This window comes from Nomascus leucogenys, chromosome 16 (genome assembly GCF_006542625.1).
Source record: "Nomascus leucogenys isolate Asia chromosome 16, Asia_NLE_v1, whole genome shotgun sequence".
Lineage (NCBI taxonomy): Eukaryota > Metazoa > Chordata > Mammalia > Primates > Hylobatidae > Nomascus > Nomascus leucogenys.
In genome coordinates this window covers 75,535,674-75,607,543 of record NC_044396.1, presented here as the reverse complement: position 1 = coordinate 75,607,543, position 71,870 = coordinate 75,535,674, and the positions used below count along the sequence as shown (strand labels likewise).

The 71,870-nt window shown below is 44.2% G+C and overlaps 1 protein-coding gene across 3 annotated transcripts; it reads left to right on the top strand.

The window, feature by feature from the left end:
* Positions 1 to 25,178: 25,178 nt before the first annotated feature.
* FBXO32 (F-box protein 32) lies at positions 25,179 to 68,484 on the top strand. Of its 3 annotated transcripts, none has more exons than XM_003256179.4 (10): positions 25,179 to 25,546; positions 31,635 to 31,747; positions 33,219 to 33,268; positions 34,473 to 34,565; positions 52,028 to 52,121; positions 52,975 to 53,159; positions 59,756 to 59,938; positions 61,592 to 61,735; positions 62,877 to 64,153; positions 64,223 to 68,484. In XM_003256179.4, the coding sequence occupies exons 1-9, from the start codon at positions 25,431 to 25,433 to the stop codon at positions 62,964 to 62,966; spliced, it is 1,068 nt and encodes a 355-aa protein (XP_003256227.1). In that variant the 5' UTR covers positions 25,179 to 25,430; the 3' UTR covers positions 62,967 to 64,153; positions 64,223 to 68,484. The 3 variants fall into 3 exon arrangements, with proteins under 3 accessions (XP_003256227.1, XP_030650974.1, XP_030650975.1); XM_030795114.1 differs by having other exon boundaries at positions 62,877 to 64,199; positions 64,269 to 68,484; XM_030795115.1 differs by lacking the exons at positions 25,179 to 25,546; positions 31,635 to 31,747; positions 33,219 to 33,268; positions 34,473 to 34,565 and adding an exon at positions 48,585 to 48,696.
* Positions 68,485 to 71,870: the final 3,386 nt, after the last annotated feature.

Below are 71,870 nucleotides of genomic sequence, written 5' to 3'. Positions count from 1 at the left end.
CTGACCTGGATTTTCCAGAAGCTAGATTGCCTTAATGGTTTGAGAGTGGTGACATTATGTGGGAAACTATTAATACATCTACTTCTTTCCCTCAGAATGAATGTGATCAAGACAAGTGCCATCTGATGCCCACCAGGCCCCTTGCAAATTCTGTCCATAAACATCCACAAATGACAAAATGCAGGGGAGCCAACTCTTGGTTAACCAGCATTCAACACACTCAAACTCTCAGTTGTTCAAAGCTTTCTACTTGACTTCAGAGGAGAAGACTAAGAACATGGAAGAAGCTGATATTAGAAGGTTTGCTCTAGAAACCAAAATCTTCCAGTGGCTGTTTTTTGATAATAGTCAATACTTACTAGGAGCTTATGGGGTGCCAGACACACTGTTAAGTAGCTTTTTCTTTTTGTTTTGTTTTGTTTTGAGACAGAGTCTCCCTCTGTCACCCAGGCTGGAGTACACAGGCACAATCATGACTCACTGCAACCTCTCACTCAACCTCCTTGCCCAAGTGCTCGACCCACCTCAGCCTTCCAAGTGGCTGGGACTACAGTCACACGCCACTACACCCAGCTAATTTTTGTATGTTTTATATATATGGGCTTTTGTCATGTTGCCCAGGCTGATCTCAAACTCCTGGGCTCAATTCAAGCCATCTGCCTTGGCCTTCCAAAGCGCTGGGATTACAGGCATTAGCCACCGTGCCCAGCCCACACACATTACATAATTAAATCCTCACAACCCTTGAAGAAAAGTAGTGTTATTGTCCCCATTTTGCAAATAAGAAAACTGAGTCTTACAGTGGTTGAATAACTTGCCTAGCATCACACAAGTCTGCCCTTGAACTCAGGACACTGACTTCTGAGTCCACAGGCTTAACTTATACTCGATTGTTCTAGGAAATCAATAAATCCATGTCCAATGCCTACAACTTCTGCAGAGACATTTAGAGCTGACTGAAAAAAGCCTATTCACCTGTCTTTTTATAGTTGAGGAAACAGATGCCCAAATAGAGAAAGGAGTCCATCTGAACTCAGCCAGCAACCACCAGAACCAGGATTTGAAACAAGTTCTTACCCATAGGGCATTGCCTAGAGGCTCCATGTTTAGAAAGATGACAGTCTCCTGTCTCCCACAACAGCCTTCCCTACGGTTGCTAGGGCTCGTTAAAAATAGGACAGTGAGATCTTATCTTTTGGACATATTTCCAATAAGAAAATTGGGAGGGGAGTATGTTAATCAATTAATTACCCTTTTTAATTAACCAATTAAGTAGCAGGGCCTAATTGAAGTTTCCTTTGGATGTTAGATTCAGCAAGCCAACATGATAGATAACAGCCATTGGTAGCTCACGCTTGTAATCCCAGCACTTTGGGATGTCGAGGCAGGTGAATCACCTGAGGTCAGGAGTTTGAGACCATCCTAGTGAACATGGTGAAACCCCTCCTCTACTAAAAATACAAAAAATTAGCCAGGCATGGTGGCACATGCCTGTAATCCCAGCTACTCGGGAGGCTGAGGCAGGAGAATCACTTGAACCCAGGAGGTGGGAGTTGAAGTGAGCTGGGATCATGCCACTGCACTCCAGCCTGAGCAAGAGAGTCAGACTCCGCCTCAAAAAACAAAACAAAACAAAAAACAGCCATGAAGTACACACAATGAGCCAAGGTCCATCCCAAGCAATTTACACGTTTTAACTTAGTTCTTCCTCACAGAGCTAATGAGGAGGGACGAATATTACCCCCACTTCACAGGTGTGATGAAACTGAGGCACAGAGAAATTAAGTACTTGCTCGAGTTCTGTTAACTTTACCTAATATCCATATAATAATGCTTCCACACATATTTTCTTATTTAATGTCATAAACTCGAGATTCGTGGAGAAATATTTTATTATTTTTATCACCTCCATTTGTGGGAAACCAAAGTTTTTGCCTTGGTCCTGTCACTACTGAGCTAAGGAACCCTGAGCTTTTCCTCTCTAGGCCCCAGTGTCCTCCTCTGTAAAGTGAGAGGCTTGGAACTGGATTGTTTCTGAGGTCTCTCCAGTGTAAATACCCAAGATAATAAAGAGACAACCTTGTTCTCTGGAACGTCCTTCCCTTATTGTCTGACAAATGTGAGGTTTCTTGGCTTAAATACAGGTAGGTTGGCATCTCCTCCATGGTTGTAAATAAGTATGTGATTTAATTATCCATGTGCCCAAGGGCAGAGGAGAGTGGATGCATTTTACATTGATCTTATCAAAGCCTGTTTAATCCAGGATGAGGCCTCTCATCTGGCGCAACATCTCTGTTTCCACGAGCACTAGATGTATGGTCTGGGCAGGCTTCTCTTGAGATGATGATGAAGATACAGGAGTTTACTCATGAAAAGTCCTGGGGGCACTAGCCAAGAAACAATCCACATGTTTCTCAATATATTTTCCTTTAGGACAGAGGGTAGGAGAATTTTTGCCATCAGGCCACAACTCTGAAGGGCTAAGGCAGCAGGGAAACTCCCCACTCTCACACGCATGGCAAAATCAGAGGCTGAAGTCCTCGTGTTTGTTCTGAGTATTTTTGTTTTGGTTCGGTTCTTGCTTTTTAATGTGATTAATTCTGCTTATATTTAAAAGGGCACGGTGTTCTGGCAGGATTTACTTTTAAAACAAAAGGTGAGGGATAGATAAGAAATTAATAGGCCTCTTGTGTACATGATGACCTGTCATAGCTTTGACACCTGACATTTGGATAGTGGGGAGTACATGGGAAATAATATGGTAAGCCTTTCAATTAATCAAAATGTTCAGAGAACTGGGCATTTTGTCAGAAACTGTCAAACAACTATAATGTGTTCAAACTTGGCTTTCCACCTATTACTAGAGTGGAGATTGTTTTTTTCTACCCAACAAAGAACCTTCCTGCTCTACAGAACTCCCCCACAGTGTGTCCTAGAGTAAGGCAAGCCCGCTTCTACTATAGAAGCCAAAAAGACCAAATATTCACTTTCCTGGCTTCCCTTGCAGCTAAGTCACAGACTAAATGGACCTATGGACTTTCAGTCAGAAGCTGATGATGCAAAGAAGAAGGGCCAATGGAAAAGGCATTCTGGTGAGGCCAGCAGCAGTAGCAACAATGTCTGATATCCAGGGACCATGATGGCAGCAGTGGTACACTCGGTAGTGTCCTCTGTTCAGCAGGGATGCCAGTAGCATCCTCTCTAGACTCTTCTCAGGTACGATTTTGGGCATAGTATGGGCTGCCATCTTGCTTTCCTTGTTCCAACTCACATTCCAAGCCTGGGTCTTCCTGGTGATTATGTGAGCTCCCCGGTAACCTGTCAATAAATTCCTTTTCTGAAATCAACCAGAGTTGGCTTCTATTGTTTATAATTAGGAATTCTAATGGATGTACTAGTTTTATGACTTGTATAAGTTATTTAATCTCCCTGACTCAGCTTCCCTGTCTGTAAAATGAGAATCATACTCCTCTGTCTTTACAATGGAATATCGTTCAGTCATAAAAAGAAATGAAGTACTGATACATGATACAATATGGATGAATCTTGAAAACATCATGCTAAGTAAAAGAAGCCAGGCACAAAAGGACACATATTTCCTGACTCCATTTCTATGAAGTGTCCAGAACAGGCAAATCCATAGGAACAGAAAAGGTATTAGTGGTTTCCAGTGGCTAGAGAGAGAGAGGGAATAGGGACTTCTAAAGGTTATAGAGTATTCTTCTGGAATTTCCTTCTGGAAATAGTATGAGAGGTTCATCTGGGCTACTGGGGAGCTCACAAAATCACCAGGAAGACCCAGACTTGGAACACGAGTTGGAATAAGGAAAGCAAGGTGGTAGCACAGACCGTGCCCAAAATCATACCCGAGAAAAGCCTAGTGAGGACACTGCTGGCATCCCCGCTGAACAGAGGACATTACCAAGTGTATTACTGCTGCCATCATGGTCCCTGGATATCAGACACTGTTGCTACTGCTGCTGGCCTCACCAGAATGCCCTTTCCATTGGCCCTACTTCTCTGCATCATCAGCTTCTGATTGAAAGTCCATAGGTCTATTTAATTGGCTTCTAATTTCCTTCTGGAATTAGATAGTGGTGATGGTTGCCCAAACCTGTGAATATACTAAAAACCACTGAATTTTACACGTTTAAAGGGTAAATTTTAAGGTATGTGGTTACATCTCAAAAGAGGGCTTTCACATTTATTCAGGTCTTCATCACTGTTTCCTTTTATGCCCCACCTACTTTCTCCCCTAACACTGATAGTTGTCCTCAGCACTACTAAGAAGGCCTCTGGCAACCTTCCATGCATGCCCTCTGGCTTAGCAGCCCCATCAGACAGAGAACCTCCCTCTCTGGGGGTCTCCCTAGATCAATTCCACAGAAGACTCTGATTGGCCCTACTTGGGTCACATGCCCATCTATGGCCCAATCACTGTTCCAAGGGTAGGAACTGTAACTGGCTTAGCTTTGTTACCTGGCAACCCCTGTTGGTATTGTAGGAGGAGAGAGTACTGTGATGAGCAGCCCCACAAGAACCACATGGAAAAGGGAAAATTTTACCCCAAAGGAAAGGAGGTGCAGTTAGCAAAAAAAAAGGGAGGATGAGATGATGTACAGGGAGGAGTGATTCACCATGATCACTACAGAAACCAAGCGTGTTCTAGGGGTGCCAGCAAGACTCTCCTTGAGGACATCAAAGCTGGGACTTAGAGAATAAGTAGAAATAGTGAAGTACCTGAGCAAGATTGCTATAGGTAGCAGGAATGCCTCACAGTAGGTAATAGATGTTAAAATGCATCATTGACACTAAACCACTAAGTATGTTATTGTTATTATTTTGGGGCCCAGGAATCCTGACTCCCAGATGAGGTCCCTTTTTACTCTGGAGAGCGAGTGCTGGGACTTAGAAAACGCCCTGCCTCAGGTTCCCCTGCAGAAGCTCAAGCCTGAGAGCTATCCCTGTCAGTGGAGTAACTGCCTAATTCTTGAAGATTCTCCAGCTGTTTAGTATCACAAGCACAGTAAATACCATTTCATGCCTAGTGTTCCAGTCCTCTTCTCACATAAAAGTTATAATCAGATATTTTAATAGTCCTTGCTTTCATCTAGGTAAAACTGCTCTAAGGGATGATAACATCAGCTCAAGCACATTGCTTAGATCTTGGAATGCTCTGCAGAGCAGGCTTTTATTCTTTCTTTTTTTTTTTTTTTAACTGCAAAAAGGGAGGGGGGAAGATTGCAAGACTGGCCTGATACAGATTCATAGACTTTCTGGGGCCGGAAGAGAACATTAAAGTCAATCGCCTCCACATCTTAAAGATCAGAAAATCAAGGAGAACTGACTGGAGGGCTTTAGTTGACTTAGTCAAATCCACACAGATGTTCCTGTCCCTTGAACTGCCCATTTCTGAGTTAGTCAAGACCCATTTGGTTGCAAAGAACAGAAAACCTAAGACAAAGAACAGAAAACAGAAAACAGAAAACAGGTGGGGTTGAATCCGGGGGCTCAAACAGTGTTATCGGGACACATTCTCACTCTCTCATTTGGGTTATCAACTGTCCTGGTCTGCCTAGAAATGAAAGGGTTCCTACAATGGGGAACTTTTAGTTTTAAAATCAGGACAGTCTCAGGCAAACCGGGATGCATTGGTCACCCTAGTCTACATCTTCGGTTATGCTGTCCTCTGTTAACTCCATTCTCTGGCAGGTTCTCCTTTCACAGAGGCAAGATGGCAGCCAACAGCTACAGGGTTACACCCCACCCTCTCAGGATTGCCTGTGGAAAGGGGCCTTCCCAGGCTCACTGGCAGAAGTCCTGCAATTGGCTCTGATTGGCCTGATTTGGGTCACATGCCCTGAATGCCCCACTGTATCCAGGAGGATGATTGACCAGGCTTGTGCTCACCCTCCTAGACCTTCCAGAAAAAGACACACAAGCCAATGTACTGGTCACCATTCCATCACTATAATTTTATGCCCATGTGTGATGCCTCTCCAAGATAGCAACCCAGAGAGAGAGACAGAGACCCTCCCTCTCTGGGGGTCTCTCTAGATCAATTCCAGAGAAGACTCTGATTGGCCCTACTTGGGTCACATGCCCTTCTATGGCCCAATCGCTGTTCCGGGGGTAGGAACTGTAACTGGCTCAGCTTTGTTACCTGGCAACGCCTGTTGGTATTGTGGGAGGAGAGAGTACTGTGATGAGCAGCCCCACCCAACCACATGGAAAAGGGAAAATTTTCCCCCAAAGGAAAGGAGGGGCGGTTAGCAGAAAAAGGGAGGATGTATGAAACCATACACATATATGGTTACTCACCCTTTATTCTGGGATATTTTGATATCCCTAATCCAAAAATCCAAAATCTGAAATGCTCCAAAATCCAAAGTTTTTTGAGTGCTGACATGACATTCACAGGAAATGCTCATTGGATTTTGGATTTCAGATTTTAAAATTAGGGATGCTGAACCAGTATATATATAACCATATAAAAAGATATATAACCCAGGAACCCTATAGCAAGACAGCACTGATGACCCAGTGAAAAATTGTTCCTAGAACCTAGATGTCAGATCCAGGTGACGTAGTTTGCAAAAGCACTTTTTGCAAGCACATAACACTGCAGTGATTTCAACAGGACTTCCTCAATCTGTACAGGCAGAATTCCATCACCATAAACCCAAATGTGTCTCCTACAAGAAAAAGGAGTGACCTAAAGAAGCAATTCCCCCAAAACATCTTCCAGACTGAAACCCTCTGGGGCACTTTGCTAAGGGTGAAGCCTCTATGCTTCCCACATCAGTAAGATTGTGACATCTGTAAGATTCAGAGTTGGCTTCTCCAAACTTTCAACCCAGCCCTCTGAGAACTGTTTCACCTGGACTCCATCCCCACCCTGTCTCCTGCAGGGGGTCAGCCCATCTGAGGCACGTGTGTGAAGTATCTGGAAGGGGTGGTCCACCAAGGAAAATGGGGGTGCTGCCACCAAAGAAAGGAGGAAATGGATGTCAGAGCGGTCAAAAACAACACACCTCCACTCCACCATACCACGGCTGTTTAACCTGTGCTTTTTCACATGATCCCCCCGACTATTGTAAAGGTGATGTGTGTAAACGTTGAAGAGCTGCTGCTTTAACATGCAGAGCAGACAAGGCAAGGGACCCGAACCAGGAATCTCCTCTTTATCCCTGACTGGTTGCACTGGGTATTTTCCATTTTCCTTTCCAGACCCAACACTTTGCCATTCTCTGCCTCGGTCTATGCCCCAGGAGGCTGACCCATATGGGCCGCATCAGTGGGCTCCTTTGACCTCTAGCTTCTGGTCGGGCTTTGCCAGTGAAGGCACTGGCAAGAGATCGACAGGCAGAAGGAGAGTGAGTTCATAATATTGATATCCCTTTTGGCTGCATCCTTCTACCAAACGCCACAGCTCCTATCTGGAGGCCCTCCCCTATATCATAGCCCTTCTCTCCAGGGCCCTGTAATTGCTCCCTCTGCCTCCTGCTTTAGGCCTAGGGATGGCAGTGTCCCTCCCCATGGCTATCCCCGGGGTGCCCCCCATTCTTTGTTCATTTCCCTTGCCCTGCCCATTCCACTGTAAACTGTCTTTTCACTAAACTATTCTCAATCCCTGCCATCTGCAAGGGCCATCTATTTCCTACAAGGACCCCGATTTGATATCCCAGCTAGGTGATCTAAAGCAAATTATTCACCTTCTGGGAACCTTAGTCTTACGATTGAGAATGAGAATAACTATACTTATGTCTCAAGGTCATTATGGGATGACATCTATGGAATCCAGCATGTTGCATGACCCACAGCAGACACTCTACCTGTAGACATATCTCCTACACTAGACTGGTCTGACCTTTCAGACCACAGATCTCATTTTATTCATCTGTGAATCAGTAGCACCTAACACTGAGCATGGTATACTCTATGTGCTCAATAAATGTGATTTTATATATTGTTCTTCTCTTTTTGGCCCTTCTTCCTTCCCTTTGGTCCTGGAAAATAGATAAGAAAAATAAAGCAGCACTTGACATTGATCCCTAATGTCCACCAATGACAGAAGCTGATTCTTCATGTTGTATCTTATATTTCTGATATGTTGTAAAAGGAAACTGATCTGGTCACATACAATACATGTGCTTTCTCTAGAAGGAACCCGGCCAGGAAGGGATGCTATTTAAACATGATGGTCCTGTACCAATATTTGGAGACTTTGTACTTCAAGACCATACTCTGGACCCATTGGTTTCCCCTTGCTTAGAGACTTCTAATGCAGCTTCAGCCTTTCCAACTGTTTAAAGCACAAGAAAGTGGAGTGCCCCTCCCACAGGGATAGAAATACACTGGTTTCAACATGCCTCCAGTGTTCTAGGGTTGAACACCACAGGAGATGCTCACCTCACTCACACAGGGCTCTCTGCTTTTATTCTAGCTGAAGACTTCATATGGCAGCAGGCCCTAACTTGTCTTCCACTCATTCTCCGTATCTCCTTCCATGCAGCCTCTGCCCCAGCCAAACTGAGTTCACCACCCTTTCCAAAACACCGCAGATACTCTCACTGTTACGTGGCTTTGCCCTCTCCCTGGAATGTCTTCCTCCTCATCATTTCTCCAGTGGAATTGGGCTCCACCTTAATTTTTTTTTTCAATTTTTTTTTTTTTTTTCTTGAGACAGAGTCTCACTCTCTCGCCCAGGCTGGAGTGCAGTGGCACAATTTCAGCTCACTGCAACCTCCACCTTCCAGGCTCTAGCGATCCTCCCACCTCAGCCTCCCAGCCAGCTGGGATTACAGGCATGCACCACCACGCCTAGCTAATTTTTCTATTTTTTGTAGAGATGGAGTTTCAGCATGTTGCCCGGGCTGGTCTTAACTCCTGAGCTCAAGTAATCCACCCATCTCGGCCTCTCAAAGTGCTAGGATTACAGGCGTGAGCCATCACGCCGGCCCCAGGCTCTTCTTTTAAATGTCACCTCTTCTATGGGACCCTCCATGATTTCCCCATAACAGAATAAGTTCTTGCCTTCTCTGCACTCCCTTATTTGCACACGTATACCATGCATTACATTTTATTGGAATGAGCCTGTCTCCCCAATAGAGGATCATAATCTCTAGTATTTATTAATCATCTAATATGTGCCTACTGCTTCATTTAATTCTCATCTCATTTAATTCTCACAACTCTGTGAAGGAGATCCCTAGACCACAAATGCCATGACTGCAGAGACAATCTGATAAGTGGGATTTATATTTGTTTGCAGTAGGTTTTGTGTTGTTTTGTTGCTTTTTCTTTTTTCTTTTCTTCCTGTTTTGGAGGCTTTTTTGTTTTGTTTTGCTTTCTTTTCTTTTTGGGGATTTTTTTCCCTCAGTCTTCTACCTCCACTGCCTGCATTGGCACATAGCAAGAATTCAGTGAGTAACTGTTGAATGAATGAAAGTCAGTATTATTTTTACACATGAAAACACTCTAGGCCTGGCACGGTGGCTCACGCCTGTAATCCCAGCACTTTGGGAGATTGAGATGGGTGGATCACTTTGAGCTCAGGAGTTGGAGACCAGCCTAGGCAACATGGTGAAACCTCGTCTCTACTAAAAATACAAAAATTAGCTTGGTGTGGTGGCACATACCCGTAGTCCCAGCTACTCAGGAGGCTGAGGCTGGAGAATCGCTTGAACCCCAGAGGCAAAAGTTGCAGTGAGCCTAGATCAAACCATTGCACACCAGCCTGGGTAACAGAGTGAGACCCTGTCTCAAAAAAAAATTAAAAATAAAAAAAAGAGGCCGGGCGCAGTGGCTCATGCCTATAATCCCAGCACTTTGGGAGGCCAAGGAGGGTGAATCACCTGAGGTCAGGAGATTGAGACCAGCCTGGCCAACATGGTGAAACCCCATCTTTACTAAAAATATAAAAAATTAGCTGGACATGGTGGCAGGCACCTGTAATCCCAGCTACTCGGGAGGCTGAGGCAGGAGAATCGCTTGAACCCGGGAGGTGGAGGTTGCAGTGAGCCGAGATAGCGCCATTGCACTCCAGTCTGGGTAACAAGTGTGAAACTCTGTCTCAAAAAACAAAACAAATACAAAAACAAAAAAAGCGGAAAGAAAACACTTTAAAGCACAGACTTGAATGAACTTGCCCATGGCCTCTCACACTGTGCCCAGCTTATTCCTGGTGGGCAAAGGCCACAGCTCACTTATCTTTGTTTCACCAATGGCAGGGCCTTGGTGTGGCACTCAGTAACTACCAAATAAAGGCCTGGAGAAAGAATAAATGAATGTCTGGTTACTGCAAATCCCAAAGGATTTTCATTTGATGATAGCCAATAGAAAAAGGTGAAGTAATAGCCAAGTTCTACCACATGTCTGTAGAAGTCAATTTTCTCATTTATGACATAGACATTTTTGTGATAAGTCTGCTAGGAGGAAAGCACATTTGCCTAAGTTTCTTAGATAAAATCAACTTTTAAAGTAGCCTCCTCTCCTTATTTTATATGACTTCTGGCATGACTTCTTGGAAGTCTGCATATAAATCAGATGTTTGTAGAGCCAATTGACTTAAATATCACAGAGATTTGCGTCTCCAAAAAACACTGTACGTATCTTCTGGGAAAGTGAAGACTGCTTCGATAAAATGAAATCCGCTCCCAATTTGTATCACCCGGGGGCCCAGCAGGTTACAAAACTCTGTTCAAATGTTTTGACCTAAGAGATTTTTAATAAAGGGACCAGTTACAGAGATGCAGATGATAGGGTTAATGGAAACTATGAGACTAGCATCTGCGGGAAGCTGTTGCTACCTCTGGGTCTTAAGGGACAAGGGGAGGAAAATTATTTCACAGAATCCAGTGACAGCTGAAATCAGGGCAGACGGGCTGCCTGGCAGGAACTGAGGTCACAGAAGAACTAAGCCTTAGGTGCTAAAGCCTAAACTCCTCTCATCTTCTGCTAAGAACCTTCCGCGACCAACACCAACTGGAAACCAGACAGCAAGAGAACCCAGGTGAGGCGGTTTGGAGGGCTCAGCCTCCTTGGGCATAAAGAAGAATAGAGAACGGATTGGAGAGAAGTGAAGGGGTGAGATGCAGAGAATAACCTGCATGGTCCACCCCTTTTGTATCCACTCCGCATCTCTCTTGCCCCTCGCTCATGTGAAGAATCTCTCATCTCCAACATTTTCAAGACAGAGAGTCTTATATACTGTCATGTCATAGTAAGAGATGTCAATACATTCATACTCTCACCTGGAACCTAAATTGTAATGTGCCCTTCACACAACAGAGCAGAAAGGTGAGAGGTAAAAGAAAATTATAATCCATTAGATAAGACGAGTATAACAGTTACATTCCATGCCTCAGTAGCTGGTCATGAAATGGAAATCAACAGCCATAGCTTCCTCCTTCCAACACCCATTCCACATCTCCTTACCTTCAGCATCTCAGATGGGCAGAGTTTTTACCTGATAGAATGACTCAACCCTTTATTTCCCAGGATCTAAGCCCTAGTGATCCTGTATTACTGAGTTGTCACAGTTTGCCATCAACCATTATGATTGCATATAGGAGTGCTAAGAAGTGACCCACTGAGTCTTCTAGGCTCCTAGACATGGTTTTTCTCGCCATCGTTAGATAGCAGTGGCCTAATTTCCGTTGATTAAGATCAATCACTCTAGTCACTACAGTAAACTTCTTGTCTGTCTGTTGGTTCAATAGCATGAGGATCTTAAAATGCCTAGGGGACAGTTTTAGCTTCAGATTTAATAGAAGCATGTCTGTGTTCCTAAGTGGAAATCAGATCCTCCAAATGCACCAACTCAGGGTTTCAGGGATGAAAACTCAAAAGGCTACATCTAAGTTATTACGCGTAATAGTCTCAAAGCGAGATGGGGCTACACCCATTCCTTCCACCCTTGATTCCAAGATCATGCATTCTGGACATAGGAGGAAGAACACCATATTGACCTCCTTCTGTAGGGCAGTACCCCTAAATTTTTAGAATGTTATTTCTCAGCCGGTCTTTAGAAGGTCATTCTGCAGTTCTATAAAGCTTCTGAGTGATGAGTTACACAGTAAGATCAGTTCATTTCATCAATAAGAGCACAGGTCTGTACTTCTTTTGCTGTAACGTGAGTTTCTTGGTTATTTAGAGGTGATATTGTATGAGTTACCAAGACAATCAAAACTCCTCGGACTATACAGTGGCAGCTATGAAAAACAAGTCAGCTGTGTCTTCAGTCCCAGTTCTCATTTACACGGAAGAAGAATGTTCTTCTAAATTCTAAAGCCTCTCTCTCTGTACTTTTCTCCCCTGTTGACCTCATGAAATCTTTGAGAGGCAAAAGGTAGGATAGGTAGCTTTGGAGTCAAAAGTCCTGGATTCAAATCCCAGTTCTACCACTTGTGAACTGTGTAATTCTGAGCAAGTCACCTACTTAGTTTCGTTGTGAATACAACAGAAATGTTATACCTCCCTTGGAGGGTTTTAGGGTTTTGAGGTAAATTAAATAAACCAATGTAAGGCCAGGCAGGTGACTCACACCTGTAATCCCAGCACTTTGGGAGGCCAAGGGGGGAGGATCGTTTGAGTCCAGGCGTTCAAGACCAGCCTGGGCAACATAACAAGACCCTATCCCTACAAAAAATATAAAAAGTTAGCCGGGTGTGGTGGCACATGCCTGTAGTCCCAGCTACTCAGGAGGCTGAAGCAGGCAGATCCCTTGAGCCGAGGAATTCAAGCCAGGAGTGAGCTATGATTGCACCACTGTGCTCCAACCTGGGTGACAGAGTGAGACCCTGTCTCAAAAATAAAATAAATACACAAACCAATGCAGATTAAAGTCATTCACACAATAGGCACTCAATAAATGTTACTCCCTTCCTCCTGCCTTCAAACTAAATTTCACGTCTGAAGCATGAATTTTAGAAAATCGTTTGCAACAAAACACATGCCTTGGGTACATTTATAAAATCTCACCAAATGCACTTTCTCTGGGCTCGCCTTGCTGCGGTGATGATACCCTTGCCATGGTTTTATAAGCGAAATCTACAGTTCTAAGCTTTTCAATGCCTCATCTTTGACTGTCACAGAGGGATATTTCAACATTCTTTTCTGTCTCAATATTTCTAAATCTGCCAGTTTTGTGCAACACAAAATCCTTTCTCTGGGCTTCAGTCCAGTTTTCTCAGCAGATGATTTCTTTTGGTAAGTCCCAATACAAATCATTCTTTCTAGTCTAATTCAACCCTTGGCCCCAGTACACACGTAAGATTGGAGGGGCTTTGGGGAGTAACGGGTGAAGGAGAGGGTGAGTGTGTGTGACCCTGTCTCTGGATACCTCTCCTGCATGGAAAGTCTACACTGTCAGGACCAGTTTGCAAGCAACAGAAACCAACCCTGGCTCGGGCAAAGATTTTATTGAAAGACTATTTGGGTACATAGTATCAGCAAGAGGCTGAAGACACAAACTTGAAAAATGCAGGAATTGAGAAAGCTCCGGAGGACCAGGCAGCAGGAACCATAGCAAAGCCTCCACAACAGGAACAATTTGTGGTCAGCACCCCTCACTGATGCTGACAGGAATGCCCTCCCACCAGAGAACCCCCAACCTCCTTCCCTCACTCCCCCAGAAGAATGTGTCATTCGCCAAACCTTTAAGTCACATAACTGACCCTGGCTGGACCACAGCAGAGAGTGAAAAGATCAGGTCTTTTTAGGTCCTGTTTTTGGAAGTGAGCACGACCTCCCACCAAGACTGCACACAGTGAAGTTTCCTCTAAAAATGAGGGGGCTAGCAGAAAATGGGTCCTAACCAGATGGCAAAAAAAATAAGATAAATTTTTACCATGAGTTCATTGACTTATTGATTTTAGGTAATTTCATTATTTGTTTGGTTAAAATAAAGTTTATTATAACTACTTTATAGACAGAACTAGCACAATATATATATTCATAACATTTTTAAGGCATTTGAAAATGGAACATGTACAGGAGTGCTGTAACCACTGGCAGAGAAAACCATCTTATTCAAGATGGATCAGAAAGGTGAAGGTAACAAGGACAGATCCCTTCTGAATATTGTTCCAAATACAGTTCCTGCCTCTTCCTCTGGGCAGGCCTGGGCAATTAGGAAGAAGTCCTTCCAGCAACACGGGCAATCTCCCCAGGGGCAGAGGAAGCACAGAATTTGTTCTGTTCTTGGCCGGAAAGTCAGCGAAAGTGAAGTCTCTCTCAGAACAATGAGACTGCAGTCCTCAGGCTTCCACTCAACCATTTATTTCTTCTTTTACCTAAACCAGAATCTTTTTTTTTCTTTTTTGTTTGCTTTATTTTATTTTTTTATTATGCTTTAAGTTCTAGGGTACACATGCACAATGTGCAGGTTTGTTAATATGTATACACGTGCCATGTTGGTGTGCTGCACCCATTAACTTGTCATTTACATTAGGTATATCTCCTAATGCTATTCCTCCCCTCTCCCCCCACCCCACGACAGGCCCCGGGGTGTGATGTTCCCCTTCCTGTGTCCAAGTGTTCTCATTGTTCAGTTCCCACCTGTAAGTGAGAACATGCGGCGTTTGGTTTTTTGTCCTTGCGATAGTTTGCTCAGAATGACGTACCTAAACCAGAATCTTGAAAGGCCCTGCTTGGCGCTTCCCTTTCCTCAACCCTTGCAAGGAGGCAGTCAGGGCGTCCTGCAGTGTTTGCCTCTTAGGTATCGCATAAGTCTGTCCCAGCTCTCCGTGGCACTAACTGCTGCCTGGAAACAGCCACATCCTCCTAACTGGTCTCTTGCCCCCTGTCACGTACTTCTTCTATCCATCTCTCCACTCCGCAAGAGAATCTCCCTACAGCGCTATCTGCCCATTGGTGATCTCCTGCTTACCGCTCTTCCATGGCTCCCATCATTTCAGATAAAGCCCAGCCTTTCCAGTAAGGCACATGGAGCCCTCTGCAATCTCACCCTTGCCTATTTCCCCATCACCAGCTATCCTCATGCCCTGCTCCACATCCTATTCTTCACCATGTCATATGCTGCTCCTCTCCTCTCTGCCATTGTTCCTACTGTCTCCTCTCCCCAGAATGCCCACCTACTCCCATCCTTACCTCCAGATTAGTTCCTACCCGTCCTTTAAGACCTAGTTCAAGACCAACTCCATGAAGCTTCCTCTGACTATTTCAGGCTGATTAGGTGCTTTATCCTCCTAAGTGCTCTAATAGTACCCTATATCTCTCTCTCTCTCTCTCTCTCTCTCTCTCTCTCTCTCTCCCTCTCCCCCCATCCTTCCCTACCTCCCTCTCTTCTCCACCCCCTTCACTGCACATAGGTTCGGCTTTAGGTATACATATTAATGTCTCTCTCTCTCTCCTTACAGCCTGTACACTTGCTAAGGGTAAGTGTTCATCTTTCTGTTCTCAAAGCTGCTTTAGAAGAGCACCAGGATCATAGCAAGGGCATGATGCATCCCTGTTGAGACAATGAATGAGTAATAATTTGTAATAAATTTTACCACCCCAAAAATGCTCTAAAACAGAACTAAAGATAAGCATCCTAATTGCTTAGCTGATAGAGGAGGGGAAAAAAATCTAAGACATGCACCATCTCTTCAAAATATACAGTTTCAAGACATTTAGCAGAGGTTTTATGGCATACCATTTTTAGCAAAGCAGATGTTTAAAATACTAAATTATTTCTTAAATTACTATCAACCGTGGTTGAAAATATTATGTCCCTTAAGGGACTGAACTTCTCAGGCTGTAGTTGGAATGAAAGAGAAGATGAACATTCAGTACTTCTTTTTAAATCACTTTCTTCTTCCTGAAATGAATGCACTATTTAAAAGAAATCAAGGATTCATTTGCTTTTTATTCTTATTGAATCGCCTGAGAGAAGCAGTAAGACGGCTTGCAGTTGATGGGCCACAGTTGACACACATTGAAATCTCCCATGTGCCAGGAATCAGGTTTTTTTTTTTTTTCCATAAAATAACTTTTATACAGGATTAGTAGATCTGTTTACATACAAAAAACAGAAAGGACCTCATTACAGTTAGATTTCACATAAATTACACATTGACTTTTAAAAACCACTATTCAACTTCATTTAAAGTCCCTTTTAAGGATAGCATTAGGAGAAATACCTAATGTAGATGATGGGATGATGGGTGCAGCAAACCACCATGGTACGTGTATACCTATGTAACAAACCTGTACATTCTGCACATGTATCCCAGAACTTAAAGTATAATAATAAAATAATAATAAAGTCCCTTTTAAAAATTTCATTTTTGCTGGGTACCGTGGCTCATCCCTGTAGTCCCAGCACTTTGGGAGGCCTAGGCGGGTGGATCACGAGGTCAGGAGTTCGAGACCACCCTGGCCAACATGGTGAAACCCTGTCTCTGCTTAAAGATACAAAAAAAATTGGCCGGGCGCGGTGGCTCGCACCTGTAAACCCAGTACTTTAGGAGGCTGAGGCAGGCGGATCATGAGGTCAGGAAATCGAGACCATACTGGCTAACACAGTGAAACCCCATCTCTGCTAAAAATACAAAAAATTAGCCGGGCGTGGTTACAGGCGCCTGTAGTCCCAGCTACTCGGGAGGCTGAGGCAAGAGAATGCTATGAACCCGGGAGGCGGAACTTGCAGTGAGCCGAGATCGTGCCACTACACTCCAGCCTGGGCAACAGAGCAAGACTCTCTCAAAAAAAAAAAAAAAAAAAAAAGATACAAAAAATTAGCTGGGCATGGTGGCGCACACCTGAAATCCCAGCTACTCAGGAGGTTCAGGCAGGAGAGCCACTTGAACCCCGGAGGCGGAGGTTGCAGTGAGCCAAGATCATGGCATTGCACTCCAGCCTGGGCAACAGGGCAAGACTCAGTCTCAAAAAAAAAAAAAAAAATTCATTTTGAGGCCAGGCACGGTGGCTCACGCCTGTAATCCCAGCACTTTGGGAGGCCAAGGCAGGTGGGTCACTTGAGATCAGGAGTTCAAAACCAGCCTGGCCAACATGGTGAAACCCCATCTCCACTAAAAATACAAAAATGTGCTGGGCATGGTGATGCACGCCTGTAATCCCAGCTACTCAGGAGGCTGAGGCAGGAGAATCACCTGGACCCAGGAGGTGGAGGTTGCAGTGAGCCAAGACCGCATCACTGCACTCCAGTGTGGGCAACAGAGTGAGACTCTGTCTCAAAAAAATATATATATATTCATTTTGAAGGCACAGTGCATGAAATAAACCAAAGACTGAAGTACTTGAGATGAGTGGGTGTTGGGCACCTCATATAAACAGCTATAGATTGCTCTAGAACTGGGAGTATCACTTGGAAAAAACTGGAGAGGTGAAAAGTTGAGCAGACTATAACTGCAGACTTTTGCTGTCTGTGAAAAAATTATAGACACAACAGGCAGAAATAAACCACCGCAGAAAAAGGATAGGAGGAATTGTGTTTTTCTATTTCCTAATGAAAAATTGTCATTGCTGTTAATGATCATCCTTCAATCAATAATGTCAAAGATCCATACAACATGGCTGGGCATGGTGGCTCATGCCTGTAATCCCAGCACTTTGGGAGGCACAGGTGGGCAGATCGCTTGAGCTGAAGAGTTCAAGACCAGCCTGGGCAACATGGCAAAACCCTGTCTCTACAAAAAAAAAAAAAAAAAAAATTAGCCGGACATGGTGGTGCACACTTGTAATCCCAGCTACTTGGGAGGCTGAGGTGGGAAGATCACTTGAGCCCAGGAGGCAGAGTTTGTAGTAAGCCAAGATCGCACCACTGCTCTCTAGCCTGGGTGACAGAGCAAGACTCTGTCTCAAAAAAATAAAAAAGAACCATAAAACCACAACCATTTTTATAATGTGTGTGTGTGTATAAATGTGAAAACAGAACACCAAACAGGTTACATGACTTCTCCAGAATCCAACAAATCAAGAGCTGAGTCATACAAGGAAACACACTTAAATGACTCAGAAAACGCTTCTCCAATCACTAGAGTCCACCAGTCAAAACATGCAGTGATGACAAAAACGTGTCCAAGAATAACCAGCAGCAGATCTGCATTTAATCTGGTGGTCAGGTAAGGACTTCCAGGGTGCCTGATTTTCAAATCTGTTGTTTCTCTAGGATTCTGGCTGACTTTGAAGAGTAATCGCTTTCAGGACTCAAGTACCTGTTATTGTTTTTCTTGTATTCTTTGGTCTAAACTCATTAGATGAGAAGTCCTGAAAAAATTCAGTTACCGGAATGTGTAAATCAGATTATTTGAATTTTACTTCAAAATTACATTTCTCAGGGACATTGGTCAGAACAGTAAGTGTAATGGAATATTCTATCCCTGCTGGTTTGGTCTCATGGTGCCCAATTCTGCTGCTACCAGCTAGCTCTGTGTACCTCAGTTAGTCTGTCTTCTGTGAGCCTTAGCTTTCTCATGGGTAAAGGAGGATTGGACTAGGTCACTTCTAAGATCTATTCTGGGTTTTTTTAATTTTGTTTTTGTTTTTAAGACAGAGTCTCACTATGTTGCCCAGGTTGGTCTCAAACTTCTGGTTGGTCAAGCAATCTTCCTGCCCCAGCCTCTCAAGTCGCTGAGATTACAGGCATGAGCCACTGTACCCAGCTCCTGTTATGATTTTTAAGCAGACCTATGAGTAAGTTAACACATCTGAGCCTCAGTCTCTTCATCTGTAAAATGGGAATCAAAATATCTACCTTGCAAAGTTATATGAACATTGTTCATAGAAGTAAACCACCAGACACATATCTAGACAAATTTCAGTCCAAGCTATTTTTGCATATGAAAAATCTCAGAACTAAAATTTGACACTCATTCATCCAAGATACCGTTTGAAGGATTATTGATAGGCTGGTTTTAACCCATTTCAGGCACTAATATTGTATTGAAAGCTTTGCATCCATAACAAATTTAACCTACAAATCGACGGTAACAAATTTAACATCCTCAGTTTAAAATCTTTTTGTAAAGATACACTAGAAATTTGACCTATTGATGTGAATGTTGTGGTTTCATTCATTTCCTTATATTACACAAAAGTTCGCAGCCTTGTCTTCAAATTCTTTTTGCTACTTATTAAGAGAAAAAGAAGAACTTTCATTAAAACTGAGCAATTGGCCTACAAAGGGAGGAGGATTACAAAATCCCCTTGACCCTCTCTCAGAAACAGAACCAGTCACACATTTGAGGAATGCCAAATGATTCTCATTAAAGTAATGAGCATATTTTCAATGACATGTGTCTGACTGCCTTTAATTTAGTTGGCACGACTTGTGGCAGCCAGAGACCCAAAAATAACACACAGCTGGCAATTCCTGCTCACACACCTAACAGACGTATTTCACACTGCTTCAGGGACGGCCCACCCTAGACAGATGGGGTTTAAGGTCATATGCAAATTGTTGTGACATTAAACATACATTCCTTGTGACCACACTAACAGGTTGAATTTAACACACTGAATTCCTCTAGCTCCTCCTTTATAAAATTCCCTCTAACTGGAACAGATTTAGTTGATTTCTGCTCCTGCCCTACCCGACAAGCTAAAGTTATTTTTAACTTACAACTACTGCTGATAAGTATTTTTCACCACAAAAAAAAAAACAACCCTTTCAGAAAGAGAAACTATGAAAAAACAAAATATCATTGCACTTCAGTGAGAAGTAGTCAGTCCCTCAGCCAAAGCTATAAACGAATGTCATTTTGGTTTAGAAGCAACAAAATGCTTTATATTTATGTTTTTATCACAGTCCTTTCTACCAACAATTTCTGTAAACAGTCTTACGAGGAAGTGGACAGGCTAAATTTGTGTTGTGTGTACCTTTGAAAATATAGTCTTCTGGTCGGGCACGGTGACTCACGCCTGTAATCCCAGCATTTTGGGAGGCTGAGGCGGGTGGATCACGAGGTCAGGCGTTCAAGACCAGCCTGGCCAAGATGGTGAAACCCCGTCTCTACTAAAAATACAAAAAAAGGCCAGGTGTGGTGGCTCACGCCTGTAATCCCAGCACTTCAGGAGGCCAAGGCAGGCGGATCACCTCAGGTCAGAAGTTCGAGACTAGCCTGGCTAACATGGAGAAACCCCGTCTCTACTAAAAAAAAACAAAATAAAATACACAAATTAGCCAGGCATGGTGGCAGGGGCCTGTAATCCCAGCTACTCGGGAGGCTGAGGCAGGAGAGTCGCTTGAACCCAGGAGGCAGAGGATGTAGTGAGCCAAGATCGTGCCATCGCACTCCAGCCTGGGGGACAAGAGTGAGACTTCGTCTCAAAAAAATACAAAAAAATAGAAAAAAAAATTAGCTGGGTGTGGTGGCGGGCACTTCTAATCCCAGCTACTCGGGAGGCTGAGGCAGAGAATTGCTTGGACTCGGGAGGCGGAAGTTGCAGTGAGCTGAGATCACACCACTGCACTCCAGCCTGGGCAACAGAGCGAGACTCCATCTCAGAAAAAAAAAAAAGAAAAGAAAAATAAAATATAATCTTCCACATTTTCTACAGAATAAGGCCCATTTCCATAGTTCAAGTGTAATAAATAGTAACTAATAAGATGCAAGGAATTATTTCATTATACTTGTATCCCAATAGACACATTTGTCCCACATCTGGAAATTTGCTGAGTGAGCTATGCTCCATGCCCTCAAAACTTACAGTTTGATGGGGAAGGTGGACATGGCTTAACCGAGTAAAAGATGGAGGTGCAAACTTTGCATAAAGATAATGACAATAAAGACCCATTGTCATTGGCGCTGTTAGAAGTTCTTCATACATATTATCTCAATAAATCCTCAAAACACCCTTTGAGGTAGGTACTATCATTATTTCCATTTTACAAATAAAGGAAGTATGGTACAGAGATGTTAAGTAACTTGCCCAAGATCACACAGCTTTTTAGGTGGGGAATGTGATTTGAACCCAGTGAGTCTGGCTCTAGTCAGGGTTAGAGATAAGCCTGGGTACCAGTTGGAGTCCCACCACATTTGCTAGGTGATCTCACGCAGGCTATTCAACTTTTCTGAGCTGAAGTTTCCTCATCTATAAAACGGCAATAGCAATTCCTAGCCCACAGGTTTATGAGGAGTATGTAACAGGATTGTGTTTGCGAAGTGACTGGCACACTGTCCACAGCATGGCAGGCATCTATCATCAGTGGAATAGGACATTAAAACATATTTTTTCTAAGATGCCACCTTTTGACTACCTTCCCCATCTGCCTCACTAACCTGTAAAGCATCACTATTGGAGAATGCAGCTATACGAGGTAGGACTGGGGGCTGCCAACCCTCCCTTTGCTTCACCCTGCTATGTCCCTAGAAGTAATAAAATGTCAACAGGTAAAGACATGGGAATAACAGCCTTCCAGGTCAGCTCAACAACATCTGTTCATTTTATTTATTTGTTTTTTTGTTTTTTTTTTTTTTTTTTGAGAAGGAATCTCACTCTTGTCACCCAGGCTGGAGTGCACTGGCGCAATCTCAGCTCACTGCAACCTCCACCTCCCGGGTTCCAGCGATTCTCCTGTCCCAGCCTCCTGAGTACTTGGGATTACAGGCACCCACCACCACGCCCAGCTAAGTTTTATATGTTTAGTAGAGGTGGCATTTCACCATGTTGGCCAGGCTAGTCTCAAACTCCTGATCTCAGGTGATCCACCTGCCTCAGCCTCCCAAAGTGCTGAGATTACAGGTGTGAGCCACCGCATTGGGCCCATTTGTTGATTTATTGATATGAATGTACCATGTACCAAGAACCTTATTAGACACTGTGGCACTAAACTCCTAAGACAGAGCCCTGCCTTCAAGGAGCTCACAGTCCTAGACAGGAGAAGAAAACACAAAAAATCAAATACCCAGCATGTAATATGGGTAATGTGTTGTACAAAACAGTGCAGGAAAGGCAGTAGCTAAGTGTCTAAGCAATGAAACGCACAGCCATGGTACACACATTGTGTACACTGCACACACCGTTCGGCTACATGGGGTCCTGACCAGTCCGTGCTGTGCCTTGTGAAATTCTCTGAGTATCTATCTGTCTCTATGTCTTCAGCCTGAAGCTATAACACTGATATTTTGCTTTTGGTGATTCTCAAATGCTCAGCTATGATAGGGCTTACAATCACAGAGTCTTTGCAAAGTCAAGCCAGCATCTGATGTGAAGGTAACTGTTCTGGACATAGCCTGGCAAGTTCTTTATCTTGAGGGGTCCAGCATTACAAAACTTCCCAGTAGAAACCATGTTTAAATAAGTGTCAGCTGAGCACGGTGGCTCATGCCTGTACTCCTAGTAGTTTGGGAGGCCAAGGCGGGAGGATCACTTGAGGCCAGAAGTTTGAGACCAGCCTGAGCAACATAGCAAGACCCCATCTCTCCAAAAAAAACGTTTTAATCAACCAGGCATGGTGGTGCATGCTGTTGTCTTAGCTGCTCAGGAGGCTGAGGCAGGAGAATCACTTGAGCTCAAGAGTTCAAGGCTGCAGTGAGTCATGGTTGCGCCGGTACACTATAACCTGAGTAATAGAACAAGACTCTGTTTCAAAAAAAAAAGAAGTCTCAAATTAGATTTTTTTATGGTGAGAGAAATCTAAAACAGTCAATCATACTTCAGAAGAAGCCTGCATTAAGATATGATAGCAACAATTCTGTGTTTGTTTGTTTGTTTGTTTTAAGGAATAGAAAGCTGAAGGACTAGAGAAAAACACTGAGGCTTCCTTAAATTAGTTATTAGACAAAAAGACAAAGACAAAAATCACTGTAATTTCCTATTTGTGCTTGAATTTTAGAAGTTAAAGAAACTTTCACCAACTTTGAGCCACTCAACCCTTTATAGTAGTCAGCTATCGACACAATAATGCTGTGTAACAATAAATCACAAAAATCTCAGTGGCATTCAGCAAGACACATTTATTTCTTGCTAACACATCTGTGGGGTCAACTGGAGTGTCTGCTCCATGTGTCACATCTTGGGACACATGGATGTCACTCAAGCCACTCCAGGAGCAGTGGCTACTCAGGGTATGCGCTTTTCATGGAGCAGGTGAACACACAAAACATCAAGACCAACCAGGCAAGTACATACATCAGATCCTCTGCTCACATCACATCCATCAGCATCCCATTGGCTAAAGCCAGTCACATGGCCAAGCCCATTGTCAAGAATTAGAAAAATACACATCACCAAAAAGTGTGGGAACACAACGCTACTGGAAAGGATGGAAGAATGGGTGCTAATAATTCAATCTACCACAGCTTTTAAACCATCCTGAAAGGTAGACATTATTGGCTCCATTTTTTCTTGACAGTTGAGTAAATGGGGCCCTAAGAGTTTAAGTCATTCATCCAAGGGAGGACAGGTAGTATGCTGCTCCAGCAGAATTAGAATTAAAATCTTCTACCTTCTGGCCCTCTGTGGTTTCTACAGGTATGTAGCTAGCTTACTAATATATAACTCGCACACATTTTTAATAATCACATCCCAGCCGGGCATGGTGGCTCATGCCTGTAATCCCAACACTTTGGGAGGCCAAGAAAGGAGGATCACTTGAGCCCAGGAGTTTAAGACTAGCCCGGGCAAGATGGCAAAACCCTATCTCTACAAAAAATATAAAAAATCGGCATGGTGCAGTGGTGAGTGCCTGTAGTCCCAGCTCCTGGAGACCCGGGCTGAGGTGGGAGGATTGCTTGAGCTGGGGAGGCTGAGGCTACAGTGAGCCATGATCACTCACTCTAGCCTGGGTGACACAATGAGACCCTGTCTCAAAAATAATAATAATCATCATCACATCCCTTAATTATGCAGATACCAATTCCCTCCAACAGAGACCAGACCCAACACTGCCTCATTTGTTAGCACCATCACAGTGTTTAACATTTGTTTGGGACTTCTTCAATGTTTTTACAAGCTTTTTTTACTATTATTACACTAATAAATTATTTACGGTGGGAAATCTAAATCAGAAAGCTCTGGCTACTTGAAAACAAACCTTATTAAAAACATCTTCCCAGTCCAACATGTAGCCTCATAGGGCACTCACAATTTCTTTGCCTGAGCCTTAAAGATTACACCGAGTCAACGGACGAGATGATATTGATGGCTGCAGAGAAAAGAGCATGGAAGAATCAAGTTCGAAGCTAATGCTTGAGCATGAGATTTTTACTTTGCTGCTGCTGTCCTGTGCAAACTAATTGCCAAATAGACCAGGCTGTAAAGCATCATAACCAGGGGTGATGAAGGGCAAGAAGCCACCCTCATGCCAGCAGCCTCCCGTATCCATTCACTTTTTCACACAAATAGGCCTGCACTGGGCCTGGCAGGGTGCAGGGACTAAAATGCCTCCGGAACAAGACAGACCAGCTCTCATGGCGTTCCCACTGCAGACAGGGGTAGATTGTTATAACAACAACAAAAAGTAAAAGCAAACACGGTAGTTTCAGATTGTACTGTAGCATTGGCCCGGGGTACGTCATTTAACCCCTCTCTTAGAGTGTTCGGGTAGGATACGGGCGCTGTTCTTTTTCTCCACTCCCACCCTGCGGGAACCAGATACCTCCCGGGGCTTCCTCTCCTTCCCCTCCTTTGCTACCCCAGCGGCAGGCCTGACGGAGGACTGGTTAGTGACAGCTAAGGGGCCCGGAGGGCTGGGAGGTTGTCCCTCCTCCCCGCTCCAACCCCCGCGCGCTAGGGCGGGGTTAGGGCAGTGAGCGAGGTCAGGAGGCTGCGCCCCCTACTCTCAGCCGGGCCGCGCGGTGCCGGCCCCAGCTCTGCCGACGGCCGGGGAGGCTGACCTGGCTGCGGATCTGACAGCTCGGGGGCAGGAGGGGGGCTGGCCCTGCTCCCCACGCCCACCCCGCAGGGACCCAGACGCCGCTCCGGCCCCCTCCCTGCACCTCGTCAGCCCGGGAGCTGCAGGAGACCGGGGCGCGGCTTTCCGAGCGCCGGGCCTCGCTTTGGGACGACGGTGTCCTGGGGGCGGGGAGGGCGCGCGGAGGTGCCAGGGGCGGCGGGGGACCCGGCCTGGCAGCACCGCTTCAAGTTTCCACCGGCGCGGTTGTGCAACCGGGAAGGGAGCGTGAGCCGCAGGCGCCTCGGAAAACAAGCCGAGCCCATAAACAAAGCCACGTGGCCTCCGGGCCGGAGGGCCGGGCTAAGAGCAGGCGGCTCTTCCGGCAACAAAGAGCCGAGGCAGGCGGCGGGGATAAATACTGCCGCAGCGACCGCAACGCAGCACTCCCGGAGCCTGCAGCGCTTGAGACCCTCTCCGCGCCCGCCGCCCCGCAGGGTGCCCCGCGCCTTTCCCGCTGCCGCGCCGCGGGCCCCTGCACCCCGAGCATCCGCCCCGGGTGGCGCGTCCCCGAGGCCACCAGGCCGGCCCTGTCTCCCCATCCGTCCAGTCCGCTCGCGGTGCCATGCCATTCCTCGGGCAGGACTGGCGGTCCCCCGGGCAGAGCTGGGTGAAGACGGCCGACGGCTGGAAGCGCTTCCTGGATGAGAAGAGCGGCAGTTTCGTGAGCGACCTCAGCAGGTGAGGGTACCCGCTACCAACTTCCAGCCCCCGCGAAACTGACCCGGGCTGGTCTGGGGGGCGCAGGGTCGGCGAATGAGGGGCAGGCAGGGCTGGAGCGGGCTGAGGAGGGAGACCCTGACCCGGAGGATGGGACTGCGGTGCCGGATTTCTCCAGACCACCGGAAACGGGGAATTCGTTTTCTCTTATTGTTCAAGGTCAGTGTCTCCAAGTGGACACGACTCCTTACAGAACACCTGGTCCCTCTGAGAGTCTGATGACATTCGCGGATCGCGTCCCCAAACGCTCGCACAAACTTAATCACACAGCTTTAGTGGTCCCTGCTTTAAGGATACCGGAGTCGCGCACTTTGCCCGTGTGGGGGCGCGGGCGGATGGGCTGAGCCCCTTCACCGCGGGGTGGCCCAGCTCCGCGCGCCCGAGCGCTGTGGACGCGACGGGTGACGGGATCCGACGCAGGTCCCGCCTGGAGCGCTTCCAGGCCCTGCCCAGGCACGGGCAACCACGAAGTGGCCGGGAGGATGAGTAACCAGGAAGGGACGGCCAGATGGTCCCTAGGGCAGCCGCTTTCTGGGCGGACTTGCGAGTAGTGGAGGCTTGGGGCCGCAGAGGTGCAAAGGAGGGAAGGGGGCAGGGGATGAAACCCACAAGAGCTCTGCTTCTGGGAGGACAGGGCCCTTGCACCTGTTTACTCGGTGGCCCTCCCGGTGGGTCTGCTTTGTATAGAGTGCACTCCGTTTCCAGGGGTGCCTGTCAGCTGCGAAAAGCCTGCCTGGCCCCGGTTAGCCTCTGGATTCGAGGTCTCACCTGAGCTCTGTGGTCTGGTGGGAAACCTGAGGTCCGCTGCGCTCCCCGCTCAGCTTGGCTAACGACGCCAGCGCCGGCTAGTAAGTCGGGTAGCCTGGAATTTCTCAGCCCCTGACCTCGACAACTGACTTTCAGAGACTCTTAGCATTTAGCCCGGTTGGGGGAGGCGGGGGCGATGAAAGTGATTCCAGAATGGACTGGTGCAGCCAGAGTCACCCTTGGGAGCCTTTTCCTGCCACCTTTGGTTAAAACCATGGGCCCCTGCACCCTTAAATTGACTTCAATGGAGAATTCTGTTTCTGGGCCAGGTTCCCGCTTACTGAGATTTACCAGTCGTTGCTTGGATGAAGTATTGGCAATAAATTTTGAGAAAACTATCAAGAAAATGTGGTTATTTTGGCAGCTTGACCTCCCGTGCCTCCCATTTGTTTGCGATTTGTAATGCATCAAATTCCCATTGTCTCATAATGTAAAGAAAGACATTATTTAATTCTGGGGGTCTGTCTGGAGAGACTTGAGCATATTAACCGCCAGCATATAACCATTTATGTTGGAGTTACTTGGAGGCAGTCCCAGGGGAGTTTAGGGACCACCATAAGGAAATCTTATTTACATAAAATCAGGTAATTTATTTACAGGAAAGTAAGACCGACTGCTATTGACAGACTATGTCTTTTATCTACTGGAGTTACCAATTATGCCTCAATTATTCTCCCTCAACAAAATGGGAAACTTCCTTCCTTCCTCCTTGTTCCTAAGGACAATGATCTAATATGTTGGTACTTTATTTCTGCATACAAGTTCAGGTTCTTTCTAGAAAAGTGCAGAAAGGGTCTGAAGAGTCATGTTAGAGCCGCTCACCCAAATATAGTTGCAGGATGCTCCTCAGTGGAGAACCGATGATTGAGTTCAGCAGGAGAAAATTTAAAATGTAGGGTCATATTAATACTCACCCTACTCGGGAGGCTGAGGTGGGAGGATCACTTGTGCCCAGAAGTTCAAGGCTGCAGCGAGTCATGACTGTGCCACTGCACTCTAGCCTGGGCCACAGAGCAAGACCCTGTCTCTAAAAATAAATACAAATTTAAAATTTGTTTTAAAATACCCTATACCGGCATCAGGAGAGAAACTGGTGTCACTCTCCTTTAGAGATAGTGGTATCTCTGCCTTCACAGTATGGAAGACCTGAAGATGGTCTTAACTTACCACAAAAGTTTAGACTGGGCTGGAATCAGGTGGCTTCCTGCACAGCCCCCCTCCCGTGTCCCGTTCATGAGCCTCTTTTTCTTCCCATTTCACACCTGAGCTGGAGCTGTCACATCCATCATCATTACCGCAAATAGTCACTGATATACTGACCACCTGTGGTCCTTTGAGTCAGCATTTAGGAATCATTTGGTAGCCTCCTAGCAAAGCAGCTGGCTGTTTGTTTGCAAGGTATTTTTTTTTTCCAGCAACTGTAAACAATCCCTTCCCTGCTTAGCATGAGAAGCCTGCCAACTTCTTAAAAGCAGTTGGCCTTCTGTGGTCTGGGTTTGTCATCTCAAATATCCTAACTGGTTCTGGTCTTGGTGATGTTTCCCCATGATGTCAGGTTTGGGCTGCATGCCTGCCTACACAGGTGAAGCTGAATGCCTCTCCTGTTATGAGAAAACAAAAGGCAGGCCCTTAAGCGGGGAGGGACCGTGAAACAAAGAACTACGGAGACATGGTAGACTGACTTCTCTAATTCCACGGACCATTCTGCAAGCAGCCCAAACAAGAGCCCGGGATGAAGGATGCATTTGGTGGTTTTCAGCCTGGGGTTATTGTTTCGTGTTGACCAAGTCTTGTCCACACAGCACACCTATTCTGGACTCAGCTGGCCATCTTCTCTGTGGTCTAGGACTCCAACCTTCTCCAGTGTAGAATGTTACAAATCCAGTCCCAGCCATGTGTCCAGGAGTGAGATCATGGGAGGATTTAAGATAAGCTTAAAGCAGGACCCCTTCTCGAAAATGTTGAAATTATATAAAATAGAAGGGGAATGGCAAGTGTTAAATATGCTGGGGCAGATTTAAAATGCAAGGAAAGAGCTTGGCATGAATTGGGATGATCCAAGAATGCTTCAAGGAAGTGGTGGTTCAGGCACCCGCACAACCCTCCTCAGCAACCACCCCCTCAACGCCCACCCCCAGGATGAGTAACCTAAGCTGTCTGAGCCTCTGCCACTCTTTTCTAAGCCTACACTTCTGTCATTGAAGACTGACTCAAATGTTGCTTCACTGTATAGCTAAGGCTGGACGCGGAAGCAGGAAGTTTACCTTGGTGCCTGGATAAAAATAATAGTTAAGATTTTATGAGTGCTTACTGTGTGCAAGATGCTGTTCTATGAGCGTTATACACTAGGCTGTTTGTTTCACCAGAGCATTCCGGGTACTAGCCCTGTGAGTGTGGCGATCTAGAGATGCGTTAGTAAATTGGCGTAGAAATCTCACTGGCTTTAATCAAGGCTATATAACTACAATGAAGCCTCTGGGGGCATGTCACAGCTTTCTTAAATGGTTTTTATTGCAAATGAAATGAGAAATAGGGCTTTATTTTTTTTTCATTCCCTTCTTTATCTGCTGCCAAAACAGACTTATTTATGGTCTTATTTTGAATTTTTTCTACATTTTTAAAAAGTTGCCTTAAAGTATCTTGGTATGTGGTAATGTGGGGCTGTGGAGTGTCTTTTTCTTATTCTAGGCCTGTGCCTATAAAAATCAAGATTAGTAAATAGTGACTACAAAATAGCAACTTGCTGGCTATTATTGAATTTAGTGAAGAAGGCAGCCTCGTTGAGATGGTTTTGCTTATTAAAAAGAAAAAAAAAAATCCAGTGCTCCAATTCCTAAATGGTGGTGGTTTTTCTTGTTAAAAATTTCAGTTGTAATTTTCCATTGGCTTTGCATTTTCTTGAAAAGGACAAAATTGAACTCTCAAAATAGCCTCTAACTGAATATATTATTGCTTAAAAGAAAACATATAAGTAGGCAACACAAATAAACCCCATAGCCCTTCTTTCCAGGCCCTTCCTCCGGAATCTAAAACCTAATACCAAGTGAAAATATAGGGTTTCTCTTTGGTTAAAACTTTTCTACATTCTACGGTGAGAGAACATCATCAATTATGTAAAATTCTTTCTAAACTAGCTTTTGAAATGAGTCACTCAGGCTTAAAGCAGGTTATTGTAGCTTCTGAGGAAAGTGAGTGCTCCAATTCCTTTAAAGAACGTTTTCAATTGGAAAAGAATAAGATGAAATCTAAATATTTGAACTTTCTAAATAATGATCACAATCTATGGCCCAGGCTCGGAAAATCTGCTGCTGAACCTTAAATGTTGAGAATAAGACAACCTCCTTTTATGATTCTCTACATGTGGAATTTATACTGTAGGTTTTTGTTGTTTGTGGGGGTTGTGTGTGTTCTTTCTAAGTAAGTCTTCATGTGGTATTTTTGCACACAAAATGTTCTAGCTTTGCTTGCTAAAGCTGTTCTCAGCTGTGGTACATCATGGACCACTCAAATGACCTTCCATCGTTTGCTGTTTTTCTCAACGTTGATTGAAATGTCTTAAGTTAGCCTCAGGAATTCACTCTGTTCTTTGTTCTGTCCCTCTTTTCCTTCTGACCTTGGAGCAGATAATCAGCTGGTCAGTGATTCTATACCCCTATAGTCATGCAAATAGACAGAAACACACTCATGTGTTATACAAAGCCTGGCCCAAAACACTCATCCTTGGCTTGCTTTTGAAGGTGCCTCTGAGAGGACATTTCTGCATGACTCTATCTGAAACCTAAAAATATCCTGTTTCCCTGAATGAAAAGGAGAAGGCTATTGAGTTTAGAGGAAACTAAATAAATGTATTAAGCATGGCCTTATGAAGGAAGATTAACAAATAATTATTTATCATGTTTGTCCTTAAGGGTCCAGAAAAGCAACACTGAGTATATTGTTGGAGATGTCACATGTAAGCATATTAGCAAGATACTTATACTAACCGAAGTGCTACTTGAGAGACTATTGTATTAATAACAAAAAGATACTAGAAGTTGCTTCAAATCTTCTTTTCTCTTCTACCATTTACATAATGCCAAGGAAATAGAGAAGTGCAGATATACATAATTGTACCCAACAGATGTATATCCAAAAAAGATATAAATCAAATTACATTTTAAATTCCGCAGAGAAACTCAGAACATTAAAGGAGTATAAAATATCGGTGGTATAGCAAAAAAAAAAAAAAAACCCTAATTTATGTTTTACCAGTTGGCATTATAAATCCCGTTTTACATACTTTGTGGGAGTTGAGGGAGTTAGGGAACCTATCTTATCATACCTCAGTATTTCTCCTGCATTCCTTCTGTGGAAATTATTCAGAGATTTACTTTGAAGTTACATTGTATAGTAGAATAGCTCATTACCCCTCAAATGATTGCTCAGCCCACTGAGGGAAATAAGTGCCGGGCTGAGATGAGCCTGCCCATCCTTCAGTGACCTGTGAATTAGGCAGGTACATCCAATGTCTGTTCAGCCCTTATAAATTTATCAATTATAAGTTTACCTTGTATAGTCAAGACCCAAGGTCCTCACCTCACAGCATGATGCCTAGTGTGTTTTAGTCAAGGCACCACATAAAACCTAAGCAACTAGCACTATACACAAAGCATCTCCTAGAAATGGAGTTTATAAGTCAGATTTTTGTAAACGTGATCGTGTTTTAAAGACATGTTAGAAGGATGCTACTTAAAAGCAGCTTAAGTATACTTTAAATGGATGAATTGTATGGTATGTGAAGTTTATCTCAATGAAACTTTTTTTTGTTTTCTTTAAAGCAGCAGCAGCAGCTTGGGGTAGATGCTTTTGCAAAATGAAGGCATTGTGGAGTACAGCAACACCAGTAATCACCCCTCCCCCCATTCGTCATTTTTGTTTAAAGTAATATCGCGTACTCTGCATTGCTCTTAGTTGAAGAGTAGAGTGCTGTGTGTCAAATTACAATGCAAGGCACTATTAGGGAATTCAAAAGAAGTAGAAGCTCCCATCCCTGCCTTCCCCACAGATGTGAACATGTTTCATCCTAAAGGAGAAGCCTGTGCCTGTATAGACTTTTTTTTTTGAGTGATCATTTTATTGTTTTATTTTGTTTGAGAAGCCTGTGTGTTTGTTTGTCTTATAACTCAGTGAGTTATTTATAGAAACAGCTCAGGTTCATGTATAGCTGTTACAGCTCATCCTCTTTGTCTTCTGTTATTCATAGTTACTGCAACAAGGAAGTATACAATAAGGAGAATCTTTTCAACAGCCTGAACTATGATGTTGCAGCCAAGAAGAGAAAGAAGGACATGCTGAATAGCAAAACCAAAACTCAGTGTAAGCCATTTGTTTTGAACTTCAGAAAAAAGCTGTTTGAAGATAGTTATGATTGGTTCTTGGATGAAAAAAAAATAACACCTCCCATGTCACACATCTGCCTCAGTGTTTTACTGTGTGTCACTGACAGAGGTTACTGAGATCTTAGCACTCAGAAACCTGGCTGTGCATTTTACAAGTGAGATTAACATGTTCTTTATAGTCTTGTTTATAAGTCAGTTGCTAGTTGAGGGCCTTTTTTCCTGCTAGTCATTTGTATTTGACATAGGTTATTTTACAGTGATGTGGTCAGCTGAATCAGTTCTAGTATGTACTTTCATTTTGAACTGTTTTGAGGCTTTGAAAATAGATTTTTCTCCCTCTTTCCTTGTATAAATCCTATTAAGATTTCTAGATACTATATGTAAGTATCAGCAGAGAATATAAAGTATTAATTAGCAGGAATTACAGGTTATTTTATCTGTAATGCATGTTTTCCTCATGTTATCTGTTTGATTTCCACTTTTCATGGGCTTATATAAGTTTCAGGTTTGGCATTTAAAATAAACTTGTACTTGAGTATTAGGGTTTTTTTTTTCTTTTGGTGTTTTTTGTTTGTTTGTTTGTTTTTGTTTTTTGAGACAGAGTCTCACTCTGTCACCCAGGCTGGAGTCAGTGGCATGATCTCAGCTCACTGCAACCTCCACCTCTCGGGTTTAAGCGATTCTCCTGCCTCAGCCTCCTGAGTAGCTGGGATTACAAGTACCTGCCACCATACCCGGATAATTTTTGTGTTTTTAGTAGAGACGGGGATTCGCCGTTGCCCAGGCTGGTCTCAAACTCCAGGGCTCAAGCGATCCACCCCCTTCTGTTCACAGCATGTAACTCAGTCTGTCGAAGCCTAATTTCATTTTTTGTGGGGCAGCGGACGAAATCTCGCTCTGTCGCTTAGGCTGGAGTTCAGTGGCACAATCTTGGCTCACTGCAACCTCTGCCTCCCAGGTTCAAGTTGATTCTCCTACCTCAGCCTCCCAAGTAGCTGGGATTACAGGTGCCCGCTACCACCCCTGGTTAATTTTTGTATTTTTAGAACAGATGGGTTTTCACAATGTTGGCCAGGCTGGTCTCGAACTCCTGACCTCTAGTGATCTGCCTGCCTCAACCTCCCACAGTGCTGAGATTTCAGGCCTGAGCCACTGCATCTGGCCTGTAATTTCTTATGGCATAATGTTTTAGAAAAAATTAATAATAGTTTGGAGATTTGGTATATGAAATCTGGCCATCAAAGATTTAGAGTGCTCCAGACAAAGCAACTTATAGCCCCAGCATTTCTACACTGCAGAAATTAAGCACTTGAAACTTCTTCGCTTGTCAGTAGAGTCCTTACCTTTTTTGTCAAAACTTTTAAAACTTTGGAATAAATGAAATGAGACGTCTTAAATCTTGAGCATGTTGCAGATGTTAAAGCTGTGTATTCTTTTTGTCTCTGTAGATTTCCACCAAGAAAAATGGATCTATGTTCACAAAGGAAGTACTAAAGAGGTGAGCATCCCATTCATTTACTAAGTTATGCTAAACCTTATCCCTTCCTGATAGCGCAGGGAGGGATATGGTAGGGAGGGAAATTACTTTAGATCATGAGAGTCTTCTTGGATGTGGGAGATGGCAGCTATTAGTCTATTATTTAGCCAACCATCAGAGTTTAGAACAACAGAGAGAGAAAGAAGCAAAAGTCACTAGGTGGACCCTCTAGTCGTTCAATGAGATTATGTATGTAAAAATGCTTTATAAAGATTGACATGCCCGTCTCAACCATATTATTATATTGTCCTGGGTTTTGCCTCAGGGCAAGGTCTCCCTTTTGTTCTAAGATCTCTTTGGACTCCAACTCAGTTAAATTTCAGTCCTGGAAGGGCTAATCACTAAATATAGTAGAAGTTTTCAGTGCCTGCTCAGTGTGATGTGGAAGGGGACAAGACATTATAATAACTACATTTGTGTGGTACTTTATAAAGCCCTTTTATGTTTATTTTCTCTCTGTACAGGCATTTGCTGCTAAAATAACTAGGATACAGGCAATATGAAAGAATTTCTATGACTGTCAGGGACCTCAGTGAACATCTAGTCCCCTCTGTGATTTGAGGTCCAGAGGGAGTCACTAATATTCCCAAGACCACCCAGATACTCAGAGCAGAGCTGGGACTTTATACTCCCAATTCCCTCTGTGTTCATAGGTTAAAAGATCAAAACTTCTTTTGCTTCCTCCCAAAACCTTATAAACACTTCTGATGATCACAGTGAGAAAAGCACTATTGGTATAAGGCAAGGTGGTGACACAGTTGGTGCAGGTAGGTCTAATTCTCCTCCCAGGAGTACGTTACAGTCACCAACCATCATGACCTCCAATATCCCGTACCCTGCTCCCAGTCTTTCCTTAATAAGCAATTACTTATGATTTTTCCAGACTAATATGTGGAAAAATCATAAGCAAGGTCCCAAATGGTACAAGTCATGAAAAGGGGGTGTTTAACGTGTGAGGGGCTGAGGCAGCTGCTGGCTGTGTTACCCATCTTGGTGGCTCTCAAGGGCTTGTGGGTACAGGAAAGAAGCCAGTGCCCCAGGTCACCTAAGACAGGCATCAAGCTCATTCGGCCAAATCCAGTTGGGTTGTTCTAACTGGCTCATTTTTACTTGGATGACCTCTGCATGGCAGGAGTAACTTCTGTGCCTTTGTTTTCGCGTTCAGCGCCATGGATATTGCACCCTGGGGGAAGCTTTCAACAGACTGGACTTCTCAACTGCCATTCTGGATTCCAGAAGATTTAACTACGTGGTCCGGGTAAGTCTCAAGTGCCTAACGGCTCATCCAGGCTCTTTCCCAAGTTGAATCATCTCTTTGGGTTGTCTCGAAGTAGTTTCCCCAAAAAGTAACTTTTTAGGACCCTAAGAATTTGAGGTAAGCAGGAAATAGACCCCTCAATCTCCTTCTTCCCCAGCGTACTTCAAGTTCTTAAGTGAGTCCTACTAGGATGTCCCTGAGATTGGCCAGGACGGGCAGGGGCCGCCATAATACCCCAGTGAGTCGGTTAAAGAGCCAGTCTCTTCAAGTGAAATTTCACACCAAGCCCCTTCCAAGCCCGCCCTGTGGATACATGGGAACATGTCACAGGCAGCACCGGCCCTGGCAACAGCTTTAGCAAGAGAGAATTCAGCAGGAAGCAAACCCTAAAGCACTTTGGCCTGTTTCAAAACCCTGCATCTCTGACTGTTCTCACTGTCTCCCTCTTGTCCTACTTCAGCTGACTCTGGGGGACCCCCAAGGCATTCTCAGATGAGGCCACAAAACTGGATGAGTTAAAGCACCTCCGTGTTTTGTGCCTGTGGTTCCCTTCCACCCCCGTGTGATAACAGTATTCAGTCCCATGTCCACCTAAAGCTTAAAACTGCCTGTTTTGGCCGGGCGCGGTGGGTCACACCTGTAATCCCAGCACTTTGGGAGGCTGAAGCAGGTGGATCACCTGAGGTCAGGAGTTTGAGACCAGCCTGGACAACATGGTAAAACCCCGTCTCTACTAAAAATACAAGAAAATTAGCCAGGCGTGGTGGCGGGTGCCTGTAATCCCAGCTACTCAGGAGGCTGAGGCAGGAGAATCGCTTGAACCCAGGAGGCAGACATTGCAGTGAGCTGAGATCACGTCATTGCACTCCAGCCTGGGCAACGGGAGTGAGACTCCATCTTAAAAAAAAAAAAAAAAAATCTGACTGGATCTGTGGCTTTCCATTTTAAACCGTATTTTGAAAAAAGAAAAATCAAAAAACAAAAAAGGCTGGGTGCATTGGCTCACGCCTGTAATCCCAGCACTTTGGGAGGCTAAGACAAGTGGATCATGAGGTCAGGAGTTCGAGACCAGCCTGGCCAACATAGTGAAACCCTGTCTCTACTAAAAATACAAAAAAAAATTATCCAGATGTGGTGGCGGGCGGGCACCTGTAATCCCAGCTACTCGGGAGGCTGAGGCAGGAGAATCGCTTGAATCCAGGAGGCGGAGGTTGCAGTGAGCAGAGATGGTGCCATTGCACTCCAGCCTGGGCGACAGTGCAAGACCCCGTCTCAAAAAAGAAAAAGTTAATGAGCAAAAATATTAATGATGAAGATAGTAAAGCAAATCAGCTTAACCATGACTGTCACATTATTATTTTTAATTGGTTTATTATTTTGTTCCCCCTGCCCGCCCTCCAAAGCTCCCTTGTGTATTTTTGTCAGCAGTCAACCTGGGAGGTAGCAGCTGTTTGGGTTTAGGCTCAGAAGTAGGAGGGAATTTTCCCCCTGTGGGTGTGGTTGGTTTGGTTTTTATTTTCTTTTTCCTGGGTTGTTGTGCTTCTCGGTGCCGTGTCACTGAGTCAGATGATTGCAGAGGCTCAGCCAGGGTGATGACATTCAAGGCCCCTTGAGGCCTGGATCCTTCACCTGTCATCTGGGCAGATGCAGGCTTGGCTGTCCAAAGTGACCTGATAAAAACGCAGGCCTGCAAGAAGCAGGTTAGGAGCTGTGAGCTGAGCCTGTGACCACATGAGCAGATCTATTCGCTCTTCAGCTAAGCTCTTCTTCCAATCCAAAAGGGATAAAAATAAGAGACCTTCTTGGGTGAAATGTTCATGCCATTCAGTGTGACTCTGCAAGTTCACAGAGGTCACCTAGTCCTCCTAGGGCCCACAGACTAGTCTAGGCTGGTTGGAAATGGGCCCAGGATGATCTGGAAACTTCCATTGCTAAGAATACAAAGAGTTTCCATCTTCTAGGTATTAGAGGAAGACACTTAGATCTGATGTCTCATTACAAACTGATCTTCAGAATGGTCAGTTTTTACATGGTCTTCCTTTCTACCTGCTTTTCCTTTTACAAGAAATAAAGCAAAGGAGCAAGCATCATGATAGTGAAAATCTATTTCATCCAATATGTTCATTTGCACCTTTTATCTTTTCAATAACCTTATAAAATATGGGTGCTTTTATTATCTCTCTTTAAACAAATGGCAGTACAGTAAGATAAAATGACTTGTCCATGATCACAAAGGGACGAAATCAAGATTTGAAATCTGGACAGTCAGAGTCTACACTTTTAACTGCTACCATGAGTTCTGTGTGAGCAGAGGAGCTGAAGTAAAGTAGCCTGAGGGCAGGTCCCAGCTCCACTAATTTCAAACTATCTCAGCCTTCCTAAGACGTGGTTTCCTCCTCTGTAAGAATGACTTACCTCAACTTCAGGGAAACTCAGTGGTATAAACAGAAGCACTTTGGACACTAGACTCTATCTACTGTGCAAAGTCAGCCACTAATGTTTACTGTTACCCACTTACCAAAATTATTGATTTCCCCCTAAAACACCTTTTCAGTTGAGTTGATTAAAATGTTTTCTACTTTTAAAAAACTAATTGGTGAATCTGGCACTTGCTTAAGACTCAGCACAGAGAACACGTATCTAAGAGTATCTAATTTTAAGATACATCATGAGCACTTTGCTTTAAATAATCCTAGAGAAACTGCTGAATGCTTTCAAAGTTGTTAGGTTCAGAAATAGTGGAAAAATATTTCTATTTTGCAAAGAACAATTTTTCCCCATCACTATTAGAGATCTCTGTAATTTGAGGAATAATGTGTTATTTTTATAAAGAACTTAAAACATTTTAATGATAGCCGCCGTGTTTTGAGGTTTTCCTTCTTAGGAACTCAGTATACTTCTCATACATTCTTATCCTTAAACCAACTCTGCAAAGTAGCTTGCCAGTATATTATCCCCATCGTACTACTTTGACCTAATGGTGTTTAAATGCTGCCGTGATTACCGGTTTTGCTAAGGAGCTAAACTGATTTTAAGGGCCATTTGGAAAAAAAAAAACGTTCAAAGCCTTGAGAGCCAAATACATTTTCTGAAAATCTGTTATGTTCATGCTGGTTGTCATCTTCCAAAAAAGAGACATGCAGAGGTAATAAAAGAGATGGCTAACACTGCTATCTCAAAATGTTATCATTTTTATCACTCAGCATGAAAATTTCATGGAATGTTTAGAGTCAAAATTTTTTACTATAACTTAGATGTTTATATATCATTTCTACATCATTTTCACTGGCTACAAGCTACATGCATTGGCCCTGCTCCCTCCCCTACACAGCCCCAATGACATAAAGACAGTTCTAGCTATGTGTTTTAAAGATTTCACATCTCTAGAAGCAGCAACTTACCTACTTGTGGAAGGACATTTAAAACATAGTTTACCCTATACCTCAAGACCAACACATTTTGGAAATTCCCTTGGGGAGCTGGAGAGGATTCCAGAGGCCGAGCCAGTCGGACTGGAAGTTTGTAACCATGAGTAGGTGAGTGCTGACTAACCAGGCCACAGAGAGGTCAGAGAATCGAGTGAGTCTTGAGCATCAAGTCAACCAGGAGAAGGTTTCGGAGACCATCACCCACGTAATGGCTCTGCAGTGAGCCTGCTGGGACCCCAGTGGTTCTCAGCCCTGGCTGCACATTTAAATCACCTTCGAAGCTTGTTAGACTACAGAAGCCTACCTCTGGAGCTTCTGATTTAATTAGTTGAAGGTGGTACCCAGGCATTGCTACTTTTAAAATATCTGCCTGGTGATCCCAATCAGTTTTCAAGTTTACAGACCAGCTCAGAAACTACTTTGGAGCCCAGATATTGTGTTTTGCATATTAATGAAAATTTTTAAACAAAGTGCACTGAGACATTAAACTCTAGACATGACTTCTGGGGTGTGTACTGTGGTCCATCAGGAATTTAGTGATGGAAAGAGGACAGCCCTCCTATATTCCAGCTCAAAGTTCAAAGCTTCTTTTTTTGTAGGACCTTCTGCAAATCAATCATTTTCTCTAAACTGTAAATCTAGGATAACCATACCTGTATTGAAGCATTTTTATGAGAATTAAAAAATAAAATGTAAAAATGTAGTAGGTGTGAAAGTGTTATATAAATTTCAAAATGCAATGTAACTTACTTTTCAGAAAGTTAAGTAGGATTTTAGCATATGCAACCATCTTTCCAGGGTGATTAAAACCTGAAGACTCAATTCATAGGCCAGATACAGTTGGGGACAGAGATTTGCCTATTTGCAATGGGACTTTTGAGGTCCTTAGAATGGTCATACATTTTTAAAATCTTTATATTCTCCCCAGTGAGGCTCAGTGACAGAAAACACCAACATTTACCAAACAACTGCCCCTGTTCCCCTCGTCCTTAGTGAGTCCCTTGAGAAACTGCATCATTGGGATAAGATGGAATTAAGATAAAAACAGCAGTACCAATAAAAAATATGACTTTAAAAGGGCATGAAAGCAACCGTTATTTAGTATCTGTTATTGCTGAGTACAATGTAATATAGAGCTTGAACTGGAATTCAAACTTATACTCCTCCAAAACCTGTATTATTTTCTCCAGGCCCTGCCACTAGCCAGTGAAGGAAATAGATGAAATAGATCTGACTCTACCTTGAAGGCCTGCAGCAGGGGTCAGCAAACTTCTAGCCCTCAGGTCAATAGCCTACCGCCTGTTTTTGTATGGCCCATGAGCTAAGAATGATTTGTATGTTTTTCAATGTTTTAAAAAATTGAAAGGAGTATAATATTTCATAACACATGGAAATTATGTGCAGCTCAAACTTCAGTATCTATAAATAAAGTTTTATTGGAACACAGCAATGCTCATTCATTAGATATTGTCTATAGCTGTTTTTGTGCAAAATGGCAGAGTTGGGTTCAGAGTTGAGCAACAGAGAGGTTATAGCCTGCAAGCCTAAAATATTTACTATCTGTATTTCTACAGAAAAAAAAAATTATTGCCCTCTGCCATACAGTCTAACTGATAGCCTGAGAAGTATGCATTAAAAGAAGTTACCTACCCTGACACCATGAGAATGAATTTGAAAAGAACCAAGATGTGGTAGAGGCAGATAGGCTATGAAGTTTCAGAAGGGTACCATCACTGTGGGCAGGATATTCAAGAAAGTCTTCAAGGAGAAAGTGGGGTTTGAACTGGTCTTGAGTAGGAGTAGAACTCAGGGGAACTGGTTTGAGGCAGGCAGCTATAAGGTCTGTTCAGGGATCAGTGAGCAGAACATTCAAGTATGGACAGAAGTAGCACAGTGTGCTTTAGAATATAGGATCATGGGCTGGGTGTGGTGGCTCACGCCTGTAATCCCAGCACTTTGGGAGGCTGAGGCGGTCAGATCACTTGAGGTCAGGAGTTCAAGACCAGCCTGTCCAACATGGTGAAACCCCATCTCTACTTAAAATACAAAAATTGGCCAGTTGTGGTGGCACACGCCTGTTAATCCCAGCTACTCGGGACACTGAGGCAGGAGAATCACTTGAACCCGGGAGGCAAAGGTTGCAGTGAGCCAAGATCGCGCCACTGCACTCCAGCCTGGGTGACAGAGGCTGCTGTTTTAGAAATTCTGTCTCAAAAAAAAAAAAAAGATCATCGAAGGGTGTTGCCACAAGCTGGTTATTATGATCTTGCTCAGGCCAAACTCGCCCATCTGTAAAATGGAAATGATGACAATAGCACCCTGCTCCTAGATATGATGAGGACTAAATGAGATAAGCAGTTTATGAGTGTTAGTCATGTGTAGTAAGAAGTTTATAAACACTAGTGATGATTGTTCATTTAAATATAGCCAGAAAAGGACATTGGACAGACTTGAGAAGAGGCTTTGAGTGTGAGGCTATATTATCTAGTACGCAGGAGGAAGCCACTGGAAAAAAAACAAGCAACGGCACCTTGGCCAAGCAGTGTTTCAGAAAGTCATGACTTCTAACAGGCTGTGGCATCCCCAGATGCCATCAACCAGCAAATTATAAATCTGTTACTTTGTGGTTTACGAATTCCATCTTTGTATGTCTACGTCTTTGGTAAGCACAGTCAAGCTGTACAGTAGGCAGATGTTGTTAACCCATTTTAGAGGTGAGGAAGCAGAGGCCCTGCCCAGGAAGGGACGTGGAATAAAGACAGGACCTAAGCCTGGTTCTCCAACTCCTGCTCCAGTGCTCTCTCCTTTCAACTGCATTGCTTAGAGGGCAAAGTGCAAAATGGAGCCTGCCTTTTATCACCACTAAAATATTTGCACACATGCACACACACTATCACAGGAGAGAGTCTTAATGCCAGAATGACCTTTGATCTGATTACTCATAGCTCTCTCTATAGAATGAGAATGAGCCCAAGTCTACAGTAACTGTAGCTACCGTTAACAGCCCAGAAAGGTCATGGAGAACTTCAGTACCAATTTTCTCACTGGAGTAAACTGACCCGTATGTGCTAGTGGATCAAGAAGGACAAATAAAAGCTTGCAACCCCAGTTTCTTTGTCCCTCTGCAGCAGAGCATCACAACCTAAACTGATGCACATTGTTATTTTTTTTCTGCGTTACCACCCTAAGTGCATTTGAATGTTTCCAGCAAGTTACTGCATTCCTACCACCGCTGAAAGCATTTTCCAAAAACATGTTTTAGTTTAAGTTGACTGGCGGTTTGGCAAACAAAAGGCTGGAATACGGCACGATGACTCAAATTTAAACCCAATGCCTTAAATTAAGGTCATCCTGTTGCCAAGCCCCTGGTGGGCCTTGATGTGCATCAGCATCCTGGCCCCTTCACACAGGTTCCTCTGCCACAGTGACCTTGGATTCACTTGAGGCTGTACATGCAGAGGCCTTCCTCTGATGGAGGGTGGCCTCGGCCACCTGGGCTTTAAACTGGTGCTATCTGGGATGGAGAAAAGGCCAACCACTGCAGCAGCAATAAAGTCAAAAGAGCAGAGCCACAGGCCCATTTGAAAATGATGCACAGAGCCGGGTGTGGCGGCTCACACCTGTAATCCCAGCACTCTGGGAGGCCACAGCAGGCGGATCACCTGAAGTCAGGAGTTCGAGAACAGCCTGGCCAAGATGGTGAAACCCTGTCTCTACTAAAAATACAAAAATTAGCTGGGTTGATGGCACACTGCTGTAGTCCCAGCTACTCTGGAGGCTGAGGCATGAGAGTCACTTGAACCCGGGAGCCAAGATCGTGCCACCACCCTCCAGCCTGGGTAACAGAGGGAGATTCTGTCTCAAAAAAAGATAAAAAAGAAAAGAAATGATGCACAGAAGTGATCGTGATCCCACCCTTCTGAAACTTCATAGCCAACTGCCTCTACCACATCTTGGTACTGGGGTCATTAACTTTGAGGGTATAGGGTGGGTCCTTCAATGACTGGTTAAACTGTTAGTGATTTCACAGGAGGAAATCTGTATCTCTTGGAATTTCTGGCCTTGTTAGTCATTATTATTAGCATTCAGGCAGGCAGATCCTGTGGTGTCTAGGTGCCCACAGTAGTGGGGGACACTCACAGACAGGGGGACATGGCCACAGAATTGGAGGGGTCTGTGTAGAAAAAGGAGGCCGCCTGAAGAAGTGGGAGAGGCCCACACCACCCTAGATGTAGTAGGGTATTTGAAGAAGTAGGAGGGTACCCACAGAAATTAGGGGTCCCATGGAAATGGGGGAGGACTAAGAGACTAGAGCATAGACTCCTAATAGTATAAAATAACTGAAGCATGCACTCTCAATTTATGCATATTCATAAATTCACTTATAACTCATATACCTCTAAAAGATGCCAGTAATGATGTCTACCCTGCAGTGTTGCTGTGAGAATGAAATTGAATTTCAACCTGGCAAATGCTGGGGAACCACGCCTGGTGTGTGCTAACATTCAAGGAGTGTAATGGTTGTTGCTGTTGCTGTCATCATCAACTTTAGGGACCTTATTGTGGGCATTAGAAAGTACACAAAATCAGAGATTAAAGGTGATATAAAATACTGAGATTTCTGTTTTATTATTTTTCTACCTGATTTTCTTTCCAGTACCACTTCAGAGACTGCTGGATCAAAAGTGTGCCTATTTTGTATAATTTTTTTTTCTTGATGACTCAGGATCTAAACCTATACCACCAGCATCCCAGCAGTGTTTTCTTTTTTTTTGTTTGTTGTTATTGTTGTTGTTGTTTTTGTTTGTTTTGAGACGGAGTCTCGCTCTGTCACTAGGCTGGAGTGCAGTGCCACGATCTTGGCTCACTATAACCTCTGCCTCCCGGGTTCAAGCGATTCTCCTGCCTCAGCCTCCTGAGTAGCTGGGATTACAGGTGCCCGCCACCATGCCAAGCTAATTTATGTATTTTTAGTAGAGACAGGATGTTGGCCACGATGGTCTCTATCTCTTGACCTTGTGATCCACTTGTCTTGGCCTCCGAAAGTGCTGGGATTACAGGTATGAGCCACCGTACCTGGTCAATGTTTTCTATTAAAATTCTACCTAAGCGTCTAGGCTCCGTTGGGGGCTTATCATACCTTGGGATGTGCCAAATTGGGCAGGTGAGCTGGGTTTTCAGTGCCAGTCCCACAGACCTTTTCTCAACCAAGGAGTGATGCTCCCGAGAGTATTTATACTGTGCTCTGAGTATCTGGGACCCAGAATCTGAAGGCCTCACAAGTCCACTACAGGAAGAGGTCTCTGATGGCAAGGAGTGGGAATTGACAGCATCCTCCTGCTAGGTCTCCATACGCGGCAAATTGCTTAAAATGAATGCTTTTGAGTCCCTGAACGGGTATTTCTGTATCGGGCCCAAGCACCTAGTGTTGCCATAGCCACTTGAGAATCATGTCAGAGCTGGCCCCTGCTTGTCAGTTGCTTCTGGGCTCCTCTGGGGGACAAAGTATGACTATTCAAATGGCAAGTTGAATTAGTACAGTCTAGGAGCCTTGGAGATGGCTTCTTGAAAGAGGTAGAACCTGAAATTCTCCTTCCTTGAGGGACAGCCAGGATTTGGCTAGATGGAAAGGCAAGTGGAAGGCTTTGCAGGGACAAGCAATGTAAGCAGAACCTAGAAATGGGAAGGAACAAAAGTGAAGGGGAATGATTGTGGGTCAGGGGCCAATGGTGATGTGACATTCAGCCTATAGAACCATAGGGCAGAGGTGAGGGTTGCTGGAATAGATGGGAGCTCAGTTTAAGGAAGATCACCAAGCCAGACATCGCTGTTCAGATGGATGTAATGGGGAATAAACTGCCATTGTCAATTCAAAAGTAACCAGGGCCAGGTGTGGTGGCTCACACCTGTAATCCCAACACTTTGGGAGGCCGAGGCGGGTGGATCGCTTGAGGTGAGGAATTTGAGACCAGCCTAGCCAACATGGTGAAACCCCATCTCTATTAAAAATACAAAAATCAGCCGGACATGATGGCAGGCACCTGTAGTCCCATCTACTCAGAAGACTGAGGCAGGAGAATCATTTGAACCCAAAAGGCAGAGGTTGCAGTGAGCCAGCTCACACCACTGCACTCCAGCCTGGGCAGCAGAGTGAGACTCCCATCTCAACAACAACAACAACAAAAGTAACCAGGATGGGTGAAAGATGAAGAGGCAAGTCCCTCTCTGCTGAGAATACAATTAATGCATGTAAACTTGGCTCTCCTTATTATTTTAACTCCCTCTGTTAAAAGAGAGCTGTTTCACTTGCAAATAATATTTATCCAATCTTGACATGCCTGCAGATTATTAATGTCGCTGAATTTTTTTTCTCTTTCAACCTGTCAGTGTTCAAGCTCAAAGTCAGAACAAAACTTTCCAGGTTTTTTATCTGTGTTATTCATTGAGTAAATAAGGGTCTTGGAAGTACCCAGCACTCAGAGCTGGGAGAGGCACTGCCTAGTCTAACTAAAGGTTTATTATAGAAGACGCAGCCTTCCTATAGATGGGCACCCAACTTGGGTATTGAGCATGTGAGGCATGGCAAGGCTGCTTGAGGCTGGGACTCGTTTCTGCCTTTGATAACTCTGGCAGATTTTCCAATCAGACATATATTTCATACTGTAACACCCCACTGTTATATGAGATAAGGAATTTGGGGATAAATTGTGTTCTTAACAATTCCATATGAGAATGATAGAGTATGCTTAGGCAACAGCCTTGTGGTTTTGTCCTTTTCAACTAACAGGTAGAGGAAGCTGCTATTTTTGTTGATGCTTCTGAAAGCCCAAGTGTTTACTGTCCCTCCAGATCTCAGGCTGCTTGCCCTTCTGGAAAGTGTTTGAGATATGTTTGCATTATAAGTAATTTACTCCTAGGCCCATGCCACTCCTGGGGCATCAGTCTGGAACCAGTCCCCATATAGATATCAGCCTGACCAGCCAGATGGTCCGCCATTGACCTTGATATGTCATTTGGCCATCATGAGCCGCCTCATCTATAGCAGGAGGAAATTTGGGTAAACTGTTTCCTGAGTCCCTTCCAGCTACAACACTCTTTGATTCAAAAAGACAAATGTATGTTTAAAAAAACACTATTTGTTGAGTGCTTACCATGTGCCAAGCTGGGGGTAGAGTGGGAAACAGGACAACACTTGCTGTCTTGAGGGTTCCATCCTAATTAGCCCATCAGCAAGTAAGTGAACAAGACCAATTCAGATATGCATAAATGGAACAGTGAAGAACAATGAAACCATAGTAAGGTAAAGATGGCAACAGGGAGGTTCTCGCATCAGATGGCCAGGGAAGGGCCCTCTGAGCCCGGGGCAGGCCACGTTTGAACTGAGATCTGAGGGATGAGATGGAGCCGAGCATGTAAAGATGTGGCAGAGGCAAAGGCCCAGAGGTGAGAATAAGCTTGACCTATTCGAGAGATGGATAACCTGTGTAGCCAGAGCAGAATGAATTTGTGCAAAACTAGGCTGGAAAAGGAGTAGAAACCAGATCAGGGAGAACCTTGCCAGTCATGGTAAGGAGCTTGAGTTTTTTCCTAAGTGCAAGGAGAAGCCATTTGAGGATTTTAAGCAAAGAAGTAACGTGAACTGATGGATTTTTAAAACGATGGATGCTATGCTAAAATAAACTGTAGGGAAGAAGACGTAAGAAGCCTGCTCTTGACACGAGTGCAGTGAGATAAGAGGGAAATCTCTCTTCTGCCCATTCATCTTGCACACACCACTTCAAACTTTGGTTGATATCCGCTCTGAGATTTGCTATACGATATTGCTTGCAACTAGATTTGTCTCCTATTCGTTGCCTCCAGAACTAGCATGAGCCAAAGCTGAAGGGCAGGATGTGGTTTCGGCATGCGGTGACCACCATCCCTCCCTCCAGTAGCTCAGAGCCATTCCTGGTACTGCACAGCTCGTCACTGCAGATCATGCCGGATGCCCAGAGTGCCCACACGATAATGACACCACGGAATTCCAGAGGAGCCGAGAAGCCTCCTCCTCCTTCCCCTTCCCTCCCCCTGCCTCTCTTTAAACGTAGCCACAAATTACTGGCACCTGGGCTAAAATATGCCCAGTCAAAAACAAGCAGCCACTTCCAAACAACATTTTCCTCTGTTCTTTTTTTCTCTTGTGGCTAGGGGCAAAGAATCCAGTTGGCTAAGTCATCCTGGTACACAGATTGCTAGATACAAACCTACTTTCCTAGGCACGCAGCTCTCTTAACACAAATAAAATTGATAAATTTGGGCTGCGCGCGGCGATGGCTTACGCCTGTAATCCCAACACTTTGGGAGGCCAAGGCAGGTGGATCCCCTGAGGTCAGGAGTTCAGGACCAACCTGGTCAACATGGCGAAACTCGATCTCTACTAAAAATACAAAAAGTATCCAGGTGTGGTGGCAGGTACCTGTAATCCCAGCTACTCAGAAGGCTGAGGCAGGAGAATCATTTGAACCTGGGAGGTGGAGGTTGCAGTGAGCCGAGATCATGCCATTACACTCCAGCCTGGGCAACAGAGCGAGACTCTGTCTCAAAAATTAAAAATTTTAAAAATCGGTAAATTCTGCTCTCTTCACTACTAGTTCCACACATCACTACGTAGTAGCTCTGGGCCTATAGAGTGATGCTGATGTGGAAAGTAGACCCTGTGGTTTACCCAAAGCAGTTGCCTCATCCTAAATGTGCTGTTAGCACTTTCTGAGCATTATAGTGCCCTTAATATTAAAAGTTGATTACCAGTCACAACATAATATTATATAAAATTTCTTTTCTTTTTTTTTTTGAGATAGAGTCTTGCTCTGTCGCCCAGGCTGGAGTGCAGTGGCGCAATCTCGGCTCACTGCAAGCTCTGCCTCCTGGGTTCACGCCATTCTCCTGCCTCAGCCTCCTGAGTAGCTGGGACTACAGGCACCCACCATCACATCCGGCTAATTTTTTGCATTTTTAGTAGAGACAGGGTTTCACCATTAGCCAGGATGGTCTCAATCTCCTGACCTCGTGATCTGCCTGCCTCGGCCTCCCAAAGTGCTAGGATTACAGGCATGAGCCACCACGCCCAGCCCGATATTATATAAAATTTCTAGATTCTGTTTCCCCAGAACATAACAATAAATGGTATTGCTTCCATTTTGGAGTAAAATTTGGCCTTCCATGCAAATTGATTGGCCTTGACAAACTGAAGTCCTGAAACTATCAGAATATATGTTCTGCCAGGCACAGTGGCTCATGCCTGCAATCCCAGCACTTTACGAGGCTGAAACACGAGGATCACTTGATCCCACAAGTTCGAGGCCAGCCTGCGTAACGTAGGAAGACCCTGTCTCTACAAATAGAAATAAAAAAAAATTAGCCAGGCTTAGTGCTGTGCCCCTGTGGTCCCAGCTACTTGGGAGGCTGAGGTGGGAAGATAGCTTGAGCCTCGGAGGTAAAGGCTGCAGTGAGCCACGACTGTGCCACTGCACTCCAGCCTAGGTGACAGAGTGAGACTTTGTCTCAACAAAAAAAAAAGAAAATGTGTTCTCTGTTAGACATACCTGGGCTCAAGTCCTGGCTCCACCATTTGCTACTGCTGATATGGCTTTAGGTGAGTACTTCTCTGAGCCTCAATATCCTCAATGGTTAAATGGAGAACCTATCTCACTGGGTTGTTGTTAAAGATAAACAAGATTACATATGTATAGTGCTTAGCTGCAGTTGCTGACACATAGTAAGCACCCAATTGTTATCGTTATTGTTAGCAAAATAAGACTCCATGGCAGAAAAACTATGCAAGTCATAAAATGTATCAGCATTAACTTTTATCAACAGATAGGGTGCTATTAAATGTATCACCAACATAGTAAAATGACAGAAAGGAATATTACAGTGTGAAAGCATTTATGCATTTGTTTGACAACAGGTACAATTGAAATACAGCGATTCTGAGGGTCTTTAAATGGGTTGTACTTTGCCCTGTTAACTCACTATTTCCTGATTGGCAATAATTTTACTTGGTAATGCTCTATATTATGCTAAAAGCTAACGATAATAATTTATCGAGTATATTCTTTTACCAGGCACAGTTATGAGTGCTATGTGAATACATTTAATCTTCACAGCAACTTTGAAGTAGGTACTATTACTGTGCATATTTTGCAGATGGGAAAACTGAGGCAGACAGTTTGCCTCTGGAGCCCTCACTCTTAAACTCTTACGATATATACCAGAAACTATGACATAGCCCAGGTGCCAAATCTGGCCCTCCACCTGCTTTTGTAAATAAAGTTTTATTGGAATACACCCATGCCCACTCATTTACACACTGTCTATAGCCATTTCTGTGCTATAGCTTCAGGGTGGAGTAGTTGCTACAGAGACCATGTGGCCCACAAACCTTAAAACACCTACTGTTTGGCACTTTGCAGAAAAAGTTTGCTAACCCCTGATGTCAACTTTAAACTTCACAAAAAGACTGGAGTTTAAACGGAAAGAAATAATATCTTATAATAAAAATGCCTTATGTTTGGTATTTACTGTGGATTTGTACATATTTATCTTACTTAATTCTCATAGCAATCCTGTGAAGTAAGTAGTCTTTTTATTTCCATTTTAGAAATGAAGAATCAGGAGTTCAGAGGGATTAAATGACTTACACTGTAGGCTGGAGAGCAAACTCCGTGAGTCTAGGGATCATGTGTCTTCATCATCATGTCCCTGTCACCTACCACGATGCTAGCACAGGGTGGACACTCAGAAAATACTTGCTAAATGAATGACAGTTACAAAGGTCACCCAGCTAGAGAATCCAGGTCTTCTCCTCTTCCAGGGTTCTTTCTCCTGACTCCACAGCTGTCAGACGACAGTTAAAAAAAAAAAGGTAGGGGGGGACTTTCCCTTGAGATAGGATGGAGCACAGAATGGTTAATATGTCATTATGCTGTCAGTTGACAAATTTTTGCTGCTATATTCCTCCTTCTCCTTAGAGAAGATAATCAGACCAAAAGACAGTTCGTTTCTCTTCCAGTGCACAGTCATAGTGTTGAGAGTTTACTTGTCCTTGTGATTGGTGCATATTTTGACAAGATTAAAACTGACACCCTCATGAGATGGTAGTCACATGGAATCTGGGTTTTGGATGGATTTCAGGCAGAGCTCTGGCTGCCTTCCTCCCAACCCCTTGCCCCACCTCCTACCCAGTGATGAGTCACAGTGCACAGCCGACTGCCCTTCAAGAGCCGACCCAAGGCTTTTGTCTTCTTTCATCTGCTTCATGTTGGTCATGTGAGGATCAGGGTATTCATAGACCATCATCTTGGCCTTCTGAATCTTGCTATTGGTCAGGGAGGTAAATGAAAGGTTTGACCAGTCCCTTTGTGCCATTTTCACTCCTCTCTTGACTGTCACGTGCTGGTTGGTGGCAAAGCTAAACCACAGCATTCGGTGTGGTCACCGCCCATGGCCATGGTCTCTACTGGTGTTTTGATTTCCCGCCTCTTTTAGCAGACACTCAGTGAGCTCCTGACTTCCAGCTAGATCACCAGTACTAATTGCAACAAACCACCCCCTCCTCCCAGTCAGCTAGCCTCATCTCTCCCTGCATGTGGAAAAGATACAGAAGCCAGGGAGAAAAAGGAGTTTGGTTTGGGGGTGGTTTTTTTTAATATGTAAAGTAAAATTACATTCAGGAAATTAAAAGCCTGTGTGTGGTTTAACAGGCTCCTAAAGAGCTCCACGGGGACAAACATTTTATACAAATGCCAAGGAAGCAGAGGTGCTCTGAATTGCCCAGGCCGTTGATCCAAAAGTTTCCATTCTCCTCTGCAACCCAATCTTTAAAATTTCATTTTGCTTCTTCCCTCAGCCTTGATTCCAGCGCCCACCACAGTGTCATGCTCAGTGTTTATTGATCTGAAATGAAGTTGGGCTGAGGCCTGGCCAGGAGATGAATCCCTTAGAAAGTTTTCTGGGAGCGGAGATTCTAGCTTCAGTGTAAAGGAGGGGCCTCGGTTCTCTGTGTCTCGTCTACTGAGTCTCAGGCTAGTTGTTATCACAATTACTTTTGCACCAGCCTAATAGTTTTCTCTGGGGGCCTGGTGGGTTCTCATGAAGTTAAGTACTTTCACTTTATATCAACCTCTTTTGTTTGTTAACCCTTTGAAAGCATGAAGTGTGTTCTTTTATTTTCCTGTGTTGAGAAGGACTCTGCTGAGTCCTCACTAGTTGTGGAGTGGCTCATAAGGTGGGTCTCTTGAGCCTCACTTTGCTCATCTGTTAAGTGGATTGAACTAGATGGTCTCTTAAGATTCCTTCCAGTCTAAAGTTTCATTTTTCAACAATAGGATCTTTGTTTTTTATTTTTTATTTTTATTTTTTAAGATGGAGTCTTGCTCTGTTGCCCAGGCGGGAGTGCAATGGCATGATCTCGGCTCACTGCAACCTCTGCCTCCTGGCTTCAAGCAATTCTCCTGCCTCAGTCGCCTGAGTAGCTGGGAGTACAGGCATGTGCCACCATGCCCCGCTAATTTTTTGTACTTTTAGTAGAGATGGAGTTTCACCATGTTGGCCAGGCTGGTCTTGAACTCTTGACCTCGTGATCCACCTGCCTTGGCCTCCCAAAGTGCTGGGATTACAGGCATGAGCCACCGCACCCGGCCTTTATTTGTTTTTTAATCTTGCCATGTTGGTAAAGAATTTTGCTATAGAAGGAAAAAAAGATTGGACTAAGTATGCACTAACTTCAGTTATTATCTTCATTTATTTTTGTCTGGTGATTATGGGGTTGGTAGGAATGGGACATTTATTTTCAACAAACAAACTGGCCGGGCGCAGTGGCTCATGCCTGTAATCCCAGCATATTGGGAAGCCAAGGCAGGTGGATCACCTGAGGTCAGGAGTTTGAGAGCAGCCTGGCCAACGTGGCAAAACCGTCTCCACTAAAAATACAAAAAAAAAAAAAAAAAAAACCGTTAGCCAGGCGTAGTGGCACATGCCTGTAATCCCAGCTACTCAGGAGGCTGAGGCAGGGGAATCACTTGAACCTGGGAGGCGGAGGTTGCAGTAAGCCGAGATTGCACCATTGCACTCCAGCCTGGGCAACAGAGCAAGACGCCATCTCAAAAAACAAAACAAAAAAACCCCTCTATTTAGCACCTAATTAGTGCCAGGTACTTGCTGAGGGCTTTATGTGCATTCTCCTATTATCACTCACAACAACCTTGTATTATTGACTCTACCTTGTATTAAAGGTATTAAATACTCAACCTTGTATTAAAGACTCTAAATATTATTAGTATAGATGAACAAACTGGGTGGGGCACCAAGAAATATAGTAACTTGCCCATCATCACGGAGCTAATACATGGTCAAGTCAAGACTTGAATCTAAGGCCAAGAGCTACAAGGATCCAAGGTTTTAGCCACAGTGACATCATATAAAATACATCCCTGAATTTCTCTCTCTTCCTGTGATTGGCATCTTTCTATAGAAATTTAAGTGCAATGAAAGGGTCTAATTAATAGCAGGAGGTATCAGGATAAGACTCTCCACTTCCATGGAAAGTGCACATGGCTGCTGAACATGGGCTTTAGGTGCCTTGCAAGCAGTCAGTGCCAATAAGGAAGAAGTTCAAGCGGGGGCAGAAGAATTCCCCCGGGAGGTGATTCTGCAGAACTCAGCCATTCACAGGTCATGGGAGATTTTGTTCCCTTCAGGGTACGTCAGCTTCACTTGCTGAAGTAGGACAAGTAGAATGAGTTAGCCCTGGCTGAAGCCAAAATTCTTTATATTTAAAAGAAGAAAAGCAATTAAATATTCAGCCCGATCCTGGGTTTTGAATTACCCCATTTATCTTTCACTCTGAGCATCTGCTTTTTATTGCATTGTGGCCCTGCCTGCCATTTATCTCTCCCCGTCAGTCTGTATCCATGTGTCATGGGACTCAAAAGTGAAGATTAGAGGAGAAAAATATCTCTGTATTCTAAGCCTGGCAACTTCTATTTTTATCCTCAGCTGTTGGAGCTGATAGCAAAGTCACAGCTCACATCCCTGAGTGGCATCGCCCAAAAGAACTTCATGAATATTTTGGAAAAAGTGGTACTGAAAGGTGAGCCTTCTCTCACTCTCTAGCCCCTTTTTATAGGCATGGAGGTGGGCAGATGGATTTTCCAATGGAGTGGACGTGTCATTAGATTTGAAGACATGTGAATGGATAGAAATGAATAACTCCAGCTACATTTCAGAGGCACTAAATTCCACTTCAGAAAGGGGTGCAACTCATCCTCATGGCAAAGGGTGAGACCATCACCCTCCTGTCCTTTCTTTGGGACCATCCACTTGCCCTACTATAAGCCTCGTAGGCTTCTCAGTGTAGACACAGGTCCCAGCACTGGCTACCGAGCCTCCGGGTCCCAAATTCCTAGAAAATGGACATGTGTACAAAGTCAGAATAGATTAATAGATTATTCGGGCTAGAAGGAACCTTAGATCTCTGGTTCAACTGATTCATTGTACACATGGGGAAACTGAGGCCCATGAGGAGAAGTGATTTGTCCATAATCACACAGAGAGCCAGACAGGATTAGAAACCAGGCTCCGAACCCCTGAAACCATGCTCCTTCCACTGACTGTCCTAAAAGGGGTCACTTCTGGGCAAAAGGAGTGGCTTTCGGATCAGGTGAACCATGGCTGCTGGGAGAACAATGAAAAGAGAAAGACGCTTTATAGAAAATGAGAGAGAAGAGAACAAAGAGGGACCTAGATAATGGAAACTCTACCCTTTAACCTCAAGTGCAGAAGCTTGGCCAAGCGTACAATAAACACTGGTGAGGAAGAAAACCATATCCCCAGAGGCAGTGCCCGGGTAACATGAGTGGAATAGAGACAGAGAAAAGCTCATGTATAAAATACAGGGTGTTCCAGTATCATAACTGTGATTATTTTTTTCTTCCCTACTCAAGTCCTTGAAGACCAGCAAAACATTAGACTAATAAGAGAACTACTCCAGACCCTCTACACATCCTTATGTACACTGGTCCAAAGAGTCGGCAAGTCTGTGCTGGTCGGGAACATTAACATGTGGGTGTATCGGATGGAGACAATTCTCCACTGGCAGCAGCAGCTGAACAACATTCAGATCACCAGGGTAAGCGGGCAGACCCAGCCTCCTCCCGGCAGTGGGTCCCTCCACAGAGACACTGGACAGCCTCACCAGGACTTTGAATTCACTCCCGTGACGAAAGAGTCTGGTCTTTTCTGATCTGCTGCTTTGTCCTGGTGCTGAGGGTGGGCTGGGGGACCTCCTGATAAAGGGAGGTGGGAAGAAAAACTTGGCAAAACGGGATCAAAGTACACGAAAGATGACAGCCTGGTGAACTATTATGGGAAAGCTGGAAACTTGGCTTTTGGGGAGATGCTGGCCATCCTGCTGAAATCTTTAGCGGGGTTCAGAGATGTCTCTTTGCTCGTTTCCTCATAAAGGATGAGTAGTTTGCAGCTTTAGGTTGCTGTCTTGAATACAGTAGAGCTGGGAAGGCAGTAGCTTGGAGAACTGGTACCAGCCTTTTAAAATCCTAGTTCCGATTATTGGTAGTTACGACAAAGGAAGCCTTTGATTCAAGTCTGTGAGCTTACATGTGGGAAAATGATGAGCAATTCTCAAAGCAAAAAGGAAAAGCCGTATATTACCAGTGAGGTTTGGCGATCTCTAGCAGTTGTTTCTTTTGGCTTTTGCAACATAGCTTGGCCCTCAGCTCTTGTCCTCCTAATAGTGAGCAGGAGGACCAAGGCACAAGAAAAAAAAAAAAAAAAGGGAGGAAGACGCTGGTGTAATCTCTTAGGGCTCACTAAGGGACAGACACGCTCAGGCGGCTCATGTAGCACTTTGCTTATTTATCTCATCACTGACTGTAACTGGCTTAAGTGGTTTCTGGGACCCACACTGATAAAGTTTGAGGTTGCCTCGTATCAGGAGAAGGTAGCAGGAAGAAATCCTTTGACTTCTTTTAAATAACTGTTTTACTAGATGAAGTTTTCAAAATGCATGTTCCTGACTTTACTGGTAATTACCTCTCTGTACCTTCACTTTTTAAGCTGTGAAACAGAATCATTCGAAGGCTCAGTTATGTGACTTCCTTAGAGTCACTTAGGTTACAACACCTACACGCTGCAACCACAGACACACACACACAGAGCAGAGCATGGATGCAAGTCATCTTTCAGCAATGATCTCAAGTATTTGATTTTTTTAAGAGAATGTACGTATTATGAACATTTACCTGATTTATTCTAATAATTTACTCCATTCCCACATCTCAAGTGTAGGCACATAGTCTGACCATGTGAATGGGAGACCCAAGTTCCCAGCTTATCTCTCACAGAAAACCCACATACACGTTCTACCTGGTTTCTGGCATTCCCTATGGCCTGGACTGACTGACTGGGATTTTTCTAAGGCCAGGAGAGAACTGCCCAGCCAGTGATATAAACAAGCGGGTCCCATGTGTCTCAAGGGCACTTCCCTTCAGCAACTTCAGAACACCCATTTAGATGATCACAGTTGGCCAGGTGCAGTGGCTCATGTCTGTAATCCTAGCACTTTGGGAGGCCGAGGTGGGCAGATCACTTGAGGTCAGAAGTTCGAGACCAGCCCGGTCAACATGGTGAAACTCCATCTCTACTAAACATACAAAAATTAGTCAGGTGTAGTGGTACACACCTGTAGTCCCAGCTACTCGGGAGGCTGAGGCAGGAGAATCGCTTGAACCCAGGAGTTGAAGGTTGCAGTAAGCCAAGATCACTGCTCACCAGCCTGGGTGACAGACTGAGACTCCATCTCAAGGAAAAAAAAAAAAGAAAAACCTCTAGATGGTCACATTTGCCTGGAGCTTGCCTCTGTTCCCTCTGTCCACCTCCAAGGACCCCTCCTGGCCACATCTGTCCACATACCCTGCACTGCCATAGGCTCACATGCTCAGAACCCTCCTTAGCTGATCCACAAACACTCTTCGGAGCTAGCTATTGTAGCTGTTGTTACCCCTCTTAGAGTGGAGGTGGAGTGGGGACCACAGATGCCCAGTGACTTTCTTAGCAGTACACAGCACTTAGGGCCAGAGCTGAGGCCAGAACCTTGGATTCCATATTCCTAAAATGGCAAAGCTTGCTTGACATCAGTGGTTTCCAAACTTTTTCAACCAGCTTTCTTCCAACTATTTATCCAGTGATCCAGCTTTTCAAAAAACTCTCTTTAATCCAATGAGATCCCATGAAGAAGAGATCAAACACTGAAATTCACTCACTATCTCCTCTGCACGAGGAGCTCCAGCCAAGCCAAGCCAAGCCATTCTCTGTACACTCCAAGCTTGGCCTTGCCTCAGGGCTTTGAAGCTTGCTGCCTTCTTTGACCATCCAATCTATGGACGTCACCATCATATCACCTTCTTCTGAGCAATTATGATCTGAAATTGTCTAATGTGTGTGCACTTTTCTGTCTCTGTCCACTGGCTTATAAACTCCACAAAGAAAGGACATTACCCATCTATTCCCTGTTCCTGGCACAGAGCAGGAGACAGTCAGTAAATCCGAGCTGAATGAATGAATGGTTGAAAGGGAGTCTCCTCCCATTGCCTGCCTGAGTATAGTTCAGTGTTTAAAGGAACACAAATGGGAAACATGGCCCTGTGTTATGAATGATGATAATAACTTACCAGCTGTAGGATTTCTCTTTATGAGACAGGTTCTCTGTCGCCCAGGCTGGAGTGCAGTGGTGTGATCTCAGCTCACTGCAGCCTCCACCTCCTGGGTTTAGGCGATTCTTCTACCTTAGACTCCCCAATAGCTAGGATTACAGGCATGCACCACCACACCCGGCTAATTTTTGTATTTTTTGGTAGAGACAGGGTTTCACCATGTTGGCCAGGCTGGTCTCGAACTCCTGACCTCAAGTGATCCGCCCGTCTCAGCCTCCCAAAGTGCTGGGGATTACAGGCATGAGCCACCGTGCCCAGCCCCAACTGCAGGATTTGAGGCAAATTATTCAGTCTCTCCATGCCTCACTTTCCTCATTTGGAAAATAGTTGCAATAGTGTCAACTCATAGCCATGGTGTGAGATTTAATAAGTTAATATATAGAAAGCAGATGGCACAGTGCCTAATGCACAGGAAGTATTGTAAACATATCAGCTGTTATTATTAAGGCCTGGCTCTGTGCAGGCCCTCTTCTAAGTCCTTTGCATGTATTAATTAACTCACCTAGTGAAGAATTGTAAATAGGAGTCATCACAGTGGCTAGCATGTATTGGGCACTGTACTGAGTGCTTCTATGCATTATCTCATCCGCCCCACCCAGCAACACTGTAGGATAAGCTTTTTCTCATGTTATAAATGCGAACAATTAGAACAAGTAGTTAAGAATAATTTGGCTGAGGCCTCATGCTCAGTAGGAGGTGGCACAAGAACTCAACCCAGGCCTGTCCACAGAGGCTGTGCTTTCAACCACTGTACGTTCCTCCCACTGTCCTCTGTCCCGACCCTCCTTGGCTCTGAGCTTCCTTATATTGAGAGCTGTACTGGAACCCACGGAGCCTTAAAGGGCTTTTCTTTTTTTGTTTTTGTTTGTTTGTTTGTTTTTGAGACAGGATCTTATTCCCGTTGCCCAGGCTGGAGTGCAGTGACATGGTCCTAGGTCACTGCAGCCTTGGCCTCCTGGGCTCACATGATTCTCCCACCTCAGCCTCCCGAGTAGCTGGGACTACAGGCGCTCGCCACCACACCCAGCTAATTTTTGTATTTTTAGTAGGGATGGCATTTCACCATCTTGCCCAGGCTGGTCTCGAACTTTTGGGCTCAAGCAATCCTCCCGCTTCAGCCTCCCAAAGTACTAGGATTACAGGCATGAGCCACTGCGCCCAGCCTCCACACAGAAGCTCAACTCTGCAGAGGAAAGAGAAATTGAGAGAGAGAGAAAGAAAAAAGACTTAATTACTTCAGTCTGGACTGTATTTTAAAACTTACTTTTTTAACAGTTTGGCCCAAAGAGAAGTACGTTATTACATACAAATATAAAGTCAACTTTCAGAGTAAATGCTTTCTATTTTGCCAAAGCTCTGTCAGTCTCCTTCCAGCAGAAAATTTTGTTTTCCTGCAAAATTTTCATATCTAATTCTACGGAGCCAATTTTTATTGGCAAAATAATTAATATAATAAAGAATGAAGGAAACAAATTAAGAGAACTGGGTCTTAGGGGGAAAAAATCAAATACAGTGACAGTATGCGGTGGGCAGGGCACTGTTTTGAAGCATGTGAGGAGTGACATAGACCCGAGTGGATGTTAGCCAAATGCTTGACTAGAGGAGCGAGAGTGACTAATTTTTCTTTTATACATTTATATTCGAAAGGAAGAGGCATGTAAGCAGTTAACCACTTGTCAGGAGGAAGGGCTTAGCATGGGGTCTGGGCAAGGATTTTGGAAAAGTTCAGGTTTGAAAATTTGACAGAGTGAACTCTGCCAAGTGGACTTGCCTTTAATAGGAGTTAATGTAATAATTGGCCTGGGAGTTTTAACCAAAAAAGTAGAAGCTTTGAAGTGTTGGAAACAAAAAGAAAATCTCATGGCAGTTTTATTAGCTCATATGATCAGCAGGAGATGATAAGCGATAAATAGGTCTAGGGCCTTCTGCAGTTGGCAAAGACCTGAAGTTTGCAAACAATTGAGAGCTCTGCCCAGCAGCCTGGAGTAGAACCGAGCGGTATAAATTGTCAAGTCATAGATACTTTGAATGAAATAGGAGGCTGAAGTCCTTCTACATCTGAGATTATTGGAGCTGGGAGGGATCTTCAGAGTCTTCTAAGCCATTCATTTTGGACATGGGGAGACTTCCCAGGGGAGCTGGGATCCAGATGTGCTGCCTGTCCATCGGTGTTCCTCTCCTGCACCTCCCATTCTTCTCCATAGCTCAGCCTTCCCAAGGCCCCTTGCCACTGCTCCCTCCCCACCTCGTGCCTACCCTGGCTTGCTGGGGACACAGGAGAGAATTGCCCAGACCTAGTGTCTCCTAGAATCCTCCATGTGTTTGGGCTTCGATGTGCTTCGTACAGAGTTTGGCTCCTGTAAAAATTTGGGCAGGGAAATTGATACCCATTCTCAGGATATTTTCCCCTGAGCTAAGGAAGGGTTTCTTCATCCTGTATTATTTTTCCCTTTGACCTCTCAGAGGTCACAGAACATTGATCTGAAAATGTGAGTAGTCCAAAATCAAGAGCTCATCCAGAACCAGCAGGGGCAGGACAAGGAACCACAGTCCCAGGTGGTCTTTTGACTTATCTGGATGGCAGCAACCTGTTGCTGTTCCAGACACATCAGCAAATACATATGCGGATTCCCAGGTGCAGATTCTTCCCACAGCGCTTTGTGCTTCCCTCCATGACAGCATTTACTGTATTATTTTATATTATTTTATGATTATTTGTTTCTGCCTCTGGGTCTCTCACCAGCCTGAAGAGCTCACTGCAGCAACTTCAGCACCAGGCCATAGTAGGCACTCAGGAGAGGTGGCTTGTGCTGGGCTGGTCTACAAGGGACATAAAATTAGACTCTGCCTTCAAGGATGTAGATCTGGGCAGGGTCTCATGAGCTCATCAAAATTTAAAACAATAAAGGCTTAAATATATTAATAAGTTCAGGGATGTACCAGAAGCTCTTGGAGAAGCTCGCGATTAATTGCCAAGGGATTATCCACAGTCCAGCAGTTTTCACAATGCTCCACGGAGGCCTCGGTTCAAATAGAGATGTCTCGAGATGGTGGAGCTTGGGCCAAAGGCTTCTGGACCTGCCATTCCCAATGTGCACGTACACACACACACACACACACACACACACACCAGCACAGAGTCTTTGTGTTATTGTTTTCTACCTATTTAATTATTTGCGCTTCATTCATTCCACAGGTATTTGTTGAGTGCCTTCTATGTGCTGGGCACTCTTGTAGACACCCAGGACACAGTAGTGAAGAGAGATTAAAATTCCTTCCTTCATAGAGCTTAAGTTCCAGCAAGAATGTTCCTTTCAAAGTTTCTTTTAGAAAAAAAGCTCATGTTGCACGACAAAAAGAAGGATATTGCAAAATGAGTCTCAAAGAGATCCTAAGAATTCTAGGAAGGTGCAGTGAGTAAGGGAGTCACAGAAACAGAAAAGGCCTTTCAGAGGAAGTAGGTTTGAACTGGATCTGAGCAGGATGACCACGTGGCCGGGCAGAGAGGACTGGGGAGGTGAAGGCATTGAGGTCAGGCTGAGCCAGGTGTGTTTAGTTGCCAGTGAGTAAACCTACTTGGAGGGACCTGAGGTCTGGAGGGGGTCCAGAGAGATGGGACTTGGGGTGGCAGGCTGGGCCACTCCATCCAGGGCAGTGAGGCCTTCAGGAAAGCAGCGAATCTTGTAATTGTGTAAACTGGGTAAAGCACATGCACTATTTGGAGAGTCTTTAAGAGTGAAAGTTTCAAGCTTTGGAAATGTAGGGAGATCCGTCTGGCACCACTCAGATCAGCGCACTCCACACTTCTTTGTGGGTCATGGCCATGGTCTCGTGTCTGCATTTAGGATGGGAAGATTTACTACTGCTTTCAACCTCTTGTCAATAAACTGCCTTGAGGGTGGAGGACAGGGCGACAGCTGCATGCCTGGAGGGTGTGGCCTGGTGAATCGCTGCTCTCTGGCCCCCCCACCTATTGTCACCCTTCTCTCTGCAGCCTGCCTTCAAAGGCCTCACCTTCACTGACCTGCCTTTGTGCCTACAACTGAACATCATGCAGAGGCTGAGCGACGGGCGGGACCTGGTCAGCCTGGGCCAGGCTGCCCCCGACCTGCACGTGCTCAGCGAAGACCGGCTGCTGTGGAAGAAACTCTGCCAGTACCACTTCTCCGAGCGGCAGGTCAGCAAGGCCCAGCAGGCTTTCCTCCCACCCTCCTTCTCTGACCCCCACCCCAAGCTTCCTTGGTGCCCTGCTCAAGCCTGAGGTTTGGGTTCCCCTACTCCAGGTTCCCTGGTTTGACTGAAAAATGACAGTTGAAGGAGTTTTGTTATTTTGTTTTTTGAGACGGGGTCTCGCTCTGTGGCCCAGGCTGGAGTGCAGTGATGCAATCATAGCTCACTGCACCTCAGCCACTTGGGCTCAAGCGACCCTCCCACCTCAGCCTCCCGAGTAGCTGGGACTACAGGCTCATGCCACAACACCCGGATAATTTTTTTATTATTGTTTTTGTAGAAATAGGGTCTCTCTATGTTGGTTGCCCAGGCTGGCCTCAAACTCCTGGCCTCAAGCAGTCCTCCTGCCTCGGCCCCCCCAAAGCTCTGGGATTACAGGCATGAGCCCCCATGCCCACCCCGTCTGAGTTTTTAAATAGAGATGTTGTGTCTGTGTGTGTTTCAGGTCGTTTTTATGAAAAAAATTAAACTTACATTCTTAACCTATTCTCATTTTACAACTCACTCAAAAAAATCACAAATTGGCACCCATCCTTTTTTTCTATAACACAATAACTTACATTTTCTGAGTGCTTTAAAGTACTTTGTTTTTTTGTTTTGTTTTGTTTTTTGTTTTTTTGAGACGGAATCTCACTGTGTCACCCAGGCTGGAGTACAATGGTGCAGTCTCGGCTCACTGCAACCTCTGCCTCCCTGGTTCAAACGATTCTCCTGCCTCAGCCTCCCAAGTAGCTGGGATTACAGGTGCGCACCACCATGCCTGGCTAATTTTTGTATTTTTAGTAGAGACAGGGTTTCACCGTGTTGGCCAGACTGGTCTCGAACTCCTGACCTCAGGTGATCCGCCTGCCTCGGCCTCCCAAAGTGCTGGGATTACAGGCGTGAGCCACCGCGCCCAGCCTTAAAGTACTTTTATAGATATTTCATTTTATTCTGATGGCCCACGGAAGGATAGGTATTGTGCCCACTTTAAACAGATGAAGGGACTAAAGCCACAAATGGCTAAGTGACATATCCAAATTAGTGAAGTAGCTCTTTGGGTGAGGAAACTGGCCCTGACCTTGAATTTGGGCCTTCAGACACCAACTCCAAGCCTGTTTCCCTTCATCATGCTGCCTCAAGTTTGTTGGTCTTTTTCCAGTTTCTTTATATGGATGTGTGAGTTCAACAAGTTCTGTTCGTGAAGCCACTAATATTTAGATATAAAATAGAGCCCTGGTGCCAAGCAGTTACTGCATCTCCCTGGAAATGATCACTCAAGTCTACAGCAAAGAAAAGATTAAAGTTGTTTATCGAGATCACCTAAACTTTAAAGGACCATCCAGCCGCAGTTCAGTAAAGGTCACTAGTAACATGTCACCAGCCACCTGGTTTTGTTTTTTTGTTTGTTTGTTTGTTTTTAAGCTTGGTTAAAAGCTACTGTTTAACTGAGGAGAGCTAAGCAGATACTTCTTAATATAGTGACGGTTATCCCCCCTGGCTATTGTAGAGCTGAAAAGAGGGGGAAAGGGTGAGAGTAAACCTTTTCAGAACCAGAAAACCACAAGCCATCTTCTTGACAAACTCTCTTGCAATTTCCTTTACTCATTTGATTTTTTAGATCCGCAAACGATTAATTCTGTCAGACAAAGGGCAGCTGGATTGGAAGAAGATGTATTTCAAACTTGTCCGATGTTACCCAAGGAAAGAGCAGTACGGAGATACCCTTCAGCTTTGCAAACACTGTCACATCCTTTCCTGGAAGGTATGTGTCTCAGAGGTGGCTGCCACAGACCCCCAGCCCAGTCCCCTAAGAGCCAAGAGTGCCAGCCGGCATGGTGAGGCCAGTGCCTTTCTGCGTCTTCCCCATCACAGACCCCAGCTGAAAGTGAGGGTAAACTGATTCAGTGCCTGGGAGGGTGGGGGGAAGGACTTTTGTAGACCTCCATTTTCTTCACTTTCTTATGTTTACTTTTTTCTGCATTCCACCCACCCACCCTTAAATCCTCCTCTCTCTGTGTGTACGGGTACACACACTTACACATGGAAACACATAGCTTTTAGTTTTTCCAGACTTGTAAAATTTTTTCATTGATGCATAATAGGTGTACATAGTTTCAGGGTCCATGTGATAATGTAATTCATGTAATTTGTAAAGATTAAATCAATGTACTTGACACATTCATAACCTTAAATATTTGTCACTTATTTATGCTAGAACCATTCCAATTCTTCTCTTCTGGCTGTTTTGAAATGTTCAATAGATTTTTTTTTTTTTTTTTTGAGATGGAGTCTCTCTCACTCTTGTCACCCAGGTTGGAGTGCAGTAGTGGAACCTCGGCTCATTGCAACCTCCACCTCCCAGGTTCAAGAGATTCTCCTGCTTCAGCCTCCCCAAGTATCTGGGACTACAGGCACATGCCACCACACCCAGGCTAATTTCTGTAATTTTTAGTAGAGATGGGGTTTTGCCATGTTGGCCAGGCTGGTCTTGAACTTTTAACTTCAAGTGATCCACCTGCCTTGGCCTCCCAAAGTGCTTGGATTACAGGTGTGAGCCATGGCGCACAGCCTGAAATATTCAATAGATTATTGTAAACTACATTCACTTACTGATCTAACAGCAGGTCTTATTCCTTCTATCATACCATATATTTGTACCCATTGATCCACTTCTCTGCGTCCCCTTCCTTTTCCCTTTCCCGGCTCTGGTAACCACCAGTCTACTCTCTGTCTTCATCAAATCTACTTTTATAGCTCCCACATATGAGTGAGAACATGCAACATTTAGGCCTGGGGCATTATTGACAGAGAATCATTGCTTTGAAGTTGGAAAATGCCTTATGGTGCTAAAAGTCAATGAGAGGCCTCTGAGAACTTGAAGCTAACCATGTGTTCCTTTCCAGGGCACTGACCATCCGTGCACTGCCAATAACCCAGAGAGCTGCTCCGTTTCACTTTCACCCCAGGACTTTATCAACTTGTTCAAGTTCTGAATCCCAGCACATGACAACACTTCAGAAGGGTCCCCCTGCTGACTGGAGAGCTGGGAATATGGCATTTGGACACTTCGTTTGTAAATAGTGTACATTTTAAACATTGGCTCGAAACTTCAGAGATAAGTCATGGAGAGGACATTGGAAGGGAGAAATGCAGTTGCTGACTGGGAATTTAAGAATGTGAACTTCTCACTAGAATTGGTATGGAAGAGCAAAATACTGTAAATAAACTTTTTTTCTAACAATTTGCCAGCAAGACTATAAGGGCAATAATTCTATTTCAGCAGTGAAAATGGAGTCCTCTTAATGGTCACAGAAACTCCCTTATAGTTCCCTAGGAAGAAAAAGGCAAAACTCAAATACAAAATAGGACGCTTTGTTTACAATGTCAAAATTTGTTTAGAAAAGAAAAAAAGAAGAAGGAAAACTACATAGGAGAAATTTCTGGGCTTTGGGGTTTGATCTGGTGTTTGTTTTGAGAAGGCGAAGGAAGCGCCACCCATCCTAAACCTGCATGGGCACAGAGCCTTACCGTACAGAGATACCACACAATGGTCTACCTCTAAAAGCGTAGAGTGCCCTCTCTGACAACGCATGTGATCCAGTAGGCAGTGTCTGTTTTTCTCGTAAGTGTTTTCATCACTATAAAAAGTGATTCAAAATGGAAAGGGATATTGGAGGCAATCCTCTGGTTTCACACTTCCTTTTCAGGCAAACAGGGCCCTCCTTAGAGTTATCTGTTTACCAGAACAACCCAAAAGCACATGTTCCTTTTTTCCTGTCATGTTGTAGCTCATTTGGGGGAAGAGAAGGCCAACTTAAAACAGTCCCAGGGGGGGACTGCTTGAGCCCAGGAGTTTGAGGTTTGCAGTGAGCTATGATCGTGCCACTGCACTCCAGCCTGTCTCCAAAACAAAACAAAACAAAACAAAAGCCGTCCCAGAGGAAGTCCTGCTGCAGAAAAGATGATAGAATTAGTCACCCAATCAATAGCTGTGAAGACTTCCTTATTCCTGCTTAACTTCCTTCCTTGGATATCTTCATGGATAAGCCTGTGTCTGTGGACAGAGTGGGGCCCAAGTGCTGAGGCTCGAAAGACAGGTTTTACAATCAGCCAATTAGACATCTTACCAGTTGCTGTTCCCCTTGACAGGGGGATGAGCTGAGGAGCTTCTTTTCTTTAGGTCTAACATCAAAATGAGTCCATCTGAGATAGGGCTTTTTGCAAAGGTGATTAAAAATCTTTTCTTTAGGTCTAACATCAAAATGAGTCCATCTGAGATAGGGCTTTTTGCAAAGGTGATTAAAAATCAAGGCTGGAGTTCCAGCCAGATAGGGAGGAGAGGTACCACAAGTTCATCTTAAACTTGCTTCCAGGCTGGGTAGTTAAAACAGGAAGATCCCAAGGGGATCTTGCGAGGCAAATATCAGCAGGTAACTGTGGAAGAAAGGAAATCTCAGGACCTAATGAGTTCGTTGTAAAATATTCCTGGGAGTAGATGGGGGATCTACTCCCAGTTTTTCACTTTTTACAGAATATTGTTGCTTTCCTACAACAATGTACATATATTTGCAGTTGTATATGCTTTTTTTTTTCCCAAATAAAGTTGTCACCCTGCATGCCCTTGGCAAATAAGTGAAGCAGAAATAGGAACACAGTCCACATTCAAGTTGAGGAACAGTGTATCTTTAAGAGCTGACCTTTGGGGTGACCTGGAAAGGGGGAAAGATGGCTAAGCATGGGCAGAAATGAGGCAAGAGACAAGCTATGATACAACACCTCTTCAGCCCCTGCCCTCAATAGCACACAACCCACGTATCAGCTTTCTGAAGAGAAGGAACCTACTATTTAGTGCTCCTCACTTTGCAATGTTTGTGCTACGCCAGGATTTCTCCAGTTTTTTTCATTATCATCCCCCTAAGGAGAAAAAAATTACATTGAATTTAAATTTTCCCTAATAAGAAAAATTAAATATGAAAGAATAGGATTTTTTTTGGGTAAGATTGAGCTTTGGAAGGTCATGAACCATTATTCTAAGGTGTGGTTTTCTTTTTTTTGCAATCCCTCTCCCCCTGAATCAATTTCACATTGGGAATGCAGGACCTAGACTGTTGAATAAAAAGCTACTTCTTCTGTAATTGTCAGGTTCTCTCCAATTTCTCAGCTTCCTCACAGACATAGGGTGGACTTGGGTGTGCCATCACTGAGAGAGCTCTGGAACCTTTGACTCTTAGTGACATTTTTAGATTTAGAGGTTCGTGGCCTTCCACATGTTGCCACCAACTTGTGATCTCTGCCCCTTCATGCTGATCAAGAAAGTAGAAACTCCTCGTCGCCTTCAGGTTTGCAGTCCCAGAAACATTGCCTGCTGTGGACTGTCAGCACAAAACTGGGACACTGGTCTCATTTAGACTGTCAGCAGTGCACATGATTGTACGATGTGCATCTGTGCAAGATGACCTCTGCCCCAAGAGAAGGGTTACGGTCTTCTTAAATGTTTACCAGGATGGTGCCAGCGGGCTCTCCCCATGTCCTTTGGTGTTATTGGAGCTGGTGTATGACAGTCAAGGAAATTTTTTAAGGAAAATGAAAAAGAAATCAACCTTTATGGTTCTCTTTCATTGGAAGAGGAGAATAAGGAAGGAAATGGCAGGTAGAGAGGGAGGGGGAAAGGAATAGAAATGGCATGTCTTTGATGCTGTGGCTTGTGTGGGGACGATGGGAAGAGCACAGCAGGCACAGCGTATCTGTGTTAGTGCCATGTGGTATCTGTTAAGTATGGCCAGAGCCTCACATATAAGTGAAGAGAGTTAAGGCAATTGTTGCTCTTTGAACAATAATAGTCTATAGAATTTCTATTGGCAAACCATCCCAGACAACCTGACCTATCAAACAAAAGCAAATAATCCCTGTCTCAGAACTGCTGGTCTAAAAGCCAGAAGGGGCAGGACAATGGAAATTGCTAGAAAAGAGAGAATGCTCTACTCTCTTTCCTGTGCCTACCTACCCCCATCCTAAACCCTGTAAAACAGAATTTCAAAATAGATGTCAAATATGAAGTAATTCAGACTTCCAAAGAAGGAAAGAGTTCTGCCCAGGGCAGTATGAGCAAATCCACAGGGATGTTAAGATTTTGTCCAACTCAAAGGTTTATGGGCAGTGAGCCTAGAGTCTCTTGAGAGTAAACCCTTGCATTTGGGACAAGGAGAATATGTGAAGTTCAGGAGTACTCACACTAGAGCAAGATCCAGAAAAAAAAAAAATCCAATGGCATTTTAAACTAGATTGCATTATCACTCAATGCTGTTACTTTGAGCAGACAAATCAGTTGAATGGGAGGGCAAATGGCAGAAATGAACAAAAGCTATTAGGCGAAAGCATCCCCGATGTATCAGTTGTGAGATGATTTTTGTTTAATGATGATCAGGTTTACATTGAAGTGGCTTGGAAGACGTATTTCAGAGGGACTGGGTTTGCACTGCAAAACTCTGAACACTAGAGCAGGTTCTACTAGCACTTGGGCAGTAAGGTAGCAGGTGTGTATTACGCTATTGCCACAGTTCTCGTCTTTGTGGATTCACATACTCTTTCCCATGAGGAGCTTGCTACTAACAGCCTCCTTGTTTCTGTTGTTTTTATATGGGAGAAGAGAAAGAGCTTGGAATTTCAATTGTCTAAACAATTGGTATGATTTACAAGGAGGCAAACCATTCAAGAGATGTTCAACAGTATATCATTCTTAGCATTCAATACAATGTTTATTATAAAATATACACCTGAGTTTATGTTTTTCTGCCAGGCTGAAGGGCAATAATGTCTTGCTATGCAAACACTCTATTTTATGTGTGAATTTTTTTAACCGTAATTTTATGTGTGAATTTTTTTAACTAAACTCTGTCATCATTTTCTATGTTGACATCTTTTTTTTTTAATCTGTTTCCAACTCTGAGTCTGTGAACTATCTCTTCTGACTGGATGCTGGCCTAAAATCCTATTAGTGCTTAAACAGACCTCAAAACACTCTGAACCTGTAGGCCAATACAGAGATGCTGTTCTTTGATATATCTTGGGTCCTCGATGGCTTCAACAAACAAGGTCATAATTTGTTTAAATTCAGTGTTTTCTGTAGATACCTTCTTCTCAGTTTCATTAAGGAGAGTAACCATCTTTGGTTTTCTAAAGAATGGAAACTCCTACCCCAGAGTTTAGACTTACAGCTTCTGCCTTTCACAATGAGGAAGAGATCCAGAATGTTTAGGGCACGTGCATCAGCCCACCTGGTACTCAGTGGCAGAGCTGAATGCGAACTTGAGGCCTCTTGAGGCCTGACATTTTGTGCCCCCAGCCCTCCACCCCAAGCACCTTTTGGTGTGGCTGGAAACACGTGACATTGGATGTGATTTTTCTCAAGCCCTTCACTGTGGAAGGCATGGGAGACTGCCCAGCATTGAGCATCTGGCTGTTAACGTTTCCATTTCAAGTCCCTGATTCTTAGTGGAGAAGTTAAGGAGCCACTTAATGTTTTTACAGACCTCTAATTCTGTTGTGAATGTGGCATTTCCAGTGAGTACAACCTGCTTGCTATAAAGAAAGCAGCATATTTTGACAACTTTATTTTTTCCTTGGGTACTTACATTTTTATTACAAAAACGGCCCTTATAAAAAAAGACAGAAGGGCTGGGCAGTGGCTTGCTCCCTAGAAACTGATATTCTGAAGCAGGTGTTTCCTCTCCCCTAGACTCAGAGGTACATTTAATCCATCTTCTCCATTTCCTCCTTCAGGACCAGCTATGAGATTCAGTGCATTTCTATCCCAGCAGATGTTCATTCTCTGCTAAACTTCATCTTTTACTAAGCAAAGGGGGATTATTCCATGAGGCAGCCAGGAGCAAGGGGCCATGATATTCATGACTTTGTCTGCTGGGCATTTTTCAAAGTGTCCTTGAATTCACTCAGCAAACAAAGCTTTCTGGAGAATCTCTCAAAACTTAGGCCCTGCTCCATTTGGCCAACAATGATGGCTGCTCCAAAACTCTGAACTTCTTAAAACTCCATCTGCTACATTATTTCTGGAGTTTAAACATGACTTTTTCTGTCTTTGAGTATAGATGTGTTTGTTTAATTAACGAAGCACAAGTCTGTTAAGCAGAAGGCTCCAAGCTGTATTCTATACTTGGGAATCCTTGGTGCCATCTTTATTCTACCAAGTGCCAATCACCATGGCTAAAGTGGGCGTATATTACAGCCTGTGTCCTAAGCTTAGAAGCTTTAATGTACTTTTTTAAATGAAAAATATTAGAGGGGGTTGAACATTGTAACTAAAGCATAAAGTTAGACCAATTACATGCAGAGATGTTTATTTAATATTGTGTGAGCTGAGTCCTTCTGTATAAATTATTTGCACACTTTTCTTGCATGATGAACTGATTTTTTATAGTTGTTTGTACCAGACGGTGGCATATTTTTGTAAAAAACTTTTGACACTGAATTGCAATAAATGTTTTTCCAACAACACACACTGGTGCATTTTTAGTATGTCCCAATTCAAGTTGGCTTTTTATCATACCAAATATGTTTATCTTTTGCTTATTTAGACTTATATTCCTTCTCCCAGAAACTTGTTACCATTTTTTGTAAAATTTCTAGGAATCCATAGAAAAATAAGCTTGTTGTTGAATACCAACCTGAGTCCATAATACAGCATTATGCTTAAATTGAATGTTTTCATATACTGTTTGCACAGCAGAATGATTAGGGAATAAGGAATTTTGAAGTCAACATCAATTTATTCATCAACAGGCATTCATGGAACAGCTACTATATGCTAGACCTGTGCAAGGCACTGGGAATAGGGTAGTGAACAAGACAGAAATTGTCCCTGCCTTTTGTGTGTGGTTTTGTTTTGTTTTTTGGTGACAAGGATGGGATCGTCCTTGCCTTAATGAAATTTAGATTTTAGTAAGAATGGAGGCCCAGGTGCAGTGGCTCACACCTGTAATCCCAACATTTTGGGAGGCCAAGGCGGGTGGCTCACTTGAGGTCAGGAGCTCAAGACTAGCCTGGTCAATATGGTAAAGCCCCATCTCTACTAAAAATACAAAAATTACCTGGGCTTGGTGGCAGGTGCCTGTAGTCTCAGCTAATCAGGAGGCTGAGGCAGGAGAATAGAATCTCTTGAACCTGGGAGGCAGAGGTTGCAATGAGCCGAGATAGCACCATGCATTCCAGCTTGGGTGACAGAGGAAGACTCTGTCTCAAACAAACAACAACAACAAAAAAAAGCGAGGCAGGAGCCGGGCGTGGTGGCTCACGCCTGTAATCCCAGCACTTTGGGAGGCCGAGGCAGGTAGATCATGAGGTCAGGAGATCGAGACCATCCTGGCTAACACGGTGAAACCCCATCTCTACTAAAAATGCAAAAAAAGTTAGCCAGGCGTGGTGGCAGGCACCTGTAGTCCCAGCTACTCAGGAGGCTGAGGCAGGAGAATGGCGTGAACCTGGGAGGCAGAGCTTGCAGTGAGCCGAGATCGCGCCACTGGACTCCAGCCTGGGCGACAGAGCAAGACTCCGTCTCAAAAATAAATAAAATAAAAATAAAAAAATTTTAAAAAGGGGGGGTGGGGGAGAAAGCAAGTAAATAAATTATTTGTAATAACCAATATGGGGGAATAAACAAAGGGTTGAGATCTAGAATAACAAGTGGGACCCAGTTAAGACAGTGAGGACCAAAGCAGCAGGGGCCTTTCTGAAGAAGTGATATTGAAGAAGCCAGCCCAGAGGAATGAGGGCAAGAGCATTCTGAAAAGAGAAACAGCTTGTACAAGGTTCAAATCATGGTCCTGCCACTTACGTGCAGAGTGGCCTTTGTCACCTCACTTCACCCCTCTGTGTCTCAATTTCCTCGACTCTAAGAATACCTATCTCTTATGACTCAGAGGGTTAAGTGAACTAACACGTATGAAGTGCTTGGAGACTGGCACATAATATGAGTTCAGTCAATGTTAATGACTGTTGTTATTCCCTGAGCAACAAGAGTCTAAGAATCGGGTTCAGAATTGCACTGTGTTTCCAGGAGGGTATGATTTATTCAGGTGACTGACTTGCGGGAGATTGGCTTACTTGATACTTTTACTCTGGGACGCCCTCCGATCTGACCACTAACTGTCAATCAGAAAATGACAGAAGGTGCATGAGAGTAATTAGAGATCATTTCTTTAAACTTCCACCAGGATCACAAAATCTCACCATTCCCTAAATGTGACAAGCCTTCTCTGCTCAGGTAATGTGCCCCCTTAGAATGTTCTTCCCCTACCATCTACCATCTGTCTGATTAGCACCTTTGGGCCACTTCCTCACTAAAGCCTCCCCCAGCTGAGTAAATCCCATTTCCCATCACACTTCTTTGCCTAGGGACTTTGTTACATCATAGTCTTACTTGTGGCAATTGCATACTACCTAGCACAGTGCCAGGGCTGAATGAATTAATAGGACCATATATACCAGGGGTCCCCAACCCCCAGACCGTGGACCAGCATTGGCCCATGGCCTGTTAGGAACCGGGCCACACAGCAGGAGGTGAGCAGCAGGCAAGTGAGCGTCACCACCTGAGCTCCACCTCCTGTCAGATCAGCGGTGGCATTAGAATCTCATAGGAGCACGAACCCTGTTGTGAACTGCGCATGCAAGGCATCTAGGTTGTGTGTTCCTTATGAAAATCTAATGCCTGATGATCTGACATAGAACAGTTTCATTCCAGAACCATCCCCCCTGCACCCGCCTGGTCCACAGAAACCAGTCCCTGGTACCAAAAAGGTTGGGGACCACTGATATATACATTCAAAAAATGCTTTTGAAGGTCTTAGGACCATATACCTACCCTTAACTAGAACAAAAATTGGCATGAGTTTATGTCATAGACAGAATTATTTACAGCTTTTTGGTTTAAAATTAATGTTCGTTGATAAAGTAACAAATACAGAGACCCAGTTTTCATTAAAGTTGCCTTTAAATTCCACTAACAAATCTTGATATTTACAAGCCTAGTAAATTTTAATACAAAATAGTAGGACCTTTTATTACTCTTAATAAACTCAAATTTAATAGATCACAGTCCCTCTAAAAAGTAATTCTCTTTTACAAACTTAATTTAAAAATCCTTTAAACATTTTAAAGCTGCAATTATAAATCTAATACATTTGATTTTTAAGCACTTCAATTATAAATTGAATGCATTTGCTTTTTAAAAAAACACTGCAGGCTGGGCGCAGTGGCTCACGCCTGTAATCCCAGCACTCTGGGAGGCCGAGGCGGGCGGATCATGAGGTCGAGAGATTGAGACCAACCTGGCTAACATGGTGAAACCCCCTCTCTACTAAAAAATTAGCTGGATGTGGTGGTGTGCACCTGCAGTCCCGGCTACTCGGGAAGCTGAGGCAGGAGAATCACTTGAACCTGGGAGGCAGAGGTTGCAGTGAGCTGAGATCGTGTCACTGCACTCTAGACTGGGGACAGAATGAGACTTTGTCCCAAAAACAAAACAAAAAAAAAAGAAAAAACACTGCAAATACCTGCTCAGATAAGCTTACAGCCTTAATAAGCAAAACATTCTCAAGTAAATAAGTTACAAATTTAACAAATTAAGCATAAATGTATTTTATCTCAGACTCTCTTAGAAACCCTAACATTGTTAAACAAGTAAAATTATCACATCTTTCCATTTAAAATCATATCTTACACTAATCACTTATTTTAAATGGAAATCATAAGGCCACCATGGTAGGCAAAATAATAGCTCCCTAAGGATGTCCACATCCTAATTCCTGGAACCTATGAATATGTTGCTTCATGGTAAAGGGAAAATTGCAAATGTGATTAAATTAAGCACCTCTAGATGTAGGGGT

Bases quoted from the DNA above. Each gene is read 5' to 3' on its own strand.
- FBXO32 (XM_003256179.4), top strand. From the start codon at position 25,431: ATGCCATTCCTCGGGCAGGACTGGCGGTCCCCCGGGCAGAGCTGGGTG. The intron at 33,269-34,472 runs GTGAGCATCCCA...TTTCGCGTTCAG, and splicing joins ACAAAGGAAGTACTAAAGAG to CGCCATGGATATTGCACCCT. The intron at 52,122-52,974 runs GTGAGCCTTCTC...TCCCTACTCAAG, and splicing joins GGAAAAAGTGGTACTGAAAG to TCCTTGAAGACCAGCAAAAC.